This window comes from Pezoporus occidentalis, unplaced genomic scaffold (assembly GCF_034315485.1).
Source record: "Pezoporus occidentalis ecotype Australia unplaced genomic scaffold, CSIRO_AGI_Poc_V1 ctg91, whole genome shotgun sequence".
NCBI lineage: Eukaryota > Metazoa > Chordata > Aves > Psittaciformes > Psittacidae > Pezoporus > Pezoporus occidentalis.
The window spans coordinates 2,296,125-2,368,213 of record NW_026916273.1 but is presented as its reverse complement, the minus strand read 5'-3'; the positions used below and the strand labels follow the sequence as shown (position 1 = coordinate 2,368,213).

General features: G+C 40.8%; 2 long non-coding RNA genes across 2 annotated transcripts; one reads left to right on the top strand and one right to left on the bottom strand.

Moving 5' to 3' along the window:
- Positions 1-13,114: 13,114 nt before the first annotated feature.
- On the bottom strand, positions 13,115-13,930 carry LOC134156895 (uncharacterized). Its single transcript, XR_009962107.1, has 2 exons — positions 13,813-13,930; positions 13,115-13,332 (listed from the first exon to the last, which is right to left on the bottom strand). It is a non-coding gene; the product is annotated as an uncharacterized LOC134156895 (long non-coding RNA).
- Positions 13,931-38,284: 24,354 nt separating this feature from the next.
- LOC134156908 (uncharacterized) lies at positions 38,285-46,588 on the top strand. Its single transcript, XR_009962123.1, has 2 exons — positions 38,285-38,695; positions 46,240-46,588. It is a non-coding gene; the product is annotated as an uncharacterized LOC134156908 (long non-coding RNA).
- The last annotated feature ends 25,501 nt before the right edge of the window (positions 46,589-72,089 follow it).

The following is a 72,089-nucleotide window of genomic DNA, read 5'->3' as shown; positions in this document are numbered from 1 at the left end:
CCCATCATTAGCTGTAAGAAAAGGGTTGTGATTCTATTCGGTCCTCCTGTGGTGCTCTGCCAAGTCTGCTACCTAACATCCCAGCTACTTGCCCTCAGCCTGTGTCACTGGCACACAGGCAGCAGAGGAGCACACGTTACAATGCAGCAGCATCATGATAATGTGACAGGAGCAAAAGAGCAACTCTATCAGTCCAGCAGCTCAGTGTCTTGTTTCAGCAATGGACAATACCAAATAACAGAGAAGAGAATATAAGCAATCTGCAAGCTCATCTTTGCGCCTTGCTGTCTGCTCAGATGTCGCAGATCACTCTTTGAAAGTACTGAACTTCATTTGGGGCCATCAGATGCTTAATCAGTTCTTTTTGGCTTAGGAACTGTCTGTATTTGCAATGCATTGACCATTAGCCCTGTTTGAAGGTCACCTCCTGACTCCCTGATATGATGTACAAAACAGAGGTATTAACAACCATTCTCAATTATATGTCTGAAATATAATATTAAGGCATCCTGACTCTTTACTCCCACTGCTGTCTTCTGCTCGCTGTAATAAAATGTTCTTAGTCAGCCCTTTTCTCTAGGGAAAAGAGATGCCAGCACAGGGAAGGTGATTTATAGAAGACAAATGAGAAAGGTTGAATAAGATCTCATTTAGGGCCTCATTGTGCTATTGTTATTCACAAAGAATAGCTGCTTAACCCCATCAGGACCCACTCTTGGATTTGCCTTGAAGTAGTCCTTGGCTTTAACAAAGGCTGCAAAATAAAGCCTTAAAAACTCATGGGTTTTCTGCAACATATCAGTTACGGAAAGCAGGAGAAGAGCTGACCTTAGCACGATGGCCTGTTCTGCAGTGCGGCAGAGAGCTGCCCTCGGCACAGCCAGCAGCTGCTGTGCAGGGCACAGGACAAGCCTGAGCTGTCAGTTGTAGTTCAGCTCCCTGCTAGGCTAATAGTTTGCTGCATGGCCTGGCATCTCAAGAGGCTATATAACAACTACAGAAGTCAAAAGGAAAATGAGTTGATCAACCTAACTTTTTTTTAATGCAGCCTGAGTCATTATTGCAGTCAGTAAGCTATAACTTACTGCTTTAGTCAAATCATCGTTACCATCATATATTACCTTAAAATCTATCACTATTAGAGGGTGAATGATGGAAACTCAGGCTCCTCATTATCCTCAAATGCCTCTGCATTAAGTCAAACGAGAAATGTTTCTTTTTTTTTTTTCCATCTGAGCCATGAAACTGGGAAAATTTATCAAACAGCAAAGACTTCTGCAGCAGCTCCCGCAGAGCCCAAGCAAACATCCCTGCAGTGGTTTTCCTGAAGGCAATGAGGCTGTGAAATACACAGGAAAATGCAGAGCCCACCTTTCAAGATAAGGCTGGCGCATTGACCCCACTGTTAACAGAGCTCATGCTCTTCTGCAAAGATGGAGAGGAATCTCTACCGAGCAAAGACCCTCAACATACGGTCTGGAGAATGTGTGGGTAAGCCATACCATGTCACATCACAGCACTGTGGGTATATCGTCTGCTTCATCTCTAGTAACACTTCCCTAGCACACCCTGGCTTTGCTGTAAGACATATTAGCTGTGGACAGTCTTCAATCGCTGTGAATTTTTGTGAGGATTCTGGAAGGGAAAAGGGATGCTGCCAGGACTTTACACCTCTTACAGAATTTAATCACCTACATAGTGTCATGTAAGGAATCCTCAGTAATCTCCTGTCTCATCGCTGTGTTTTGTGCTTCTTAAAATCTTGATTCAGTTTTGTCATTGAGATGGTCTCTATCCTTCAGCTACCAGATACCTTCCCCATTATTTAGGACTGTTCTTTTTTTGTTCTTGCTTTTGGTTTTAATTTTTGAGGTTTCCTACCACCCCTTACAGGTCCACAATATTTATTTCTCCCCAGGTTCCAATAATTCACCTCCCTGCCCACACAGGGGGCACACGCAGCCAACACAGACAAAATGATTTACTATGAAAGAAGTAAGGTAAGACATCAGTGTACACCTGCCAGTGGTAGGCTTCATCATGATAGATGGAAACAGGTTTAGCTATCTCATGCTTATTGTGGGATAGTACAGGACATGATCCTGAATCTGGGCAACTACAGCTGCTTTCTGTGAGGATACCTTTGTTTATGTATTAGACTGGCATGTCCATATCCACAGTTCTTCTATCTTTGCTATGGCAATAATACCATTGACCCTCCTAGTACTGTGCTGCAGCACTAGAGCTCAAAACTACTGACTTCAGAACACCATGCTAATCTACACTGCGAATTCCCAGCCTTGGTGGTTACTTAACACTATTTATGAATGTTTACGCCTGTATTTAATTTCCCGTGGTGCTTGAAGTCCTTCTCTGAGACTTGCAAGAATGGTGTCATATATTTCCCAAAGAACCTTTCGTTCAGTATAAATAAAACATTATGCAGCAGCTTTAATTTCCTGATAATTAAATGTTAAACTTTTCTACAATGCTGGATCCTGAGAAGCGATAGGAACAAAACACTGCGTTGCTGAGACTTCAAAGTCCAATTTGTGTACTGAATTCACTTAAACACCTTGATGCTTGTGTATTTCTTAAAGCTGCATATCGAAGCACAGTGTTAGGAAGCTGGGAAAGTGTGTAAAGGCAAAGTTAGGCTGGAAAACAACCAGGTCAGTGGAATTTCATATGGATGGTAGGGAAGCAAGCAATGTAAGTATTAGAAAGGAGAGACAAGAAGAAGCAGCCAAGATACCACAAGTGTTTTCACTGCTTGGATAGAAACTGGTCTCCAAAATGCTTTGGAGAAGATTTGAACAGGTAAGGTTTAACAGAGACAGGGACCAAAGACTGAGTCAACAACTTGCTGGAAAGGGTTTCAATTTATCCTAGATTAAATAAATAAATAAAAAGGAAAGCAGTTTTTATTGGTGTGATTTGTTTCCTCTGCTGCTGCTGTGCTGTGACTAAAGAAGTTTTTAATCTCATCTTCTCAGGCTTCTCAGAGCCACAGCTGTGGCCTATGACAAAAATAGTCTGTTCTCATGAAAATACCTGTGACTGGAATGAGGAGTCAGTCCAACCCCAGCAGGAGCAAGGAGGGACTCGCAAAGGCTGTGAGAAAAAGCCCTGGTTAATGCATTTGCTAATTCATTGCACTTTTACTTGCTAATTAGCAAGCACAAGGAAAAGAAGAAAAGCCAACAATAGAGGCCACATCCCTAGCTACTGTAAACACCAAGTTATGCCAGCTAAGATACTCCAAGGGAAAAGATACTTGCTTGCTGTTTGTCTTGATATAAGTAGCAATTACTCCACGGCTGCTGAGCTGAATTTTGGAGTTATGGACCAAATTATTTGAGCAGGCATATTCTGAGATATCCATCTTGCAAAATCCCTAACTGTGTATTAAAATAATCTCCTTCCATTTAATTATACTGTACCAACTACATACATACTTTCCTTCTCATGAAGCAATTCTGCTTTCCTGTAAGATGGGCTGCTCAACAAACTAGTCACCCAAATAACACCAGCCCTGGCTAGGCCAAAGAGCAACACGAGTCATTTCTTAAGGAGGAAAAATATGCTACTTTGCAGATCGAAAATATCCCTGTGTATGAATAAGGGAATTTCACTCCCATTGGCAGTTAGAGCTGAGGTAACTGTCTCCACATGAACTCAGTGCCTTCCAAGCAGAGCATTTGCTAAGTCTGACAGAAAAAGGAGGATACTAGTGCTTCTTCCCCCATAACTACCCAGTGCTTCGTGCGGTAGCTGTGAAAACCCACTGCATGACTGAGCCATCTGGACATGTGTTTCAAAACTAGAACTTCAGAGGAACAGTCATGCAGGTTTTGTTTTTCTAAGTCTATCTAGAGCTTATCCAAGCAGACAAACTTTGTGCAAGGGAGGAGGCTGGGCTGCACATCAGAGTCCCCTTGTTTACTGGTAAATCCCACACAAGGGCCAGTGCAGGAACATCTCTTTGAAGGATAAAAGCATTAATCTTTCTCTGTAGTGCCTGCCAATATAATTAGGTATAAGTTACTGACACAGCCACTAAGCAGACTGACTGCTTGAAATGCTTTCCCATTCTTAGATGGAGGCTGTTTTATAAACTCAAATTATTTTTTATTTAGGTGACAAAATATGTTTTTATAATAATTAATGCAATCAAAATAAATACCCTTATGCCATCACCCAGTGGAAAATGATAAAGACCAGTGGCCTGAACCTTTCTTAAAAATTACTATGTCTAGAAAAGGAGAATATTTAAAGAGTTAGAAATTGCATGTAATAAACCACGTAATTTTGATCATTTTAATCTTAAGGGAAAAAATACAGGACCACATCTTGACATTGACAGAACTCTGCTGATGATGCCATGGCAGAATGTGATTTATGGTTGCATTTATCCTTTCATTCCCACTGTTCTTGTTCATTCACATTAAAACGCGGACTAGCTTAGATCAAAATGCAGCTGAAACACAGAATGGAGGCAGCAGCCATTTCCTTAAATCCACCAAAAGATCTCTTCCTGAATGAGCTCTTTGGAGCTGAAAGTCCTGCCTGGCAATCAAAATATGATACAAGTCATCAGAAAAGCAATTCTGCCTCCTGGATATAGTCATAAATTGAAACACAGGTGACTGAAAGAAAGGGGGGCAAGTATAAGAACAGTTAAGCATTGGATCATATTGTCCAGGGAGGCTGTAGAGTCTCTGTCCTTGGAGGCTGCTTTGTCTTGTCTGAACAAAAGCTTGAGCAACCTGATCTGAAGCCAGTATTAACCCCACTGTGAGCAGGAGGCTGGACCTCAGACCTTGTTTGGTCCCTTCCCAGCACAGTGATTCTCTAAGGCATGAACAATCTTTGCTGCTTATATATGTGTTTAAAAATAAAGCCAGACAGAATGGGTAACTCTTCCACTGAGGATTTAGAGTTCTTAATATAGTTGTTAAAATTTATATTCCACTGTTTCGACATTTTACCTAGATGAAAGCAAACACAGTGAGGATATCCTATCGTGAACCCATTTAAGGTTTTTTTATCCCCATAGGCTCTTGCCTTGAGGAGGGAAAAGGAACATCTGTTCTTTTGGCTCCAGTTAAGGGTTTAAGTCTTCCCAGTCTTGAGGAGTGCTTCATAAACAAAGTCTGAGATCACTGGATGTTCCCACAAAACTGTTTGTGTAATCAGGCTGAGATGGTTGCAAAAGCAGCCACACTGAGGCTGCTGTGTTGTAGTAAGAAAACCTGCAGCAGTGTGCTGTCAATCGCCTCAGAGATTGTCTTTTAGGTAAAGAGGGTTCTGAGGACATTCAGAACTATAAATCAGCCCTAGACTAATTCTTTGTTCAAAAAACAGATTACAAATGCACAAATACACAAGGATTGTTACTCTCCAGTCAGCAGTTACCTGGGCAAGAAAAGAGAATAGACTGGATGGTATTTGTATCTCATCCATCTTCTGACTCTTCCAGGATCATCTTGGTTACTCTGATGAAGATGAGCGACAGCAAAGCTGCAGCTGCATAAAATCCCCTCTTTCCTGCCCTGTGACATACAGCACGGTGGTTGATTGTACATAGGAACAAGAGGCTGCTGCCCCTCCCCATCTCCTGCTGCATGCCTGGGTGAGCTGCCCCAGCTTGTGGCTCCTGTTGATGGGCTGCACATGCTGACTCTTTTTGGAGTGGGGCAGTAGGATTCAAAGGGGTGGAGGCAGCTTCAACAAGTTTACATGTTTCCTTCAAACATCGGGCACAGAAAACGTTTGCTGGATTCTGAAGTCTGAAAATGAAGTTTGAAACAAAGTGAAGTTAATGCTCATTGTACCAGAGCAGGTGCATTTTCTCATCGTCTCTGGGTTCAGGCAGAAGATGTGACTACTTTGTCAGTGTGGTTTAGGAAGACAGCAGGTTAGTGCAGAAGAAACAAATTGTGTCTGGAGCTTTGGAAGCTTTGCCTTCACTCAGGAGGCAACCTGAGTCCCCTGACAGGCAACTCTGGAGAAAAATACAACTCTCTTTAGTAGTTTCCTGAATTTCAGTGAATGATTATTTAATGTCTCCAGGCTCCTGACAGGACCATCCTCTATTTCCTTTTGCCACTGCCTCATCCTCCCACACTGTCATTGTCCCCAGACACCTCTCTCACATCATTGTCCCAGTTGTGCCCTTTGATTATCAATTCTATCACTAATCACTTAACACCAGCTTTAGCAATCTGTATTTTCACAGCTAACTGAGGATTCTTTGGAAACTGAAGATTTAGGAGGGCTGTTAAAGACAGGGTAGACAAGACACTGCCTCTATCTATGCTTTCATTTTCCCATTGGCTCCAATGGGGCCAGGACACCACCTTTAGTGTCTGAGAGTTAAGCACCTACAAGACATTTTAAAATCTGGGTTGTTGATCCTAAGCACAGTAAATCCATTTGTATACAAAAGAGATGTTGTTTGGACTGAGAATTAATGAAAACCAGTCACACTTGGAATTTTCTTCCTCTTTAAAAGGAATATCTCATTTTCTTCTAGCCCTAGCCAGATGAATGCCATGATTTCTAATATTTGGTACACAGGCAGTTTAACCAGTTGTTTAGCAGTGGCTCATTCTGTGTGTGCACAGATGCTCTAGAGCCACCGCAGTGCTGTTTTTCTTTCCTCAACAACCAGGCAGAAGCCACTGTCAGGGTTTCCCAAATGACAGTGTCTGGGGAGCCTGAATGAAGTTTCTCATATGTGAAATTAAAGCCAGCGGTGTTTTATTCATCAGGGAGCTGTCTGGTGTGCATCGTGAATGTCAGGTAGGTGTAACCCGTATCAGTTATCAGGAGACAGGATCAAGACTGGAAATTAAAAAGCTGTCTGTCTTTGCTTCAAAGCTGGCAGGGACAAAAACTTAAAGGATGAAGAAACTAATCAATCCTGGGAATGTGCTGTGTGGAGTTTCGAGAAGTGAGAGTAATTATCCTCTCTAATCTCTCCCTGAAGCCCATAACAGCATGTGGCCAGATATTAAATGAGTAATTCAGGAAGGGAGAATATAAAGTAACCATATACACAAATACTAGGTTCAGTGAGTTTTCTTCTTCTCAACTTCCCTGTTTCTCAGCATGTGGAGCTAGCTACGTACCTTCAAATCCGCATCACTTTTTCTTGTTTTGTCTTACACTGAAATCCCTCAAAGGATTTGAGGTCCGAGGTTTCACCTTTGATGCCTGCCTCACAACTGCAGCTGCCACCGCTGCTGTCCTGCAGAGCTTGTGAGCCCTCATGTGGGGCTGTTGGGGTGGACCATGATGGGTGAAGCTGAGCCCCATGGGGATCCTGAGTACTGGTGCTGCTGATACCAGAGTCTCTCTGTTAGTGCTGGCTCCCGGCTGGTGGTGGCCAGGCTGTGAACATGGGTGCACTGACCCTGCAGCATCCGAGCAACATGCTAGACTTCTTCACATGTATTTCTAGTGCAGACAGAGAGCCCAAATGTGCCTTTCACAGACTGAGTTACTTTCCCAGCAGCGCTGACCTCAGTGTTTACATTTTTGAACAAAACTCTCAATCTCTTTTATTGTCTCCTGAGAGGCAGAAAAAAGCATCGGTGATTATTGCACTCATATTTTAAAAGATGATCACTACCATTCACACAGATCAGGGCCTTTCCCATGTGTGCTGTTACAAGCATTTCCCCCCCCCAGCCTACACGTATCTTGGGGCAGTAGAGAAGGAAGAACCCTATCTTTCCTTTAGAACATTTCACACTTCCTCTTGATGTTGTGTTTCCCTGCTCCTCTCAAAAGGGAACACTTTCCTTTTCACATAGCTTAGCCTTCAGTAGTCAGTCTCACTAATCCTAATCCTCCCATGTTTCCATTTACTCCTCTGTAGAATAACCCATGTTTGAAACACAGGAGAAACTCTCAGGGTGTTCTATGATATATGGATGATACAGAAAAGAATTCATAATCATGGTAAAGAATCCAATAATATGATGTTATCCATCAAGATATGAAATATAGATGTTGATATACTAATAAGATAAAATGAATTATTTGAAAGAAAGCACAGAAAGAAACAGAGGTCTCTGATGAACTGCACTAACTAGCTCTCGTTAAACCTGGGAATTTCTCAGTGGAAATTGTTTCATCAGAAAAGACAATTTTTTCAAAAGCAAAAGATTACATTAAAAAAGAGAAAACTGAAAAAGTTTGTGGTTTTTTTTTTTTTTACTTTGAAAAAATATACACATTTTAAAATGTTAAAGGTGAAAACTTCTTACCTGCCAAAACATTCCTTCTTTAAACCTCCTACATCTGGGGTAGGAATACTAGGAAATATTTAAAAATAAGAAAAGAGGCTTTGGAAGATAAAAGCCAAAAGAAAACAACAGCTTCATTTTTCTTTGGGTTCTGTACTTTTTTCCCCTCGTACTTCATTCCAGTTCCAGCTCGGATAAATTTTGTAGACACTTGCAAGTTTTTCAAGGAAAATCCATCTCAGCTGCAACAACCAGTAGCCAATTAATTATGAAGTGATCCTTCCCAGGAGAAAACCCAAGCACAAGTTCAGCAACCAAAGAACACTATTGCCTTGGCATGTGTCAAAATAACACTCCTGGACTTTTTACCTAAAAGATCGCACACCCTTTCTGAAAAAGTAAAACGACAAAAGGCCACCAGGTATCTCACTATGAGCTCGTAACTGGGAAAGGAGATGAAAATGACATGCTCCAATAATCACAATTTTACCGTTTTTACTTCCATCATTTTCACTGAAGATACTGATAATACAAGCCAGGTCCTGGCTGTCCCTGGGGACCAGCATGAGCTGGAGTTGACACCTTTCACTGTCTTTCAGATGGCTGGTGGTCCACAGACTCTAGATGTAGGGAGGTCTTGCTTCTGATTTTACTCCTTTATCACACAGTTTCCCCACTTCTGATACAGGAAGGACAGACTCACCCATTGTTGCTCTCAGTTACTGTTCCAAAGAGTGATCCTCCCCTTCCAAGAAGAGTCATGCATCGCCTGGCTGTGGCAGAGCTGAGAAAGTCCCTCTCTTGCTGGTGGATGCAAGCAGCCATAAGCCACATCCTCTGCTTCCCCAGGGTGAACCAGCAAACTCTCCACTCTGAGATAAGTCTGGTCTATATGCACAAGGATAACACAGAATTACTCTGATGTATTCCCAAAGATAGCCATTGCTCTTTCATTAAGTTCCTTGGAAATAAAACTCAGCTGAGTTGACAGCTTTAGTGCCAAGGGAAGAAAATCCGTGGTTCAGTTAAAGAAGAGAGGGAGGGGAGTAGATTCAGTGGAACATTATTAAGTGCTTTTTTTTTCAAAACAGAAATGTTTGGAATTGGGTTTACAATTCTCCTGCTGTTCTAATTTTAAATATTTCCTTTACATCACTGAAAAGAATTCAAAACTTGGATTTAGTAAATCCAGTGTGTGAAGGGTCCTTCGGGCTGGTAATAAGACTTTTGAAGTTGCAGAAATCAGTCTGTGAAAAGACGTTCACTGGGCCCATTAACGTGGAGTGTCTCTTCAAAAGGGAAGGCTGACTTGGCTACAGGAAAGTAATTCCTTCTCTTGTTCAGATAAGGCTTTGATCTTTTTTAATACAAACCTGAACCTTACAGAGCCATTTCTAGTAATTGCAGTCCTTGAATAGTACACTGACCTTTCATATTCTAAAGATATAGCCCTAAAAATAACTTCATTTTTAGAAGCAACCTTATCTTTGCAGTGCTGTGGCGCTATCAACGTGCTTTGTCACTTCTTAGTTCAAAAAGTTTTCAAGATGAAGGTGGCTTCACTCAGCATAATGAGAAAAAGGCTGTTTATTTGCCCTCTCCATAACTATTTCTGCGTACTTCTTCATAGCTTTATCTACCTATCAAAACCACCATGATTCTTGCTTCTTGCCTTCAAAGACACCCTACACTTGCAATTTTGGATAAGCATTAAGTGAAGAATTTGAGAGCAGCTATTTTAGAAGTGTCCTGGGTTCAAAACAATGCAGGGAAAAACATACTTAAAAAGCTCAAAGGCAATGAGATTCTTGTTTTCTAATTTGGGAAGTTATTAGATACACCTTTCATGTTGTTAGTAAAGGCAGAGGCTCTGCGTGTTCAAAGAGCCCTCAGACAAGCCAGAGGGATGTCAGGAGGGATGCTGCTCTGGTGCTGCCAGTTTCACTGCAGGGAAGTCTGCTTTGCCAGCAAAAGTCTGGTCATAGTGGAGCTGAGCTCCTCCAAAGCTCCTTCTCCCAGCCTATTTACACACAGCCCAAATGTGACCTGGGTGGTAAAGACTGGGGTCAATATGGTGTCAGCTAATGTAGCTGTTACATGCACTAATTTTGTATCTTTTACACAATACACTTCAATACCTTATTCCAAGTCATCATCCCTACCACTGGGTCATCTTCTTATCTCCAGTCTAGAAGCTGACAGCATTCCTACCAAACTTCCAAGCCTCTCTGCTATATAGATGGTTGTGATGAAAATGGACAATGGGCTAGTACAGAAAAATAAGACTTTGTCTGAAACTCAGAATAATTTCAGTCTTTGGGATGTGGCTTAGTTTTTTGCAACTGAGAAAACATGAAAAGCCCAGATCATTTGTAAAATTGTATCAACTTCATTAACAACTTGCAGGCTATGCAGATCCTGTTTGAACAGAGATGATCAGTAAACGAGGGTTCAAGTGTTTTCAGTAAAACTCCATAAGGTTTCTAAAAGGCTGGGAATAATGTCAATTGTAAATTCTTTACAGTCATGGCAATGAACAAATAATAAACCCAGTGATGAACAAAAGTGTACATTTCTCTAAGGAGCCATACAGCAATTTTTTATGGTGGCAAGCATTTATATAGCTGATGAAATGAAGAACATATGTACAGGGAAAATGACAAGATAAAGCTTCATGTTTTGTGTAACCCTGAGCTTGCTAATGCAAAGCCAAGAGACATTTTGGCAAAAGCCTGTGCATTTGTCCAGAGAAAGTTTTCAGAAATAAGTTTTATATCAAATTCTCAAGGACTTTTGCCTAGAGCTGATAATGGCTGCATTTATGGCTATTACCGTCAAGAAAGCTGCTTTCATTTGAAAATCATTTGAATGTGAGGAGAAAGAGCTGAATTGAGTTCAGATGAAAGAAAGGCTGTTTTCAGCAGCAAGGTGCAGCTGGTATCTGCATTGGTAGACTGATAGTGTGGGTAGGGTCTCTGCCCGGACCTAATAGGGACAAAAATGAATGCTGAAAGGAGAATTGTTTCTCTCAGGTGCTTCAGAAAAGAAAAGCTTCACATCAGTTGCCAGACACTGCACATGTCAGAGCTATTAGTGACCTCCAGCTGCAGTTACTGAGGGAGGGCTGAATACCTTATGCTGCTGCTGGATCCCTGCCATTGCACACAGCCTGTCTTTTCTCACCTGCCCCACAGGAAACCTGCTACATGTGCTTGCCTGGCTTCTTTTTCATTTTATGGCACCCTGCTGAGGGCTAGACAGCCCTATTAAATAGTTGACATAAGTACAACTAGGAAAAAACGCTATTGTATTTCCAAAAGCAATAAAAGGACACACGCAGGGATGAGAGGATGGGGGAGGAAGCAGAGACATTTAAACCACCAGGTCATCTGCAGACTCCTATAACTGCTCAATCCAGGCTCCTGATGCTCTTCGCATGAGGCTTCTCCAACACCCTGGCCACTTACAGCATGAGAAGAGGGAACAGGTGAATGGGTTATTGTTGCAGCCCCAAAGCAGATGTCCTGCCTGGTGGGGCTATGGCAGGATGTGTCCTCTGCTGCATCAGACCTCAGGCTCCAACCTCTCCCTCTGAGGTCCCCAGCCATAAAGAATACTGCTACCTCTGGAAGGGATTTAACAAGACAGACACAAGCCACTTTAATCAAAACGCCACCTGAGTGAGACCCTGTGATTAGAAAAAGAGGATGAGAAAGAGAAACACAGCACAAGCAAAGCCCCAGTGTCAAGTTTTTCACCTGCATCAGAAAAAGGAAACAACTAAAATAAGCTGTTTCAAGTACTCGCCAGTGGCCTAGGTGGTTTGAAAAACCTTCCTGATAAAAGAGAAACATAAAGCCCATTGGCATTATGGTCTTATGGTGTTGCTGAAAATCTTTCTTTTACTTGGTCTGTTTGGGTGCCCTGCTATTTTGTAGTGATGCCGTGTCATTAAGATAAGATGCAAACATATCTGGAACAATCTTTTTCTCCAGACTAACTAGATTTACTTGCTGACTTGTAAAACGATTTGCAATAATAAGACTTGAACAGCAGCTTTATCAGAATGACAATTTATGACTTTTCCGGATGTGTTTTGATATCCTCATATGAACTCTACCTAAGCCTTGATGTTTCAAGATTAAGTCATTACTTTTATAAGAAATTATCTGCCTGCCTTCAGGTTATTTTATGTGCTGACTGTTGCCATTGCCAAGAGTCAAACTATGAGGAGCTGAGTAATGCCTCTATAGAAGAGGTATTTATAATTTTCATCATTAGGTACCTATTATAACTGTGTCTGAGTCTCACCTAAGAGTTCACCCCTAAACCAGAGCCAAAATACCCCCACATTTGCAAAGAAACATCCCTTGCCCAAAGTAGTTTTTCTGTTACCAAGGTGGAAAATATTACTATCAAATTAACTGGCACCAATAGTGTGGAATAAAGGCTGACCTGATTGTTCGGTGTGGAAAGAAAAACTTTCATTTTCTATGAAAAATGAAGGCCTTCTTCTTTTCATTTATATGACATTTTATAGTCCCCTGCTTTCATTCTACCTCCAGTGTTAGAGTGCTCTGAAGGCTGTGATTTTAGCATACAAATAGCCATCTTAAAGCAAATAAATCTGTGAATCGAAAGAACAGCTACAATGCAGACAAAAAGTTGCCTTGGAAAAAAGCAGCGGACTAAGTGATTCTGTGTAAAATTAAACCAGCCATCCCCCATGACTACAGCAAAAAGAAAATGCCATGCATGAAAAACAAGTTACAAAAGATGGAAAAACATGTCACCATGTGGCTGACAACAATATATATTATCCCGAAACAGTGATAATTCAGATGGAGACAGCAGCCTGTATGAGTCAGAAAAGTTTTATCTGAATACATCTAAAATAGGAAAAAAAAAACAATTAAATACAAATAACAAGGAACTTAAGAGATGAAGCAAACTCGCCTGACTGCATCCAAACTTTGGCAATATTTAAACTGGTTACAAATCTCTGGGTTGCGTCCAGCTTCACAGTCAAATCATTAATCTTCACAGGACCAAAGGAGAAGAAAATTAAGAAGTTCTGAAATTTTGGGACAGAAAATATAGCAAGAAGTGCAACCAATCTGAAGGAAAGTTCAAACCCCCAAATTTACACTGGCAGCCAGACGAAAAACTGATTATACATCAGCAGATAACCAGGAACGATAAGAATTGTAGAATTTCTTTTAACAGATCTGCTGTTAAAAACCAAACCTGACCTTTTACCTGTGCACTAGAAGAGTTTGACAGAAATTATCACTGAACTATAATCCTAAAATGGCAAAAGCACTGCAACTTAAAAATGTTTCTGGTTTACACATTTCAAGCATTAGAATAGTTTTAGTTTAAACAGCCTTACTGAAGGTTCACTCACAGTCTTTGCGCAAAGAAAGCATCAGACATCCCAGTGACACTTCCTACCATACGTGAAAGAAGAATAACCCAAATGTTAGAACAGAAGACTTCCTTTTTGGAATGTTTACATACCAAATTGTTAAACTCTGACAAGAAAAAGAGAAACCTTTTCCAAAGCTGCATAACCAGATTTGTACACAGGCAACTGTCTGTAGCTGTCCTAGTTTAGGTTTCAATGGTTGTGTGCAATGCACAGAAGCAACGCATTGCAGTGGCCATCAGTCTGGCTGGTGCTGTGGGGGACAGTCCTGTCTCAGTGCACACGAGCGTAAAGAGGCACAGCAGACACAAGAGAACGACATGGGGCAACTTAAAGTGATACCACAAGGTTATGACAAGGAGTGGATTTAATTTGGTCGGGGTTTCTATGTGCAGGTTCTCAGGTTTTATTTGAGAGTTAGTTCTACACTTAGATTCACCACTACCATCAGCTCAACTGCTGCAAAACACTCGTGTGTGTCATTGCAGATGGGCAAATCAGGGAATATTGGCTTGACAACAAAAATTTTATTAGTACCATTGGCTATAATAAACCACAGTCATCCTACACACCAATAAAGATGATGTGTAATAAAGATTAGGTAGGATGCATTGAATATACTGCAGAAATTTTACTCCCAAATACTGATGAGTTTCTTGTGTGGGTTTGTGTCTGATGTGCAAAGATTTAATGAAATACGACAGTACCTTCCCAATGAGGGATCAGAGAACTTGGAGCCTTGAGGGGAAAGCAAAGAGAAGCAAGACAGAGCACTAGCTTCCATGGGGAAGCAACTGGTTTTATATATTGACTCCAGTGTTTCACTGTCACAGAGGAACCTCTGGGATGCTCTTAAGGAAAACAAAAGAGAAAAGAATTTCTTGGTCTGAATTTAATCACACAATATCATGCAGTGCAATATCAGGAGAACAGATTACTAGTATGCAGCCTCCCAGCTGTGTTACCACCAATCTTCAGCTGATGAGTCTATAAGAGCAACAGAAGCAGAGATGCTTGACTGCCTGCAGTGAAGTGGAGGTTTGGGAAAGCTCCTAGGAAACAGCCTTCAGTGGTAGCAAAATGTTTCAATGCTGCCAAATTCTTGGCTTAGAGGAAAAAACGCCAGGATCTCTGGTAGACACTAAAGCCTGCAGCAGATTGATCTTCTTAATCCTTGGGAGGCAAGATCTTTTAGTTCAAAGGCCCCTACTCCAGTGGAGGTCACTGTTTTGCTAGAAAGGGCCATGGATATCCTCTGTGAAACATCTCCATGCACATGCATTATGTCAAGCTGGTTTGCATAATGTGAGAAGAGAGAAAAACCTTTTTGCCTAAACCTCAAATTTGCTGATGCTTGACTTTACTGCATTTTTCTGAACACAATACTGAAATTTCTTGGTTTGACCTGAATCTTAAGAAGAGGAACTTACCAGAATCCTATGAAAAAAAAAGGTTGTTTTCATCATATTTTCACCAAGACTAACTCAGGGTCTACCATAAATCACAAAGGAGGATGAGCTTCAAAGAGATTTATGGCCTTATTGGCAGTGGATCAAGGCTGGCCCTGTGACCTTCTCCAGACAGCTGGAAGTGAGAGAGGATGTCAGGCTTTATCCTCTGATTCCAGTACTGGTGAAAAACAATACTGATAGTGAGTTGTGCCTAAAACCCTCCAGTCTGGCTGTCAAAGAGGGAAACAGTTACTTTAAAAGTTGCAGAAGTAGCTGAGTATAAGAGTCCACAGTGGTTATTTGATTTGGAGTTATTCACACACTTGAATTTTTAAATGCTGCTGCATCGGGAAACATGAATTTCCCCACTGAACAAGGCAGCAATACTCAGTAAATGTAGAATATTTGACCTACTCAGGACAATAGTAAAAGCACAGACTAAAGCTATTTGGCCTTGAGAAACTGCTCCTTTCGAACCTACCCCAGCATATCCTCATGGTTCTCTTCACTTGTCTATTCCTGGTCATTTTTTCCATGGCTTTCTGTCCACTACATCTGTGGCTTCAGTCATGCTTCTTTAGTTCAGTTACATTGGTGGAAAACTGAATCTTCCCTGTGAGCTGTGTCCTTTCTCCAAAAGCTCCCCCCAAAAGTAGGGCTACTTAATCTGCCTTTGCTTATTTATGAGGTTCTGTGATTGCTACCTATCATTTCCTCCTGGAGTCTGTCTATGAATATCTGTAATAGGCATCCAGCCCAATAGATACAGAGCTGATTTTATAAAGGTATTTTTTTTCTATATGGATGACTTATTTTGCTGGGTTGGGTCCTTTTTGCCAAAGTAACTTATTTCTATAAACACAACCTGTCACATATGTATATCCTGAGAACAGCTCAGCTGTGAATGTGATTAAATGTTTTACACAGTGAATGTTGCTGAATAGATTTAGTGAACTATCTTATAATTACTGAGTTCTCTGATTGCTTATGATCGTTGCTATGACATATATTGATATAAGGAATTTTACACATTGTGACTCTTAAAGATGAAATATTGCCGCTGTGATTTGCCTCTCCATATGCAACCTGTCACCAAAAGCACGCTCTAGGGTTTGATCACAAACCAAGTATTAACCGCTCAGCATGACCACAGTTCTAGCTAGGCAGATCTTGAAAGATGCCATGCATCTTTCATGATTCTTCAGAGTGAGCAAAGGCTTTGCTTCCTCCTGCTTGGATAAGAAATGAAAGTCTAAGAATGACATGCAGCTGTCATAACCTCTGGGCCAAAGAGTGTATTTATAACCTGGCTACTCTGCCTTGCTCCTAACCCTAGCCAAAAGTCCTAAGAGGAAAACAGCCCTTTGGGCAGTTTCGGACCAAGTTTCTGCGAAAAATTATCAAGTTTGTTCTCAGTCAGATGAACAATCTCTGTCCTGAGACTCGTCAATCACTGCCTTCTTTCACGCTGTATCAGTTCACCGTGGCTACCAATAGAAGAAATATCTGTCTTAAGTGCCTACACAGATTATAACTCCTGATCCACTTTCACAAGCAAACCCCTCTTTTCCCACAGGGAGATGAGGGGAGCCTGGTGAGAAATGAAGACCTCAGCTCAGTGAATACAGTTTCCATTCAAAACATTCATTCTATGATTCTGTGATTCTAAAACGTACAATCACTCTCCCTGTTAACGCTCACATCAGAGACTGATCTGCTCTTTTGTCCCTAGAGGTCACTGCAAAGCAGAATTAAAGTGCTAAGGCAGTGTGGGAGATGAGCAGGGACCTTGGCTCCATTCTTCCATTTACCTGCCTTCTTTACTGGCACTGTGCTGCTAATTCTCACAAAGTCTGGTTTTAGTTTATTCAGTGGAACTCTCTTTTATACTGTATTTATTACAAGTAACATAAATTTAAAGAAACATACATGTGTGGCCATATGCTTATGAATATCATGTGCTCCTCCTTGCCTCCTCCATGACGATCAACAGGTAGCTACATGAGATATATTTTGTTCAGAAGGGGTTAAGTTTTCTTCTGTTTATGAGCTGCTCAAAGTTAGCATCACTGTAGGGCTGGGATGCCTTGGGTCACAGAAAAGGAGAAGAAAATTGCATAGATCAGTTAGGAAGTTATTCAATCATTTTAATTCATTTAAAGTTATTTGTATGAATGAAACCATCTGCAAGAGAATCATACCCACAAATCACAGACGTGTCAACAGAGAATTGTAGTGAGCCGCACACTTCCAACAAGCTCTTGCTGGATGACGTAACAGAGCTTTAAAGCCTACTAAATACGAACCATTTAGATACAAACATTCAGGATTCTTCCAGGATTAGTGACAGATTAAGGCATGACAGTGAAGATGCTTATAAGCTTTCTTCTAAGACAGGAGATCGGCACTAATGCAGCCAATTACCCTCATCTGACTTTCATTTCAACTTTTTTTACCTGCTTTACCCTCTCATCTCTTTTTGGCCTTAATTCTGTGGCAGCTGGTTCTTATGATCAGAGTGGTAACATCACATCCCATCTTCAACACGAGCTGTCCACAGAGTATTTAAATCAAAGCAGCCAGAGTCTCTGCTTAGGCCATTGGCCATGGATATAACTCTGCCAGGTTTCCAGCGAAACCATGTGGGACACTGGGCTAGAGATGCAGAGAGCAATTAAAAGACAACTTCTGACAGAGTTTGAGAAGGAACCGCGTTCCCAGTGAAATGGATAAATCATTTGCATTTTAAATATTTATTCAGCAGAACCCATTTGGTAATGCTGCTTTCCCCAGGAAAGCAAGTATTTCCTCCCATACTGATGGAAGATGTTTACTGCTGTCCACTGATGGCACTGACCAGCCAAAGTCAGTTGCTGCAGTTACGCATGTTCCAGACAGAATACAGACACCACTTCACCGAATGAAGTGGCTTGTTATTGTAAACTGTGAGATAACCCAGCCGTGCTGTCCAGCTGACACTGAAACAAGGGTACATGGGTTATATGCATGGGGTTATGGCACTGAAATACAGCAGGCTGGGAATTACTCATGTGAAGGGAAGATATGTAATTTAGGATACTTAAAGGTCTGGGAGAAGATGTGGGAACATCCCTGGCAGTGTTCAAGGCCAGGTTGGACGGGGCTTGGAGCAATCTGCTCTAGTGGAGGATGCCCCTGCCCGTGGCAGGGGTTGGAGCTGGATGAGCTTCAATGTCTCTTCCAACACAAACTACTCCATGATTCTGAGAGGGCTTATATCCACATTATGTTTGACCAAAGGAAGGAGTCTGCTGTTTCTGTTAGCTGCACTGTAGTGATACATGGAAACATCAGTGAAAAGAAAAAAGGGGTGGGGTGGAGAGGGGAAGAGAATAAAAAAAATCCCACAAACAGAACCAAAAGCAGAAGAGAGAAACATGAGCGTCAGATATTAGCAGATAAAGAAGAATTGAGCATCAGATCCAGAAGTCTTTCGTGGCACCAAAGACCATGCTATGAGCAAGATAAAAGAGGAAAACCATGAAATACTTTTTGCATCCAATAGCAGCCGGCACCAGAAAAGATGACTGAGGAAAGGGAGCGTCAGTGGCACTTCATAAATACCTCCTGATTCACAAGTGGTGAAGTAATGACTGAGACACGAGTCAGCTGTACTTTTCCCACCCCATTTGTCCTCTGACATTTTTTTAGTTGTAGATTATTAAATAATATTGTGAAATCGTTACAATCCCTTTTATCTAGTCCTACTTTCTACATGCCCTGCTAATGAAAAAGGTGAGTTGTTTTCAGCTCATACACATGGGTATGAAAATACCATGGAGAACTTCTGGAAGATTACTCACTGCTCTGTCTGCCATTTAGGGACTGAGCCAGCTGATGGGCCCAGTTACAGTTAAAGCTTTTAATTACTGAATAATGAATATAATTTCCAGATAATTCCTTCTACTCAGGTGTGGATTCAAGATCCTTTTAAACAGACAATTATTACCACACTGAACCAACACGGTAAAAGAAGATCATGGTTACAGTATGAGCCTTAATCTTTAATTAGAGACATAACTTCTTGCTGCAAAAGACCTTCTCTGACCTTCCGCAAGTAACATAATTTCTTTGTTCCTATTTCTAAGGAGAGCATGGTAGCACTTTCTTACCTCAGAGGGGTGCTATAAGTATCCAAACATTACATATTTGAGTTATGCTGTAAATCTATTCAAGTGGGTATCACCCACTTTATATTCACATCACTTATAAATATTGTAACTCCTATAAATTTTAAAGTTATAAAGTTTTACATTCTCTCTGCAGAGAGATTAAGGCATTTTTCTGTCAGTTATGTAGATTTATTTTACTGTTTTCTGCTCTTCTAATATAATTTTTTTATCTAGCAGACCACACTGAAAAGAAAGAAAATATATGTGACTGTGAGACCTTTCCATGGTTTGAGACCGCACGACAGATGAAAATAGAGCAATTTCTTAGAAGTGCTAAGAGAATTTTTCATCTTCACTTTCTAGAGAAAGATCACATTAAATATTACCTCTTTCTGTATAGAAATCTCCTCATGCACTTTCAGTGAAAATTACTATTTTCTCTCAAGGGAACAGAAGAAAAGAAAACAAAACAATATAGGTTTTCATGAGTGCAGCGTAGGCTGGATTTCAGCACATTTACTCAACTCTCAGATTACATTATCTGTCCTATAAATCAGTTGAGAAAGAGTGCTTAAAAAATGTAAGGGGTAATACAGAGAAAACGAAACCTCAGACAACAGCTATTTTTCCACCCTATGAAAGCAGGCTGAAACTCACAGCTTTCTGCAGTCAAGCTACAGTCAAGTGCCAAGACAAGGGTAATGCTCAGCAGAAGCCAAAGGCAGTTCATTGCCTCAAGCCACAGCACTGCCCAAAATCTCGTTTTAAAGCAGACATCTGCAGGATGTGCCCTGCTTAGGAAGCAGAGCTCAAGATGCAAGGAGCAGGGCCAGGTCAGATGGGGCTTGGAGCAACTTGCTCAAGCAGAAGGTGTCCCTGACCGTAGCAGGGGGTTGGAAGCAGATGAGCTTTAAGGCCCCTTCCAACCCAAACCAGTCTATAATTCTATGATCACATGCAGTCATTAGTGCCATTGCCTGTTTTTATAACCATCATCTGGTTTTGAACAAGCTAATGGAGGATATGAAAAGTCTGACCAGGTACAAACATGCCTATTTGAAGCTCACTTTGGCCAGGATGGAAAATGGGACGTCTAGTTCATTTTTCACCCCTTCTTCTTCCCTGTTGCTTATGCTTTTTAACCCCACAACCACACTTATCTGCTCCCCTTACTATCTGAGGACTCCAACGTACAACATGCTGCACCACTGCGGTGCTCTCTAGTCCAGGTTGATCTCCGGGTGGTTGATCGCACATGGGAGGTACTGCAGAATGTCCTCTGATTTTTAGCACTTCTGTACATATCTCAGTAACTGCTGCCTCTGCCTTTGTTGCCTCTTCACAGGAAGCTTCTTAAAAACTGAGAGTGAATACTAAACCCAAGGCCAGTGGGGTCAACAGAGACAAACCCAGTTAGCCCAAAACAAAGCCCCATTACAATTTCACTACACTGCCATTCCCTAATAGCTCAGGTGTCCCATAGTTAGCAAAGATGTTTCTTTACTAACATGAACAAAAGTGCAGGATCAGTGAGATGCCATGAATAAACATTTAACAATCAAAATAGAGCATACTGGGGTCAAGAGAGTTTCCCCAGTAAGAATCGATTTAGTATTGTTCAGTGAGCAGCCTGGTAGGGTAAATGCATGCACACAGGCGTTGTGACAGTTCAGTAACCTCCTTGCTCTTTAAAACAATTTGTGCTACAATCCGTGCTACCTCTACACTTGCACAGATACAAGGAATCTCCTTGACAATAGTGCCTCACATATTTATCTGCTGTACAAGAACAGAATAAAATATACTTCTGTAAATTTTGTCAAGCTTTTAGTTTCTATTATATTGTTTGCAGCAGCAGAAGAAACAGTGTCAAATGGCTGCATGGAGAGATTCTGCTATAATTGGGTATTTTAGCACAGGCTGTTCCATCCCAGTTGAGAATACTTTCTGAAAGAAAACCAAGCGATAATCATATTTATTTCCCAATTTTGCTTAATAAAGCAAATGTTGCAGTAGATGGGGTTTTTCCAAAGTTTTAACAGAAAGGAATATGTTAGAAAAAAGGGAAATTAACTTCAGCATCACAATTTCTGCTCTCTGTGCTTTGCTGTGTGGCAACCAGACTCTGAGCTGTGAAATCCCAATAGGAACCAGCAAATGGCCTGGAAACTGTAGGTTTGCTCAGCTTGGCAGTTCAGAACTGATTATCAAAGAAAGAGAGGTTTGTGCCCAAAATCAGGATGTGGGGTGAAGGAAGGCTTCAAACTGAAATGGGAATATCTGGATCCAGGATTTGCTCATTAGAAATATATTTCCTTATAGTGTTATTAAGAAAAAAAGTCAAGAACTGATAAATTGACCTTAATTTCTAAAGTTTGCCTCTGAGGATGTGGTCTTCATAAAGCATTCACTCAAGGTCTCAGTTTCCAGAAACACTCAGGCAGGCATTGCCGTGAGACTTCTATGACTGACAACCCTGAGAGCAACATTTTCTTGAGCCAAGTTTTCTTCCAGTGTCCCTCAGTTTTTATGTTCCTGTTTCTCACCCCAGCGGATACAAAAGAGCAATACATTAAAAATAAAAATTAAAAAAAACGTGAATATTTGCATACTTTAAGATTTCAGAAGGGTTTGCACCAGGCATTGGCTCCGTGGAGGAACCTGTCTGGCTCTTTTGCCTTTGACATTTCTTCCTCATTTTTTCCTACTTCAAATCTTTTGCAAACTCTCATTTGTCCTGAATTTAGGTCTCCCCTGGTTTTATGTTCATTACAGTGCCAAGGAAAAAGCAGGTCATCATTCATGTGCAAAAATAAAAAGGAAGCAGAAAAAATTCAGTCATGATATGAATTTTAACTGCAGATACCGGGACTAGAAAAGTCCATCCAGCTGCCTGCATTCAAACCATCTTTCCCTTCACACGTTTCACTTTCCCCTGTGAAAGCACTGGTTTTGGTATTGTATTTAGCAATTGTTTCACAACCAGCATTTACTATTATCTTACACTGTGTGTCTTATACAGAACACCATCCCAGCTTCACTTATACCACAGACAAAAAAAGTGGAAAAGTTGGAAAGAAAGGATACTTGTAAGCCTCAGTTTGTACTCATTTGGGATTTTGCACACAAGTTGCTGCCCTACAACTCTAAGACACCTCAGACATAAGGCAGGAATCCTGGGGGGAGCTCAAGGTTTAAGCAGGATGTCTTTGCTCGAGTGATTGAAATTTCTGATTTCATTTTATCTATCCAGGGGTCAGTACCACCTCAGGAGACTGAAGACTCACAAGTTGAAAGATTCTTTAACTGCAGAGAATATTGACACTTTTTGACGGGAATTATCTTTCATAAGTAAATAGCATTTTCTTCCTCATAGACTATCAGGTTTTCACAGGAAAAGCATAATGAACCAGGAAGGAGGAGTAAGCAGGACAAAGACAAGAACTGCAATTAAACAACTGATTAAGATAAATATGAAGCTATTAGACCAACATAAAATGTAAGAGGGGTTGTGAGCATTGATCTGTCCCCTATCTCAAAGTAACCTTTTGTGCAAAGGTCTTCCCTTTCTTTTAGTGTAGGCTTTGATCTTCCCTGAACTACTCCAGTTAACCTGAGTGCTGGTTTTCTCTGTAGTTGCTGCTGAGGAATAGTGCTTCTGGCTTTATTTTCTGATTATACAGTGCAATTTTATTCTCCAGTGTTCAACAACAAGTGTTCTGTTTATCTTCAATTAGGTTTAGAAACTGATGGTTTGTTTTTAAACCCTTAAAATTTTGCATTTTCTAAACCTATTTTGTTGAAATTACTTGAAATTCTTTCTTTGAATGGTTTCACTAATAATTATTTTTTCTCCATTTAATAAAGCTCTCTGCAAAGCATAACATTGTTCAACTAACACTTCCTAGTACTGCTTCCAGTATTTCTTCACACCAGTGCTGTGGATGTGGTTCCATTTTATTCTGCTTCCTGAATTAAAGAAATTGCATTATCTGCCTTGTTTGTGCCTTTTCCCTTTCCTACATGTGGTACTAATTGGGCAATCATATGTTCATCAGTCAGTGAGCAAAGGGGAGCCAGCAGACAGCAGACACCCCAGGCTGCTGCTCTCTTGGCACTACAGAACAAAATGAGAAAGACCATATTATTGTACTCCACAGTCCATACCGAGAGCAAATATCAACCTAAAGGTTGTTAGTGTTGCATGGGGTGCAAACAAGATGATCGGCTGAACACAAGCTGTCCTTCTGTTGTCCTTTGTTAGCAAAAGATTTGCTACAGCTTGAAAGTTCACTGAGTCATAATTTGATCAAGATTGAAAAGTCAGTCTCTTGGAAGTGAACTTGGCCAGGATTCAAGCAGCATGTACTTAGATTTAACGGCACACACCAATCAGTCTGGATCTGGGAAGATAGCAGCAAGCCTCCGAACTGAAGAATATGAGAAATATTACTCCTTCAAGAAAAGTAAGAGAAAAAACCTCCCAGTAGCTGATCACTCAAACTGACAGACTCTCCTGCTCCACCACCACTATTCCCAGTTTGAAAGCAGTGCATCAGCAGTCAGACAAACTCTGTTCTTCCAGGAAAACTGAAATCCCCATGTGCCTTTTTCTTTTCCCCTTTATAAACAGTACAGCCAAAGAAAGCCCCATCCAGGTTGTCTTAATTACCAACAGTGTTGGTGTGTGAGGAGTTGCGCGCTGTGGTTTTATCGCACATTTTGGCAGCGTCTTTCTCACGCTGATTTTCTCTGCAGACAAGGCAAGGCACAGACATCTGCCCCTGTGTGTGTGTGATGCTTCAGTATGAAAGCAGCAATGATATCCAGAAAGAGTACAGGCATGTTAAGCCAGCTCATACAGCTTGATGCTATTAATTCAACATCATATATTTAAAGGGCAAATATCCTTTCCCACGCATAAAGCCTTGTGAATGTTAAGTAGCATTTACATTATAATTATAGACTCTCAAAATACATACTCTATTTCCTTTCCATGTCCTTCATGGTGGAGCTGGTACAAAACACAGAATAACTGAAAGACTAGCGTAGATGAAATCTGAATTCACCTTAGCTTTAGTAGCTGGAAAGTAGCAGATTGAAACCAAACTTCAGCAAAGGGTCAAGATTTGCTGCAGATCTGAAGATTTCTGGGATAATTTCATTAAGATTTTGCCCACCTGGGAAATTGTGTGATATAAAACATTACTGGACTCCTTACACTCATGGTTTAGGCCTTCCAATTTCTAAGGTACTTAACGGTACAGCCAAGGTAGCATAAGCAGTCTTTAACCCCTACGAAGACAACACTTGAGCTCTTCAAGCTGTTTACTCAGTATGAGTCCATCTTATGTATTCATTAAAAATAAAGCTTCTGTGGCCTCTAGGAAAGAATAGCATGTTTGTGTCAGTTTATCACACTGAAAGATGCCAGATAAGTGGTGTCTAGAGGTGAGAGACCTGAACTCAGCCTTTGCATCACTTCTCAGTATTAATGTGTGTATGTAATGAAGAAGGTTTTACAGCCCAGCCAAATATTTGATGAATAAGCTGTCTGAGCGCAGTGCTAATGTGTGACCTGGCTCTGGTTTGTAACCTCCTTTGTGAAAGGCCACACACAGTTATTGCTGCTTGTAAACTGTCACAGAAAACCTCCAGTTGTAGGAGCAAAGTCTTTGTTTTAGCTCGGCATATTATTCAAGTCACCAGAGTATGTCATGCTTTGAAAGCACAGCCTCCAAGATAGGTATTGCCTGGAAAATGTTAAAAGCTGTAGTTTTTACTATCTCTCTCTCAATCAGTGTTTTACACACCAGCTGAGAACCTGTGTGCTTCCTGTTGTTGCAGTTTTACCTCATTTGGGTTTTGCTTTTTTCTTTTCCTTTGTAGCAAAGATGGCATAGTGTTTGCCTTCCCTGCATTCTCCTTTGATCCCTGAAGAATCATTCCCACTGGCATTTGATACATTCGTGCTAAGACATACTTCGAGTAATAAGGGAAAGCTCCAGACAGCACAGGCTGCTGTAGGACATTAATTTCATATGTTACTCCAGCCTGGTCCTCAGCAGGAGAACTTCTGCTTTAGTGAGAAGGAACACACAAAACCTGGGTGCAGGTGTGGACTGGCAGTACTGGCTGCAAGTGGACTAAGAACACCTTTGGCCTGCCTCCTCCAACAACTATAAGCTCACCAATTTATAGCTTGCATCATGGGAGAAGATCTTAGATGAACCCCAGCGCGCAGCTCGAAGAGGCATAAAAATGCCTCTGTTTTAAAACCAACCATAGCTTTTGGGTGGACAAATATTTCCTTACTTCGTATTATTTTATGATCTTCTGGCATGAATTATACAGTTTCTGTTATCTCATATAGCATATTTCTCTTAGTAATGCAGCATGGGGGGTTATTTATAGAACTGTACTTTGCAGTGTGCTCCAATAAATATTTGTGGCAGTGAGTTCCCAGAGTTAATCACACATTGCGCAACAAGCATTTATTTTTATTTTTCCATTTAAAATTCAGTGAACATTTAATTCCACTGACTGTCCTGTGACTGCCTGCCCAGTCCTGCGCTACCGCTTCCGGTAAAAATATACACTTCTGATACACCTGATTTTCAATTCTTTCTCATAAAGAGAACTCCTGTGAAGTTCAGTCAAAGATGGGAAGGTGGCCTGTGGTTAAATGCCAGGGAACAGAGCCCTGCCAGAGCCACACTCTCTGGGGGTAGTTTTTCAGGGGGAAAAAATATCATAAATAGCAGTGCTGAGCTACATTTTCCCTTTGTTTCATAAAATGTAGGGTAAAATCAACAAGTATCATTGCAAGTAATTTTCTAGGAGTGAGAACCATCTTGCCTGTCTTAACCACTGCAGTTAGATTGCCAATCTACAGCATTGACTTTGTTCCTCTGAAAAGGGTATCTCCATCCATGATTAAAATAATACTAGGGTTTGACCCTTTGTGCCATATTTTCCCTCTTTGTCATATGAAGGATATAGATGTTGCACTATAAAAGCTACCTCCAGGAAAGGCTCATTGTAGGTCTGGAAGCTTTAAGTAAGAGTGTGCAGTGTGCCTGCTCTATGGCGCCTTGCTACCTAAGCAAAATGTAGAGCCTGGTGAGACTATAAATTCATGAATGTTTATAAAGTGCTGCAAAAGCTTAAACAGAAAGCGCTATTGAAATACAGCATCCCTCAGGAGGACATTCACCTAATCCTTTGGCTTTATTGGTCACTAAACTGGTAATCATCCTCCCACACTGCCAAAGTAATAGTTCTTTGCTTTTCTTCACTCATGATTCTAGTATAATAGCAATATACCCCATAGCAGCAACTCTGCTCTTCCTTGCCAGAGCTTGGATTATTTTTCTCCAGAGTAATATTCCTGGAAGATCATTCCTTAGTAACTGGATTTTGAAGGCAATTAAGAAGCTTTTGTTCCAGTTTCCTAATACAAATAAGTGCAAAAGCAGATGCAGAAAACTATTACCATAACCTGTTCCACAGCAGGGAAAGGTAATCCTGGCAAACAGAAAAGGAATTTAGGTTCCCAACCTGAACTTTGTACCGTTTATTAACTGCTGCAATTGCTTGAGATTTTGTTTCTTACCCCATAGCAGTGGGAAGACAGTTGTCACATGAATTCATCTCCAGTTCCTGCTGTGACCATACTAGCAATGAAATCTCACATATTATCAGAGTTGATCTGAGAGCTGTGGAAGGATTTTTTCCTGTGATAAAAATCTTAGAGCTTGCAGGAATGGTTTGACTGATTTTTCAGAGGCAATCACAACTGCGTCTCCACCTTCATAACTCGTTTTAATTTGATTTTCAAGTTTCCCGTGGACTAACTTGAGGAAAGGGGGAGGGAGAAGTAAGCACAGCTACACGGAAACAAATTCTATTTAGCCTGAGACTGATCTTGAAAGTTGTTATTGAGTAACATGAAGCTACAGCTGCTACAGTTGTTGAATATGCCTGGCTAGGTCAGCTAGCAAACATGGTGAAGTCAGAGTCAGCATTTTCTAACTGAATACCATTATTATCAATTCCAAAAGTTACCCTTTTAAAAATTAGAATCCCCAAAGATGTAGCAAGCCAAATACAGCTTTGCTTTGAAGTATACATATTTATTGTAAGAACATTCTGTACTTCATAGCAGCAGCCCTAATCTACTACAAGCAGCACACGTAAAACCCACCGTGAAGCTGGGAGGAGAAGATGGATAGAGGTTCCAGGCTGCCCACAGTCACCAAAGAACAACCATGCTGACAAGACCAGCTTCAAAGTTGCCTGAGTGACAAAACCAGACGGTGTTTGTCTCACTGGGAAATCAGTGAGAACAGCTTTTATAGAAGTGAGTGAAAGAACAAACTCATTACCAGCAGTCCCTCCAGCCTGCACCACCTACAAGGACAAGCAGACAAGAGACCAGAATGTCACTTCTGGACTCTCCTTATTAAGGTTCAAAATTACAGAAAGAGAAAAAGAATGGTCTTTTTTTTTTTTTTTCCAAAAGAATAAATTGTCCTCTCAGCCATAAGTGTAAGTCATGCTGCTGCCCAGCTAGGGATCATGGGTAGTTCTTTGACCACTCCTTCGTCTAGGTAGAAAGGACCAAAAGCAGAAAGCAGCATATGATGTTGATCAAGTTCCCTTAGGTCCTCAACTTATCTCCCTCTAGCATCTTTCAACGTTTTCTATGCAAGAAAGAAGGTACAGTTCTTCTTCCATAGCAGCAACTGTATGGAATCAATGTTAGGAAAAGAAGAAGAGATTACTCTCCATGCACAGATTTATGGAAAGACTGTACCAGTTTGTGAATGCTATAAACCAGTTTCCCTTGGAACTGCTCAAAAGATGATTTTTGGCTCATATAAAACTTTTCATGAGTTTACTAGGCACAATCTACATAGGGATCAGTTACAATATTGAACATGAGTTTATTCAACTCTGTGGTTGATAGAAAGTCCTTCAAGAAGTGGCAAGAAAGAACAGCATGCAGTGTAGACTCTTCTACCCTGTGAGAACAAACTTGAATATTACTGACTTAGTGAAGGAGGCAGGTGAAGTTAAAGCAGTTTGAAGCCAGCGCTGCTCAATTGCCTTCTAAATGCCAAACAGAATTTCTGTCAACATCAGAAATTAAATTTGCTCTGTATTTCATTTATTAGAAGACCAAGATAAGCTTCCAGAAATATTTTTTCAAATTATGTTAATGCTAAGGAAAAAATATTGAAAAGAATAAAGAGAGAGGGAGAGAATATACTTTATTGGTCCAACAGTGTTCCTTGAAAAGTATATTTGTAACCTGAGAAAATTCACAGCTTCTGACTACAGAGATCAGCTCCCCTGAAGGTCTGCTGTACAACAAGGAGCTAACGTGTCTTAGGCTGTCAGCAGCATCTGTCCTCAGAACAGAGCAATTTCATAAAAAATTATAATGCCTAACCGCCTAATTAAGTGGAAGATCCCAATTACACAAATTGAAAGACATTTCTAGCAACAATGCCTGACCTCTTTTTCTCTTTGAAACCTAATGCTGTACGGTGAAGTCCTTTTTCAATTCTGTGAGCCTTGAATGCTCCACCCCTGGAATACCTTTATAGCTCATTGCTAATGTTGTTGTCACTTACTATGGCCGTGTGTGGTTCACAAATAACACAATCAGGACACCACTGGCAGGCCTGTCTCTGCAATTGAAGGGAAATGTCAGATACTACAGTATAATTTTTTCCACAACTTTTTGGCTGGTGTTTACTAAATCCCAAGTGCTCCTTCACCACACTAAACTTTTTCTAGGTATTCTTATCTGCCTAATCACTTTTGTCAGTTCTCCTCAAGTGAAGTACCTTTGATGTTTGGGTCTTAAATTGCAGTGGGCAGATTGTGGAGCTTTGTGAGATGGTGGGCACTACAAGTGGGCTAAATAAGTCCAAGTGGGGCAGGCTGCATATAGCTGAGAAAATTCAATTTTCCTGCTTCCTGTGAAAAACGGCACATGAAGAAAATTCACTACCTTGAAACAATAAGCAAGTAGTAAATGGATAAACACAGTAAGCCAGATGCCAGATTTGTCCTTGGTTTTGCTTCTCATGCAGTGCAGCTACTCAGAAAAGGTGTGCGTGATTCTTCTTTTCAAAGCGCTAAAAATTAGTATTGCCTGCATCTTCTGATCCAAGCCAAGCCTAGTCCTTGCATAAGAAACTACGCAGAGCAAGGATTTGCATTCTCATTCTTTATGTAGTGACCTGAAAAATCTGCCGTCACAATTCACTTATGTATTCACACATTACAAGGCCAAACACAGCACTGCAGAGCCTCAGTAAGAATTCATAGCACAGATGCGAGTGAATTTCTGTTTCTCTGAATATAATATTTTTTTGAGACATAGATCTATACTGGTTGGATAATTGCTAAGAATATAAAACCTACTAAAGTCATCAATCAATGTTTTCTTCACTTTATAGACATGTTTGTCACTTCCAGCTGGAATTTAGTAAGCTTCAACTTCTAGGCACCAGACCATGGAATACTTCTGCCTTCTTACAGAAAGAAAGTATCAGAGTTGTTTTGTCTGTGGTTGATAGATTCGTCTTGAAATGGCTGTTTGCAGCATAAGATCAAGTTACCTTTGACACATTCATTGCTAAAGAAGGCTGGGGTTTTATTTACTCTTTTAGGAATGATAAGGAGTATTTTTTCAGGCCTGTTAATTTTTGCATATTTTCTCTTGAACCTTCTGATTCGAAGATTTTTCCTGTTCCTGGGTAGAGGTTCCTTGTAGGGCTGCTTCGCAATTTGACTTAGAACATGTTTATGACCTTGCCTGCTGCATGAACAATTTATTATGCCTTGAGTCAAATGTCTTTGCCCATGTGTAGCCTTTAAGGTGACCTACCACATGGCAGAAAGAAGAAATGCTAAAGAACTTTGGAATTCATCACAGACTGTAAAGGGCTTATACTTATGGGCTTACATTTATGCAAGTGAAAGTACAGCTTGACTTAACAAGAGCTCAGATGCCCTTTGCTTGCACTTTTCATGTCAGTGCAAGATGAACAAAGTCAGGAACTCAAGTACTGTGAAATTGTTGACTTGATCAGTGGAGGGATTACTGAGCAAAGTCATCTGCCCTCGAAGAACCATACTGTTAAGAAAATATGTTTGAAGGCAAAAGACCTTTAACTTTAATGCCAGCTAATTTAAATTTAACAACAGTTCTCTTATTTGTAATAACTTCCAACAACTAGCTTCTTTTTTTTTCGTCTGTTTAGAGAAATTACAGTTTATGTAACAAGGAGTTGAGAGTAACTCAGCAAGAATATGTCCCTTATCATATGCCCATTAAATTAAGAAGATGACCACATCTGCCTTGATAACAATCACAGATTTATCATCAACTGTAATGGGATTATAGCAGCTCCAGGATCCTCTGCTTTGCACCAGTGCAGCTCTCATGGCAAGCAATACAAAGACTGACTTTGGGGGGTGCTGGCTTGTACCCCATTGGAGAAGTTCTCAGTTGGCATTAATCTCAGCTGATCCTGTATTGCTCACACCACCAGGAAATCTGATCCCATTCTCATCCCATACTTGGTATTCATTGCTATCAACTTTGGGTATGACCTGGTCTTGGTTATAGTGTTAATTAGATCTGAGTAGAACTGCTTCTAATTCCATGCTCATTGCATGGGGGTGGGACTAGATGACCCATAAAGGTCCCTTTCAATCCAAACTATTCTATGATTCTATTATATATATCACTTCAGCTGAGATTAGAGTTTTCCTGACAGCCTTTTAATAACAGCTCTTTCACTCAAGTATTGTGTCCTTTCTGCTGTGCAGCATTCAGGGCTCGCTTTTTCCTGTCATCTTCTATGGCTTCAAAGCAAAAGGTCCATTGTTAACATCCCTATGTTCTCTCATCATCCTTAAAACCTCAGTATCAGTCATGTCTTATCTGTGCTAAAACAGTGATCAAAGCCTTTAGCACCCACTGTCATTGTTGCACTTACCACAAACCCCAGCTAGATATGGGAAGCAAAAGCAATTACATTAGTTATTGGGCAGCCCAGGAAAATGCAATGCAGTGTCTTGCTCTTGACATTAACAGTGGGTGACAAAAAGGCTCATTTCTGTTTATCCCTCCTGCAATGTCTTAGAGAGACAGAAACAGGGAGCAATAGTCTTTTAAGCAACTTGTTTCAATCTACACAATCTATTAGAGTCAGTGTTCTGTATGTCCCTTTCTTCTAGGTCCTGGTTCAACTCTGTCCCAGATGGCTTCAAATTTTACTCTGTAGAACCCATGTTACTACAGTGCACTGGGGTTGAGGGAAGAGTAACTCCTAGGGGAGCAGGTGACATCTCCAGGTGGTTTTCTCTGGTTTACTGCCCCTTTTATATGTGGTTCAGTGGAGCTGTGAGAATGTGCCTTAGAAAATCTTTCAGACAACTCTAATTTAGTGCAGAACTGTTCAGGAGAATTCCAAAGCATTTTTCTGTATAAGATAAGGCCCTTCCAGGGCTGTGCTTTTGACACATAACTTTCTGCTCATTTCAGGGATTAAGAAGGTTGTTAATGCAGGAGAAATTCCTCTTTCAGGAAGACCTTTGGACACAGGAAGTCCATGGTTAAGCCTGTGCCCCTGGGGACTGCTGTGTCAACCTGTGGTTGCTTTATGAGAATGCTATACAGATGTTATTTCTCTTCAGGAAGCTGGCAGTCTCTCCATCTTTCAGGGTTCAAAAAGCTGATCATGGTTTTGCAAGTATTTAGCGTGTAATGACTTGTGAAATTTCCAAAACTCCTAAAGCTGATGTTCCTTTGTGTTTTTCATGGAAAACATCTTTTCTTGTTTTCTAATACAACCTATGACCTTAACATGTGGTTGGAAAGGATGTACTTGACATCCTGCTTTTTCAAGACTTGATTTGATCCTTGACCAGAACATACTGTCTGATGGTATTTGACAAGATACAGTAAATGATGGCTCAGTGAGAGTTTTATTAATTGGAATGGGAAAAGTCAACCAGTAAAATTAGAGATGAATATCAGCAATGACACTCAGACTCCATACATTTCTCAGTGCAAGCCTTTTGACGCAGTGAGACACTCAACACAAACTTGGATGGAGTTGATAGATCACAGAGGAGAAGAAATTCCTGCCAGCTCTGCCAAATTACTCATCCAGCTTCTCAGTAAACCCGAATGCTATAGTGACAACCACAGAAACACATAGGGCTCAATCCAAAACCCGCTGTCAGCTGATAAGAGTTCATTTGTATCACACTAGGATTCCCCCCAGAAGTAACTGCCTAAGAAGCAAACCACAGTCAGTGGTTGACTCAGAGAAACCTGGAGTGAGCTCCAGCCCCACAAGGCTGAGCAGTCTGCAGCATACTCTGATATGCAGTCATCTCTCCTCACCATCACAAAAAACATATCATTTGACAGAAGGAGGCAACATGGAACAGCTATAAAGAATGAGGGATGGAACTCCATTCTCAAGAAGTAAAAAATGCCACTAAACGTTACCTGAAGTGTGAAGCATTGGACCATAGGAACAAAAACTACTGAGATTCAATTAAAACTTGGTTAATATTTTGCAGCTTTTTTTTTTTTTTATGTGCCCTATTTGTCTGGGATTAGGTACAAGAAATTCCTGAATTCTAATCTTAAGTATGTAACGGTATGCAATATATAAACCTTACAGCTTGCTTAAGCTCTCTGTGATAATCTTGTCTAAGGATGCCTGTTCAGAGGATGTTGTGAGGACAAACTTACCAATGCCTGTAAAGCACTTTGCCACCACAGCACAGCCCCTTGGTAAGAACTAATGACGTCTAGAGAGGAGGAACAATATTTCTGTAAATTTTATTTGGCAATTCTGACCATCTTCATTGATATTTTGAGCTCTGATAACATTTGAACAGTGCTGATTCCTCTATATTCTTTTCTTCTTTCCCAGAGCAAGAAAATTGGAACAAAAAAGCCCCAAACAAAGCACAAACCACAAATGCTCTAGGAAAGCCTCTTTGAGAAATGTTCTACCTTATGAAATATTTTACACATTACTTTCTACAGTCATTACTAGCGTGTTTCAAAAGCATCACAAGAATTGTAGTGCACAGAAGGTGCTCCAGCACTTGGCTCTGTATAGCCCTGTTTCTGCATTCATCCCACAGGGTAAGGGAATTTATAATAGGAAAGAAAGAGCAGAACTTTTCCATGCATAGTTCTGGTTGTGGCACATGCCAGTGCCAGGTTTGGTGCACCCTATCTTTCATTTCACTTCATACCTTTCAAGTTACTTTTAACAGATACAAGTAAAATAATCTTAATATGGATCTAAAATATTTCAGACTATTTCCCTGTGGTGAATTGGTTACACTGCCTCATGCTTCGTGATCCTGCTTAAAAAACTACTGAAACTGATAAAACCTCATCACCCTTTTTGTTTATCTATCTGCCCATCTAGAGAATGTTATTAGTGGGCCCTCCAGCAAAAATAACATACCTGATACAACTGAAATTGCAAACAGACTTTTCCATTCAGTTGTGATACGCAGGTAACCAAGTGTGGAATTGGATCCACTAATCATAGCTAATTAGAGGGCGGAAGAAAACTGCCAGGAATGCAACACTGTGTGTGAAGTTACACAGAACAGCTCCAATCTGAGTTTGGCTAATACAAGGCAGCAGCTTGATGACTCAGACTCTGGACTTGGAAAGAAAACATCTGTTCCAGCCAAAGGACGAACCTCAGTATCACTTTTGCTATGAACTGCAGCGGAAACACACCTGAGACCTTTTTGCAATGAGGAAGTGATATTGATGCTAGTGCATTATCAAAATTACAGCATCATTTATGTCCCTACTGTCCCACCCAACCTGAGTCACTTTTCACTACAAAAGTTGAACAGATTAGCACAGCCAAATCTACTTTTCCAGGTTCCCGATGAACTCTGGCATAGTGTTGTGATTTTATTTCATAAATGACAGATGTTTTCCATAAGATTTTGGTCGTGGGAGAGGTTAATTCTAGCACCATCTGGATGAATCTGGCAAAGACTTTTGAAAACACTGATGTGGCTAAACCCCAGATCTGGCTCCATCCATTGGACCAAAGAATCCATCAGAATGTATTTCTTTAAAAAAAGAAACCAAACGATTTATATATAGGCTCCTGCCATTGAAAATTTTGACCTATGTATTTTGCAAGTAAAACCTAAAAATTTTTGTAAAGTTAGGCTGGCAAATCTATACTTATGTGTCTAAGTATGTATTTAAACGCCAGTTCCAGATCTGTTTCCACGAAAAAGTAGACAGAGACCTTCTAGAATAGAATGAGCAGCTTTGCTTATAGGCAGACACCATACCAGAGGCTTGTCCTTCCAGTCGCTCTCCCACACTCTTACCTCTCTAGCCCCAGGAATCCACTCACTCATGTGTTAATGAAAAGCAGGAAGAAGAAAGAAAACTAGCCTTAGCCAAACAGTAAGCTTTTGGTTTGCTTATTGCCTTAGCAATGCTTACTAACATTATACAGTAACACGGTTCCCAGGAGATTAAGGTTTAAAATATTTTGCTTCCTAACAGTCTTTCATTTCCCAGATAAATATTGTGTTAATGGAATAAAGCCTAATAAGTAAGTTCTTCTGCATGTGATGATTAAGAAGTTATGAATTACTTGGGCCTTTTGGTTATCAACATTTGCTAAAGTGAAAGGTCATAAAAATCCTGTGTTGTCTGTGCTGATCTCTGCTAGAGGAACTGTGTTATGAGGGGCAATTTCAACAGTGGTAAAGCTGCAAAGTTCTCCCCAGCAGAATCCAGTATTTTTCTTATTTCTTCTCTGCAGAGTGGTTCGGTATCAGCCTGAGTGAGCAGACTTTACAACTTCTATTCAAATTGCAATCACTTATCAATGGCTCTCCTGATCTCTATCACACCTGGGACATCATCACAAAAAAGAGCTACTTCTATGAAGGAATCGTAGTCCCTGGTAGCAAAAGGTGGGAACAAGCCTCTGGCACAGGTCCATGTAGGCCAGGTAACTTGGAAGATGCTTTGGAGCCAGTATTGCCCCTTCTGTGGCTGAAGAATGCTACAACTAGATCACATTGGACCACTTCTGTTATTCCAGTTGCCAGCAGCATGTGACACATCTCTTCCACTCTGCCATGAGTCAAGTTTGTCCCCAAATCTGAATCAGTGTTGATCCTAATCTTGACTACCTCTAGCAGTCTGTCTCCAACCCTTCCTGGCTACTTCATAACTTTCTCATGATGCTGCTGATAACAGCTGTCAGTATTTGGGACTACCAAAATTATATTACAGGCAGGCTGTCCTAAAATCTGTCAGAAAACAATCCATAAAAGTCTATTTTCAAAGGCATAAACTCTGAAAAAGGAGCATCACACAATTTTGAAGAGGCATGAGGTGGACACAGGCACTCAGGATCTGGAACCTCTCACAGAAAAGCCATTTGGATAAAGGTGAACTAAGTCATGCGCTTCACTTAGCAATATATGGCTGCCCATCTATGAGTGTAGACGTAGTTTTCTAAACTACCACATTTCTCTTCTGATCAACAGTGAAAGGGATTGATTAAAGTTACTGAACAGATTATATCACATAAATGCACTAAGCTCTGCTGAAGGCAGAGTGATTAAAGCATTACGCATGTTGGCTCATCCTTAAGATTTGTTTTATAAAATAAACACTTGTGACTTTGTCTTCTGAATTTACCCTCTGTTTTTCATTCAGCACAGGCATCACAGTAGTTATACATTTGCTCACGTTTATAGATATTTTACTACTATACAGCTAAGCACACCCACTGAATATAAGAATTACTTTGAACAACAGAAACATTTAACTGCTAAAGACAATAAAAATGTTGTTTTCATGAAGTGTTGTGTGTCACTCTCTTCAGTGCATAGAAATCAGAACTGGAAAGAACTTTCAAGCCAATGAGCTTCTCTCCTTTATGTTAATTAATCTAGACTTTTGCCCTGCCAAGATTTTTTCTATATTATATTTACTGCCATTTTATCCAAAATGAGATAAAGACATCATAAATTACAAAGCTCTAGCACTTAGTCTGCTGGATAATATCTTCAGTCTCCTATTGTCGGGAAGCTTTTCACAGATACCCTGCCAAAATGTCTGTGTTATAAATCATTGGTCAGAATAGCAAATACTAGAAACAGAAACATACCAAGCAAGCTTCTTTCCTTCTTTCACTATTTCTGTTTATAATGCAAATGAATCGAGATCAAACTATTTTATATACTCTGATTCTTTCATAATGACTTGGGGGTGGTTATGGACCACAGTGCTCCTAGTCAACAGCTCTAAGATACTCATGAAGTAAAGGGCTTACAGAGTCCTGGGACAGCTGCCTTTTCAGGTTGCAAGCACCTTTTATGCTTTGCTCATTACCATCTTCATGTCATGTATACACCTACAGAGCACATACAGCACTCACATCCTGATGTATAGGATGAGCAGAGTGATGTGATGGATAGGCACTAGCATTTGGGACTGAGTGGTGTGCATTCCTCAGCATGTCAGTACATAATATGCGTAAGAACCACAGTTCTCACACCACCACACTGGCCGGGGCACAGGATTCAGTGATTCAGTGGACCAGGTACCAACTATAGGGTCTGGGACAGAAGACCTATGACAAATGTGAGGTGGCAGTCAGAAAACTGACTCTCATGCCCAGACCATGCAATCAGACAGATCTGCACATGTGCTTTGTAGCATGGCCTCTGAGTTAGCTCAGTGAAGGCTACCTTCAATTGCAAAGCAAGGTGGCTGCATAGCTTGGAAGAGAACACAGAGAGAAAATTTTAGACAGAAAGGTATCAGTGGGATTTTGGCTACCAGCTCCCATGGGATCAGGATATCACCTGCCCAAGATTTCATCCTTCTCACTCTAAACGCAATCCACTGAAAGATGCTGCTGTTTCATCCCCTTTAGCTTTTAAATTATCCCATTCCCTTTAGTTATTTCACTTATTCAATTCTTCACTTAGGTTGTGCACACATGGGTGTGCTTGATAGATTCTCATAATGATCCTCTTAGGCACACTGCTCCTGTCACCATAGCAGGAATACCAAACAGATAAACATAAAAATGAGCAAGCAGATCCAGAGGCAAACACTGGCAAATTACTTGAGTGAGAAATTCCCATACCAAAACTCTTTCAAAGGTGGAATGGATCTCGACACTTATTAGTTAATCTTACACATAGCTGTTTCATGTTAGGCCTATGCAGCTATTTCTGCAGATACCTTGGTTTTCACTGAATGTATTTAGTCTTTTCTTGTTGGTAAATTCTCAGCCTGATAATCATCCTCCCCACTTGCTGCTAGCTTTCTCTATCCACATCAGCAGTACATATATCAGATTTCCTTATTTCACACTGAAAACTAGCAAGCCTGGGACTTTAGAAGACCATTTGACTTTGTTTATGATCCTAGCATCCAAATACTCTATTAAAAACCTCAGTGTACGGGAACTCCTTACTGATCCAACCTGAAACAGGACGGGGGTGGGAGGGTGGGGACTGAGGGAAGAATATTTAGCAGAAAATTAAAGTTTGAAAACTGCAGAAAACTGGTTTGGGAATTACAGTGAGGTTTATTTCTTACTGTTCCATTTAAAATCTTGGCTTTTTACTGATAAAAACTGGAAAAGGAAATTCTTTAACAGAAGAGTGGATGAAGATGATTCTATAGACAGCCAAATTGTTTTTGGTAAAACAATTAAAGCATATTGTTGTATTTTGTTATCCATCTGAACTGTACTGACAATGATACACGGATTATTCCTTTTCCTGTCCTGTCATCCCTGCACTATGGCCACAATGGCACTTACTCAAAAAGCTAAAATTTTACTAACGCCATTTCAAAACATGAATGACCTTCAGGGCTTTCCTTTACCTGAAAACACAGTGTGGCCCAAACTGCTACTGCTCTGAACCTTTCCTGTCGGATCCTCAGCACACAGATGGCCTGAGGAATAAGAGAGTGAACCAAAATGTTAATCCAACCCCTTTCAAACAGAGAGGGCTCTCTGTTACACGTGCATCCAAACTTTACATACTTGGCCTAGCTTTACTCTTTGCTAAGCTGCTAAAACATCAAGTTTTATCTCTTTCTGTTGAAGTAGCAAAAGAGAGCCATCGGATGGAGGGCAGGGACCAATGGAAAGCTGAGGCTTGGAAGGAGACTTTCTGATGGATATTGTTTACAGCTTTCAGTGCAGTTTGGTTTCATCTCACTGGAGCAGGAAACAACCTCTGAGATAAATATCTCCTCACTGCTGTCCTGGCAACACGGTGACAGCACCAGAGCACTGAATAGAGGCCCAGGGAAAGGTAAGTCTAAAGGAGAATGCTCATCATAGCATACAATGTGTAATTACACCACTCTGGAAGACAGCAAATTTTTATGTTTGAGTAAAATGCATCATCAATAATCAACAGCTATAACTCTCCACTCACACTGTGCTATTGAATAACAATGATGCTCCACTGCAATAGGTCCAGCTCCCTTGGTTTTCACTGTCACTCTGAAATGCAATATATTAACATAAATTCTTCTGTTTATATCATTTTTCTGAGGGTGAATATATTTGCAGATTTTCCTCAATATGAAATTAACTCTACTTACGTTCTGTACTCAGGTTTCATACACAGGGTCTTCCCAAGTGCGACATCTTGGAACATTTACACACGTCAAAATAGCAAAAATAGGGCAAAAATTCTTATGAGCACTTGTCCTTTTTGTGTGAGATTTATCATTCTCATAAACCCAGGATTATTTCAAAGTTAGGAAATTTAAACCCTCCCTTTAGTTAGTACAAACTCATTTATTTGCTGATTTTCCAAAGTAGAGAATACCTTTTATTTAATCGATAAAAGACTCAAATATTTAAAGCACAGCTAACATTGACTGCCATCAAGTGTCTGATGAACATAGACTTCTTGATTAAATCCTGGATTCAGTACTTCATATTAGAGAGCACCTTCTAAAATTCACATTTTGAATTCAGTATATTCATTTCTGCAGTGCTCCAGGCACAAAAATGTCTATAAAGGCGAATATTTAGCTTTCACATCACTCCTACTTCTTTGGAACTTTAATATTTTTATCATTAATATCACACCAAATAGAAATTAAGAGACACAAATCACAGTAAGTAGTTCAGTTAAAAAGTGGTCGCACATAATCTTTGTTTAATATAAAATAGAACTTATTGAAGCATATGTATCCTATGTGCATAAAAGGAATATCATAAAAAAGATGCCCAAATAACATACATGTTCAAATAAATGCAAACCAGTTCTCATTTATTTGGCAATTTTCTGTCAGGAACATATATTCCCTGGGGTTTCTCAATTCTTATGCATTGGAACTCAGAGCTCAGGATGAGAAATTCTGAGTTGGTGGTTCCCAATTGTTCATCTATCTTTTTCATTCCACCACTTTAGGAAATGGATGGACTTAGTGCATGAGCAATACACTACCTGGAAATTCTCCAGAAGAAAATCTTGTTTTGATTGATAGGGAAGAAGCTTTTATAGTTCATACAGTTACTCTGAGCAGTTACATAGCAATTTCCACCTGCAGGTCACTATAGAGGTTGACAGCTGATGGGTATCAATTTTCTCTATCCAAGTCTCCTTGTGATTGATTGCTTCATGCAGAAACTCCCTCAACACTAAGTGCAATCACAGTTCAATACCAGCTGCAGAGACTTCCCTTTGAGCAATGCCCCCTTCCCTGCTGAGCAGTTCCTGTGTCAGCAGCAAGAGGTGAGCCCCAGAGATCAGCACTCACAGAGCACCCCTTGTCAGGTCCTCAGTGCTCTGAACCAAGAGCTCAGCAAGGTCCCCAACACTTATCTGCGCTGCCTGCCTGACTGCCCCAGGTTTTACAAACATTATTTGTTTTTTACTTTTTCTGCTTAATGTATACATACACATAGTGCCCATGAAATAAAAATTGCTCATCTGGGTGCCTCTGCTCTCATAATTCATAACTTGAATAACATTAGTGTCAAGTTTGCTTTTTGTGACCATTCATCCATATAAGAAGCTCACTAGCAATGAAAAGATGAGATCAGAATAGCAAATAAAAGGCTGAATCGGATTATTTTTGTTGTAATGACCCTGTGTAGTGGATTGAGTGGCCCAGCTTCCTTTGCAGAGCCTGTTGTCATACTACCAACCATTTTCTTGCTACAGTTGCAGTGCAACTCCACCAAAGGAGTATTATCCCAGTCTGCTCCCATGGTCCCTTCCATGTCACGCTTGAAAGCTTTAAGGCGGCAATGCTATATTAAACTGTGTTACAAAATGTCACTGGTTGCAGAGTACTGGTAATCCCACCTACCCCAGTAGAGCAGGGTGAAAGATTCCAGCGTGAGCTGGGCCCTCGGTATGGCCTCTTGTACAATGACGTACATTGTACAAAGCCATACGTATTATCTTGTCTCTAGGCTGAAACAAAAATATAATGCATCAAGAGAAAGTCTATTTTTCTTTAAAGGTGCGCATTCACTCTGTTAATTGAAGACACTGGAAATAATCCAGTAATTGGTTCTTGCTGCAAATGATTTATTGGGCATTATAATAAACATAACAGCTCTTTCTGCTTTCAGTCCACAGCTTTTCTCACCTAGCTGCTACTGCTAAGCTAATTGTCCTTGCTTGCAAATGTATTTGTGTTGTACAAGCCCTTCCATTAATGCTCTGAGATTAAATGTCATAAAATTCGATGTTTCAGTAACAGATTTTTAGTAACACTTGAAAATGCAGTACCTGAATTACAGCAGTGGCTGCAATGGTGCACCTGTAAATATGATACCTTGCCCTGAAGACAGAGTCTGGAAGTTTTTATTGATCTTAAAAGCTTCCATGTGGTCTAAACTTAGTGTTATGATAGCTGTAGTAAATTCAGCAAAGAATTTCATTGCAAATCACTTCACCATCTACAGCTAGTACCAGAAAAAGACCACAGTATATATGGTTACCTAGACCAAGGTGAACCATAGTGCAGATACGAATGCACCCAGGTACCAGCTTTCATTTTTTGAATTGCTGCTCTTCAACTGAGCTACTTTGTACCCTCTTAAGAAAACAGAGCAGAGATGAAACAGCATCATATCACCAGGATGCATTTAGAAACTATCTCTGCGTCTGGAAAAATGCAGTGTTATCTGCCAAATTAAGCATGGCTCTTTCAAGGAGACAGTCGACTCCCAGCTGCTGGAGAAATGGAACACTTATATAGGAGATGAAAGAATGGTGAAAATATGTTTATTGTATTACCCAGGACCTTTTTAACTCATCTTTTCATGTGTTTTCATGAGGTCCTAGTAAACTATTATGAACTGGGGCACAGGGTGAAATCAGGAGCCCACCCAGCCCAGACCACAGTACCTCAGAGCAAAACATTAAAGAGGAGACTGAGTCTCCACTGGCCAATATTCCTTGCAGTACCTTGGTATGCAACCAGGTTGTTTTATTGAGGGTTATGATTACCATCTGCAGCAGAAGTCATACTGCCCATCATAAACTGAAGGACCTGAGCCCTCACTGGGGACTCAGAGGCTGGCTAAACATGCTGCTCCCTTACATGGTGCCTCCCTGAACTATCTCCCTTGCTCACTGCCTCTCTTGCTCACTGCCTGGCCAAGATGCTCCAGCCATTGTTTTCCAGCTTCTCTGGCACTTTTTTGTTGTGTTCTGTTGTTCAGATACAGGAGTATCTGTTCAGATACAAGTTACTGTTGGAAAGGAAAGAGTAAGAAAGTCACAAATACTATTACGAAACGGTAATTCTGTTAAGAGCAATCGAAACATTCAGCATCACCAACCACAAGCCCCAACCAAACTTCTGCTGGAATACGACCCTGTTTCTCAGCCCAGAAAACAATATTTTTCATCAGCTGAATTAATTCATAAGAAGCATGAATGCAAATATGACATTAGGTAGGGAAGCAGATGTATTTGGTGACAACCTTACACTTATGAGAATCGTATAACATAACATTTTATTTTCAACTGTTGTTCCAATAATTGCTTTCAGATATTGAAAACTGCTGGTTTGCACCAAGAAAATAAATAAATCTGGAAGACATGTTACCATATTGCCCTTTCCCCCCTCATTTTTAGAATAGATTTGAGGGTTTAGATCATTCACAATGGGAACGAAATCCTTGCATCCCCCAAAAGCTACACATGTAGCAGCAGCATTCAAGGTCACATATACACCCTGAGTGAATAAAATGCATTACCCTGACACTTGAGTTAATGCTAATAAAGACTCACCCCTTCAAGACCCTTGATATTCCCAAAAGAGGTACTAACTTTGGCCATTTTTCATTGCCTGAATCACACAGCTCAAATCACCTCTTCTTTCTTCTTCTCAGTCAACTATTAAAAAAAAACAAAAACAACCCAAAGCTTGAAGCCATCTACCCCTAATCCCATTGATTATAATTCAGTTCCAGACTAGTGAATAAAAAACAATACAAGAACTAGAACAGGACAGAATGCTGGCCAGGAAAACTACAAATCTATGAAAAATGGCACTGTTCAACAGCTGTCCAGATTTAATTTTAGGATGAACAGCAGAACACATCACCTCTTGTTCTGCCTAGCATTGATTTACTACTTGCAGTACTAATTTAAATCATTTAATTTGCAGAACTTTTAGGTCCATCATCTGTTCCCACAGCTGAGTCAATACTGTGGCTCAGCTCACAGAAGAAATTGATCTGCAAGCCACCCTTTACAAGACAGATTAATTTTTGTCCATTGATTGATTGGCCTCTGTCCGCTACACATACTTATTTTGGACCATTTAAAGCTCATAAGGTTTTATATTGAGATTCATTGATTTCACAGAGTAATAAAATGATGAATGGGTGCTCAGCCAAGAGCAGAACACTGATGCAAGCTTGAGGGGAGAGACCCAAACAACCCCCACAGAGTGGAAAGTGCAGAGTTGCAATGCCCCCTCTGTTTCTGTTCAGATTTTCCCCAGGTGTTGGTGGTTCACTCTTCCAACCCATGCAGACTAAAGCAATACTTAGGGCAACATCAGGCTCTTTTAGCAGGTCTGTGCCTCAGGGTGTGCTCTGTTCCCTCCCAGCCTAATGTTCAAATAAAGATCTCCTGGTTTAAACACAGCTGGAAGGGCCAGCCTGTCCCTAGCTCCATCATCGAGGGTGACAATAGACACACTTTTTACAGTCTTTGCTTCTGTCTCTCTTATCATTTAGTGGGACATATTGAAGGTTTTGATCACTCTTTATGATCGCACAAAATGCTTTAAAATCACACATCCTTCCTGGACATCAACTTAAGTATTATCATGATTGGGATATGATGTCATATACAAATGCAACACACAAAGGTTACACAGGTAACAAAAATGTTTTCCTGATGAAATACCATATCTTTAAAAGCATTTTCATGTGAAGAAATTAAGACCTTTGCTGATGTTTGAGAAGGTTTTGTATTCATTATCTCCTATAATTTCCAGCTGACTGAAGAACTAATCTCACCATCCATTTTTGTGTAGTCAGCCCCATTGCAACACAGCTGGAAACACAATCCTGGTCTTTTACTCAGTGTTTTTTCCAGGTAGGGTTTAAGGTGTTAACAAAAACTCTAGCATATATAGCACTGGTAGTCACTGCAGGATACCAGTTGAGACTACCTCCCTTCTGCAGCTGCAGTTCAGTTTGCCAGTATGGCTGAAAGACTGTTTTCCAGAGGGGGAGCTTTGTTTGGATCTTGTATCTCATAAGTCTGTTGTATTGCATGTGCTCCAGCTTACAGCGTTGAGATGTGTGAATTATGTCCAGTCTGGTCTTTGTGGCTTGGCAGCATTGTGTCGCACGAACTGAGATATGTAGTAACAATTATTCTCTCTTCAGCATTCCACAATATTTTATAGTAAAATATCTGGAAGCCTAGAAAATTAGCAGCATCACAATTAAATAATAAACATATGAAGGTGGAATCAACTGGCACCTGGGCACATGAAGTACATCAACCACAGCAAAATGACTCATCTCACATTCCACTGGAATCTGCAGAATTCTTTTAGCTCAAGGGACACGAACCCAAACCTCTTTCTTTCTGATGGTTTTAGTGTCAGGATTTCTTTTCAGACAGTCTTTCAAGTACTTTGTATGCTCTCCACAGAAATCTCCCTGGAAGGAGATTTCTCACTATATATAGTTCTTATAAGCATGACTGACTCATGCAGGTCTCCACAACATGCTGCTTCAGTTTTATCTTGTTGCCATACCTTATGTTTTTTTGAACTACCACTTCAGCCCACTCCAAATTCTACCAAATAGCTTCAAAGGAGATAAATGGCCAAGGAGGAAAGCACTTCTATTCTGCATGACACTTTGCAGATGAGCAGTAACTCTTTTTTGATTTCATTGCAATTCCTCTGATGTCTACTTCAGGATAACTATCTGGCTCTTTATTTTCCTCTTCCATTAGAGACATATGTATACATTTTGCATTTAGAGATTTTGTCATGCTGGAAAACAAATCTCCCACTCAACATCATGCTGCTTGGAATGCATTTGAAATTGAACTTATTAACCAGCATATCTTTAGACTATAGCTGTTCCACTTAGACAATCTTTACAACTCCAACTGAACTATTAATTGATATTATTGCCTTCAAAGTTCCAGCTTTTTGTAGACACAAATACAAAGGAAAGATGCAGAAGATCCAGAATTAATTAAAAATAGCAGCAGGTTTTCATTTTCAGCCTGGCACTTGTAACATTTTAGGATAACTGTACCATACTGGCTGAGTGTCCCAAGAATATATGAGCTTATTTAGTATATTAACAATTACATTGTCTTTGTGTGCTCGGAAATTAGAATACTTTCTCAAATAGAGGCTCTACAATTATTATCAGGACTCCTGGGTCTGCCTCAGAACCTGCAGTTAGAATGTCTTAAACCCTGCCAAAACGTTTCTCAGCCTCTTCCTATTAAAAAAACAAAAAACAAAGACCAAAACACCAAGTCGCATGTCATGTGCAGCATCAGCATCATGATACCCGTTTATAAGCAAGTACAAATAAATTTTCTGTTCTAATTTATCAGGTTTATTGTTACCCGTCTTGCTTGTTTGCTGGTTGCATGCATAGGAACATGTGTGTGCAATTTACAAACATTTCACAGGCTGTGTTTTCCTGTCTTGCAGAAACACAGTCACAACCAAAAGGCACTGAAGCCTGAGTGTTATTATGCTGTGAGCCAGCTACAAAGTAGAGACCTGGAAGTCCAGGAGTTCCACTGCTGCAGTGCCACTATGCAGACCCCCCGTTTGGATGTATGTGGGAAGGGAGCAAGAAGAGTTGAAGGCAGCTGCTGCTTCTTTCAACACTTCAGAGGGATTTATGAATCCTACTGTATTTTATGCTTAGTCCTGCTTAGTTCTTTGTTCTTGAGGAAGCCAGAAGGTAGAGCTGGGACCCAGAGGGATTAGCGCAGCAGGTTGACCTCCTGGCTCTTGCCACTGCTCACTCCAGAGGAACTCTTGCCCAGGGTAGCAGCCCAGCATTGCTGCCCCAGACAGGCTGTGACATACATAGGTATCCACTCTCCCTTTGGTGTGCTTGGGTAACTGGTGTCAAGCAGGAAGAGGTTTTGTCCTGACACTATAGTAATGCATTTACCCAGGTCTTTCCTGCTCTCTTCCAGATCTGACAGCCTCTAGCTAGGTGGGGGAAAAGCTTTAGTTACACCTTTTATGATTCACACTAAAGCATCTATGATACAACTAAAGCATCTAAAGTAACGAGAAGAATAAGACATATACCATCTAAGGAAGGAAAAAGAGTGGTATCTAAGCTGTACATTTCTAACAGGTAATCTGCTTCTCACCAGGGTGCTTGTCAAGTTTGAGAAACTGACACACACGGAACAGACCTGAAGCATCAGCCTGGCTCAAGGTCACGTTGCAAGAACCTTCATCCTTCAACAAATCAAATGGTAAAGATCTACCACCAGCAGGAAAATCCCCCTTTACAGGCTGGCAGCCAAAGGAGAGAATCTGGTGTTTCCACTGCAAAGCATGAAGGAGCACAGAACTCTGTAGGGACTATCCCTTTTGGCACAGGGAAAAAGGCGCTGGCCCTGTCAGAATCTTTGATGTAAGAAAATCATAGGAAAGACTCATTTAACCCTTCCTCTTTATGAAACAGCAGTAAAAGAAAAGAATGGGGGATTTAGGGAAAACCAAGAAGGAGGTAGATAGTAGTTATGGGTCACAAAAGAAGCTCCAAGATGGTCAAGACTTCCTTATTGCATATATGTGCTTTTAAATTAAGTTCATAGAATATATTACACATAATTTAGCATATAGACTCTAGTTGTGCACCAGGGTGTGTACAAATAGCTTAGTATCGTGCTGGGAACTGCCTGACGAAAATGGAGCAAAAGCAATATTGTGGTTCCCACCACAAGGCTCACAGAAAGCTATGCTCTTCCATCCTGGCTATGCCCCCTGGCCTCTCCAGTCCTGTGACTATAGCTCCCTACTTTAAAAGGAGGATATTTAATTATAGCTGGATATTTTAAGTTCAGGAGAGAGGAAGGAGGCAGAAGGAAACAATTTTAAAGATAAAACAATACCCTTTTGTTTATTTTTTCTTTTATATAGGAATTCTATTGCCCTGCTTTTATTTACTCTTACTCTAATTTAAAGGGACATCTCTATTTAAAACAAACAAGTAAAAAAGAATCTCTATGTACTACCAAAAGCTGAGAAAACAGAAAAAAACAGTGCTGATAAAAAAAAGCAGTGACTAGTAAGACCTCAAAATACTGTCACAGATCAGGTAGCTGCCTGGGACTCAGGGATTCTGTGTTTTGCATCTACTTATACCACTCTTTTGCCACTGGGACTTCTGGAAGTTGTGGTAGTATCACCAGCCTATTTCCTGAATTGCTTGGAGACCATTGGATGAAAAGCAGAAAGAGAAGGAATATCATTAAAGGGGGGGGGGGGTCTATTTTTTCTTGTTCCCTTCCCCAGCTCCCACAACAGTATGATTTGGCAATAGGCAAATAGAGAGGATTATTCACCCTAAATCCCTCATTAGACAGAATAAATCATCAGCTGCAAGCCGTATGATAAACCATGGCCCCTAGCACAAGAATTACCCTTGAGACAGATGAATGTTTCTGGTTGGAGATCCACTGCACACAGCCCGTTTCCCAGCAGGTTGGGTTGCATCCCGTCACTTAAGGCAGCAATTACTAGCATATAGTATGCAGAGAGCATCCTGGGAGAGCCTTCAGGCTTGCTCATGCCATGGGAAATAATGTATTGATGTTGAGGCTGACAGAAAAGCACTGTAACATCTGTGGTGTGCTGTGGATTGGGTGCCGCTGATCACTGGTGTGGAATGAGTGGGGTGGGAAGGGCAAAACAAATGGTTTCCATGGAAAGCTCTCTTATTCCATGTCAAAGTGAAGAGCACACAAGTCTGTGCTGCTCCTTTGCATCAGTCCCAAAGTATCCGCCCTATACACATGCATATGTAGAAACACCTGCAATGGGGATGGAGATTTCCTTTTGGTAGGGTCTGCAGTTCAAATTTAATGTTTTCATTTGAAAACCGGTAAAGCTGCTATTAAAGGAAATGTTTGTGCTATAGTATGGCCACGACTGGAAATCATGCAGAACAGTTCACTGCTTTTTTCTTTTCTTTTTTCCTTGTTTTCTAATGCAATTACTGCAGTGCTGTAACTGGCTGTTTGAACCCTTCCTTAACCACTTCAGTAATATCCTACAGCAGAAGTCATCCTGCTGAAATTCACAGAACTGTTTGTGGATTTGGATACTGCTTAATAAATAGCCTTAATAAATGACCTGAAGTCAAATAACTTTCCAAGTGGCAAAAATGTTTTCCCTGGGCACAGACCTGTAGTACTGGGGAGTTACAGGCTGGGGAATGTAACAGAAACTATCTCACAAGCCTTGTTATATAGTTGCTATTGCAGAATCATGAAACTATGGATTAAAAATTTGTCTGGATGGCTTTATTCTGCTTTCCCCCCTCCTGTGAGTGCATCAGAAGCAGATGCAATAAACAAGGAGGAATATTTATCACGTTCACTCCTTTAACAACATTGGAATATTGGCTTTTTCTAATAAAATTACGATGTAAATGTGATTAAATCCCAAGATCTAAAATGATGGAACCAGCGCAGAAATTCAAAGCTATGTTATTAATGAGTAACATTTGCACAGTTCTGGACCAGGTAAGACAGGGTGTATGTAAGGTCTCAGAGCTTAAATCTGCATTTTATCCAGAATTAATTTCCTCTAGCCACAGTCTCAGCAGCTACATGGCTATTTCTCTGCAGTTGAGAAACTCTGTCAATCTGCAAATGTCTCTTGCATTGGAAGAGTGAAAATGGGCAGATTTCCATACTAATGACATAGTAAGGAACTGAAAAAACTGTAGATCAGGCTTTATATTGTCATAGGTATTACCAGGATAGCATCAAAAGTTGGGCTGAATAAAAGTTACAATTAAGGAAAGAGGAGAACCAAAATACACTGTCATTATACTTAAAAGTACCTTCACTAATGCAGCATTCAAAGATATTTACAGGATTGTGGGGTGGCAGCTAAATTTTGAAGATACAGTTTTCTGTGATACTACGATACCCTATGAAGATACAGTGCTCTATTCTGTAAATAGGAGCAGAATAGAGCTGCTTTTTTTAAGATTTAAAAAAATCCTGTATTTCAGGGGTTTTCAGGTAAAAAGAGGAATACAGTCAAACTAATCACTAGATAGGAATTCATTTCTCATTGAAATTTAGTATGTGTAGCTTATCACTCAATCTCTAAAACCAATACATAACAGAGACTAAATATACTTGATCATTCTGGGAAGATAGCACAAAAGCATATACTAGAATTGTTTTTTTTCAGACACTCAGGTAATGAACATTTCATGCCACCTTCTGACAAGGATTTTTCTGACATGATTTTTTAAACATATAGCCTACAGGACTACAACTGAACTCAAAATCTAAAGGAAGGATAACTTCTTGGGTGTCTTTAGCTCTGCCAGTAACAGCTGGTGTATCTCTACCCTGGAAGCCCAGTCATCTGGTCCAGATTTAGAAGCTAACAAACAGATATCAACATCTGAGTTAGTTATCCAGACTCCCTTCAGTATTGGGGAGGAGAAAGTGGCACTCCTAAAGGAAAATTCATTCAATTTCAGACTTCTACTTTAGGGGGAGAGGAATCATCCCATAAAGGTGTTGTTTTACAGGCAGGATATAACCTGGACAAAGCACTCAGACCTGGTGTATACATGACATATATCTTAAGTTAGAGGAGATGAATTCCACCATAAACATCTATACCCAACATCTCCCTAAGTACAGGAGGTTCATGATTAATTCTTCTTGAGGGGAACATTTACAGCTGGCAAGAAGTCCAGCACTCAGTGTTTACGTACAGCTATTACCCTCCCAGAGAGAGAAAAGTAAGCAGGTCAAAGATCAGCTATGTGCATTACACATTTCACTGTACTGTGCTATTCCTATCTGACATTTCACAAAACTCCTTTTGAGGTCTTCTGGGACTACAGTCTTCATCTGGGGCTGAAAGAGCTGTTCAATAAGATAGGAGGCATCTGTGATTTTGAGCAAATCTATGCTTTGGCTCAGATGCACCAGAGTTCTGGGATACTGACAAGCAGCACGTCATGGCCTTCTGAATCTGGCAGGTGTCACTCACAAAGGAAGCTAAAAGAAATGCTGGCAGGCAAGTTCACAGGTGTAGCAGAGTTGCCTCTTGGGTTCAGCTTATAGGAGGTGACAGACAGTGAAATGTAGCTGAAGAATAGAGCAGTCTCCTTTGGGAAAAGCTATCTGAGAGAGCTTTCATCAACAGAAAGCATGACTCTTCTCCACATTTCAATCTCACTGCTTATTATTCTATGGAACTTTCTTGCCAAAAATAACCACAAAAGGGTCAGAAGCTAAGCCAAAGGTCCATCTAAGCACAGCTAGCATTTACTTGTTCACTAAGTTTTTGAAAACATGCACAGTACCAGGCGGGCTCTGACAGCAGAACTTCAGCATATGGAAATGAAAATCCGCTTTTTCAAACTGAAAATAAACACAGCATGTTCCGGTGCTTGATTTAACTGCAGGCATTTCTGATTCTTCCTTTTGCATTCTGTAAACCGATATCTTAAATTAGAGTAAGGGTGACAGACAAATCGGGCTGGAGAAAAGGGAGGTCCCAAATCTCAGCCTCAACTTTGCCTCACATAGTTTCACAAAGCAGGCAGCAGCCAGTGCTTTTCTTGTGTGTAAATATGCGATATAGGCAGCACTTAACTGACTATAAAGTATCCCTGCAGTCATGTGGCCAGTTTCCTGCACTGTGAGGAGAGAGCCTATACTTCTCTGGAAAGTCCTAATAAAATAATGGATGTTCCCTTTGCTTCTTGCCAACAAAGACCTACTTTGTGAACACAGCTGAAGACCTGGGATCTTCATAAAACTCCCCTAAAGTACGAGGGATGAGTATGGTACAAGCCCTCTGTTGCAGTTTTTATCACAACACACTCTTCTAGCAGGAAAAAAAAAAAACAACAATATAGGAAGGCAGTAGAAAACACTAAAGCTGTTGATTTTGAAACAACCTGTATGGAGAAGAACACTTTTCGCATGCGTTGCAGTTTGTTTCTACCAGAAGGGTTATTTTAGCAAAGAATGCACATAGTGAGCTGGACCAGGAACTCATGGCAGATGACAGAGGGAAGCTAAAAGCCATGACTCTATGCTGACCACAATCCCCACTGACTGAAGGTAGCACATTCATAAGGAGCAGAAGGGTTTTCCTGTGTGAGCCCACTGTAATCATTTTTCCCTCCAGATGCTGCACAAGTTGTGCTCCGAAGCACCATGCAAATGTGGAGCGAAACACCACAGCCAAGAAGACAGGCTATTCACCTTGTTGTACAGCAAAGGACATGATCTATTTACATTTTAGTTCATCTTACTGCTTGGAAGATGAAAGCGAGTTTTCTGAGAACAAAGCTTTGAGTAGTGACTTCCATTATTAATGAAGTCTGGAACAGCAAGCATTCCTGCCCATCAGTGAAATTACAGAGTAAGACAGTTTTGAGATGCAAAAATCAGTTCAAAGTATTAGTCAGATTTGAGCAGTAAAAGTAAAAGGAAAAAAAGAAATGATACTTTCTGAAACACTATATATATTTGCATAACATTCATCCCACTGTGATGGGACTGCAGCCAAAGAATTTTTCACACCAACTCCTGTTGTCTCAGAGACAGTTGCATTAGGAAAGCAGAGTTCGATCCCTACAATATTCATGGAATTAATGTACTTCTTAGTCCCTTAAAACAATCTCTAACTATTTAACACTAAATGTCTCTGAAAATAGCTAGAAAATATATGTTTGCATTTTTTGACTAATTATGTTTATGCTTTAAAATCATCATTAATAATGCTTCAGATTAAGAATTATATTAAATGAAGAAACAATTATTGTAGAGTATTACAATTTTAACAACAGAAACTAGAGACAAATGCAGTATCTCTAAGTAGCAGCTCTGGAAAATAATTTTGGCAATTAAAACCAAATTTGCTTCCTTAATTATCACACATTGCTTTCATCAGCTTTAAAGTAGGGTGCTTCTGCCAGCAGATTATTTTATGTCAAATGCACATGCACACACAGAGCTAATTCCAACATAAAAATCTTTTCAGCCTGTCTCTGTATGCAAATTGGTAAATAATTTCTGCAGAAACATTTGAAGCCTCTGAAGAACAGGAGGACATACTTTACTTTTATCCAAAACGGCTTATAACTGTGATTTGTGAATACTCAGAATCACTCAGTAGAATGGGGAAATTCTTGCACTGACTGTACTACTGGTGGATGAAAAATGTGTGTGCTTCAGTGGAAAGGAAACAGTTCTAATAGGAACTAAGGCATCTGAGGACAAGGGCAGGGGAGAGCAAAGGGGGGCGGGGTTGTTGAACATTTACTAGAAGACAATATCTATAAACAAGCTATGTCTACTAATAACTAAAAACACAGAAACTGCGAAGTTCAAAGTAAAAAAACCTCTTTGGTACTGAGATACAGAGTTCATTTGATATTGGGCAAATACAATCAAATATGAATTTTGTGCCAGTGATGTATTCTCCAAAACGTAGCACATGGCATCACTTGCAGTGAATACAGGCTTCTCAAAACCTACAAAAGGCCCTTCTTCCAGAACACAAATAAGGTATTTCAAAGAGAGATGAGACTACCCAGAAGAAAACACATTGTTTAGAGCAACAGTGGTTCATACTACACAAGTGAAATCCCTGTGCCCCAAACAAATACAGAAGCACCACAGTTAGAGAATCACTGATAATTTCAGTTGGGAAGAAGCTCTGGATGCCTCTGGTCCAACTCCCTCACTCAAACCCATCCCAGGCTTTACATTAGATACAGCTGCAAGGTCAGGACACGGTCATCAAGGCCATGCATGTTCCAGGTGTGAATGTCACAGAGGGTGGAGATTCTCCTTCCTCTCTGGGCAAAGAATTCCAATTTAAATGTCACTTAGGTGGAGTTGTATGTATGTGCACATCTCAGTTACAACTATGAACAGGGAGAAGCTCGGGCACTGGGATGTCTTGGCAGGCATCTGTAGGAAGCTGGATTGCCAGCTGCGGCTTACCTTGGCAATGAAAGTCTCTGGCTTTATTCAGTCTTCTGCCTTTCCCAGGAGCACTGCATATTCCAGATACAGCTGCGTTAGGAGACCTGGGGAAAATAGCCGTCTATTAGATGAACAGACTTGCCATTTAATGAGGAGTTTGGTGGGCAGCAACCTTCTTTTAATTAATGTAATATTAATATGCAAATTAGAAAAAATGTTTAATAGAAGAAAATCCAAATAGATCTTAATCAGCCTGTGCATATAAATCATTCCTTATTATATGGACTACTCAGCCCTTGACAGCTAATGTTAAGCAAAGGGAGAGCTCTCTGGAGTATCTCTAAAACAACAGGTGATTCCAGTCCCAGGTACAACAGACTTGTTATTATTTTACGCTCCCCCTGTGCTGAAAACCAGCAAGGTTAATCCAGAGGGCAAAGAGAAAGATACATGAAGACGAGCCAAATAAAAAGGTCTTCTGAGAAGAGCGGGTAAAGAAATAGTTACAATAATTGGCAAGATCATTTCAACTAAATTTATATATTTTTTACTTCATTAGACAATAGGGAAATGGAGTAAATGATGTGTGAAGTAAGTACACTTATTTAGAAAATTAATTACAAAAATCACTTTCAAATGGGACTAAAGGTATGTGGAGGCTTATCTGATGATATAGCATAGCCAAATCACAGTGATCATTCATGAATCCCATTAGATTAAATTAAATTAAGAATCTGAACAAATATGCCAGGAAGAATAAACAGATGTTGGCTTCTGTCCCAGTTATTTTCTTGGGGGCTTTCTTCTAAGGCAATATTTGTGTATCTCTTCTGCTGACTGAACTTTTCCAAAGTCAACTTTTCTGGTGACCCTATACCCTAATATTTACTATAAAAGAATGAATAAGCTCATGAGCAATTGATCAGAAAGATAAAGCTGTGGCATTCAGTTTTGTGCTTGACTGTAGAGTTAACAGAAAACAGTTCACCTTGAGACAGACAGTGGGAGGATGAGGAGCGTGAAAATTTTTTTGCTCTAGAGTGAAATGAAGTTTCTGGTCACTCTTTCTTCCAGTGCCAATTACCATTTACTCTGCCCTTTGAGGGTTACCTCACACTGGTTGTGAAATATCTCCACTGATAATTCTGTTAATATGTAAACCTCCTTTGGGTACATATTGCCTCAGAAATTTTAAAAATAGGAAATACTATTCCGACCATGCACTCATCCTCCAGCCCAGACAAATGCCTTGTATTTTATCCAGTAATTCCTGAACAGAGCACAACAGATTGGAGCAGAATTTAAGACTACAGACAGACATCAATTTGTAACTAATAGCTTTTAAGACAAAGAAAATACTAGATCTCTCAGAAGCTGTTTCAGGGTCTCATTACTCTCGCCGATAACATTATTTGCATTTCTTCACTTCTTGATCCTTTATTTATTACACAACTGAGGAAGAGAAAAACAACATTTTATTTGAGCCAAAGGTTACACAAGTCTTTCTGGAATCACTGGCGAAGTTACAGCTCAACTTTCTGTCACACTTGTAGAGAGTGAATCATGGGCTGTAAGCCTTCAGTTAGATTTTACTTTCAAGATAATACTCACTGTCTGCTGGAAGAATCCAAGAAGCGGTGAGGAAGAATGCTTAGTTCTAAAAATAGATTTTTTAATATACGTGAGCTGGTAAAATTCTTGTTACTCCAGAGAAAGGTGCAAGAAATCTTGAAATGGACCATTTTCTTCTTCCCAAGCCATAATTTATACCATGAAGCATGAGGGTTAACTGCTTTTTCAAACTCACATTAATTTGTTCTGGTATTATGATATCATTATTTGTATCAAGTGTATTAATAAAGTCAAACCTTTGGATGTTGTATCTGAGAGCGCTAAATTCCGAGCCAGCTGTATGAGCTGTGGGGAATAAAACAACCCATCAACTCCAAACCTTTTCCATTAGATAACCAGAATAATATGTACACAATATGCTTCCTTTATAAAGAAGGATGACATGATGACCTTGTTTTTGAATCAGCAGTGAAAGCCAGATGTGAGCACACAATAAAGGATGCTATGGAAAACTCTTTACGTCCCTTTTATGAGCTCAGCTTTGTATCCAACTGAGTGACACTATCCCAGGGGTAATGAAGACACAAACATCATCAGACATCCTGAAATTCCCAGAATGCAGTTGTTTACTGGCTAGTAGCTTACTTTGTTTTGACAAGCTTGTAGAACATACCAGCACACCCCAACAGGCTCTCCTAATCAAGCTTGAGGTTCAGTTTAAATTAAGAAGAGTTACCACTCCCTGGTTTTAGATTTATCCTGAAAAACAACTGTTGAAAAGGCAACCTATGCAGCTATATATGCAAGAAATGTCAGAAACATGCTTGGGACCTGCACCCTCTGGCAATGAGATAGACCCATTTCTCTTAACCTGTGCCTGGCATGTTTTCTCTGAAACACTCAACCAAACCCAGTACAGTGACCCAAAAGAGCTCCTCAGTCCAGAGGGAGTGGGGCAGTTAGAAGAGGTGGAGGTTCTCATTCAAAAAGTTCTTATTAGAATTAGACAGATTTCCATGACACCTGCTGTTACCACTTGGGATCTTTAAAAATTGATAGGAACCACAATAAGTATTTCACAATGCTTAATTTACAAAGGGTTTTTCATGGAAAGTGGTCATATTTGAGTATCTTCCACTGCAATTTTGTAAACATTTCAAGGTACAATCAGATTAGCTTGACGGGATGCCTGTAATTCAGTTTGTGCTCACTCAGCAACTTTTTTTGCCTTCAAAATGCATGTTCTTTCTTTCCCATCGATTGTCTTAGGGCAGCAATCTAGAATATTTTCAGTCTTTCTTTGCCAAGAAGCACAAGTTTATATAAAAAGTTGATTTCCACCTTTGATCTACTTCTGTACATTATTTTTCAGTGTTTGCTCTGTGCTCTTGATCAGAACATTACTTATTTGTATCTAGTGCACAGTGGAACAGGGAAACAAGGCCAGTGCAGACCCTGCACACTGGCAATCACGCAGAGCAAAGCAGCATGTTCAAAGGGTAGTTTAGTCAATATTGACCTACTGGAAATTAAAATAAGTGAAAATGGCAAAAATTAGACTAGGTTTTAACTAGTGCCAGCATCCAATATTTAAAGACAGAATATTAGATCAAATACCTGAGCTCAGGTGGGGCTGGTATTTCACAAGATTAACTTGCCCTTGCCTAGTGTCCACATTGGGCATAACAGAAAAGGTTTGTGACTGCAGGCGGGATGGAGGGAGGCAGTTTCAAAAAGAAAGGGTGCAGGAATCTGTCCTAATGCCCCTTCACTCCACCAGTGAACAAACAGAACATGTAACTCAGTTCATTATGCGTCCTATTCATGGTCATGGGACCTTCTCTGCTACAGCTGATATTAGGAAATTGCATTCTGAAATGCTTAGAAATATGGCAAAATATGTGCTGGAGGTCACCACTTTCATTATGTGGGAAAGTTCACAGGGTGCTTTGAGCACAGAACTGGGAAAACCGTACTTACAAGTACCCTTGTAAGTAGGCAGTAAAAGAAAAGATCCTTACCTGCTCACAGAGATTAAGGGTTAGATTCTATAATCTTAAAGGTCTTTCCCAACCTAAATGATTCTGATTCTATGTTTAGCACAAGCAGTTGCTATTATCAAATTAGGGACTGTATTTCTGACTCTGTAATGTTTAGTGTCACAGTAAAAATTGATGCATGGACACAGTCAGAGTCTTCACAAGACTTGTTTTCTCTTCTGGCTTTTTAATTTGTAGTCCACATAGGCAGTTTTTAGCTTGCCATAAATGCCACCAAAACTGGTACTTTCAATTTTCCTTACAAAACACAGTGTAGACTGCAATTTGCAAGTGTTATGTATTTCTGTGACTATAGCAGAAGATGCATTCAACAAAGCCATGTTAGGGCTTCATGAAGATCAAGTTGATTTTGATGGCAGGAAAAGACCCCTTCTCTGCCACCAGCAGAGGACCGAACTTCAAACATTCAAAAAACTCTTCATAGGAAAGAAAGAGCCCAGATGTTTTCTCAAGAGCAGCACCCGAGTAGTCGCTGTTCACAGCACTAAATATTTATGATTTGTGAAAGATTTGCTGGAAAATAATAGTTGTTGGCCTGAGCAAGTTTCCATGTCAACAGCCTGCATCACAGAGATGCTTCCTGTTCTATATTTTGGTCACTCACTTGACTTTAAATAGAGGGTTGTTTCATAAATCACTGATTTATTCTTGAAGCACGCTGGTAAAGCATTGAAAAACATGACGTGCCAGGCAGTCTATGCTCTCTAGAGGTACAAGATTGACTGAGGAGGTGTTGAAAGAAACCGATTAAGAAGTAAAAAGCAGTGTTTGGTGCTACATGTTCACAAGTTGTCAGTGAGCTGTAGCAGTCCAGAAAGGGCTTACCCAAGACAGAAGGCAGCATATGATCCTAGCTGTTCTGTGCTACAGTCTCTCAAGATCCTGATCTCACTGCTCCAGCATAGATTCATCTGAAAACAGCAGCAAAACCCCACATGATCCAGAAATATTTAATCCTCTTTTGCCATAACATTTAAGTGCAAATGACTTTGTTTTAAAAGCAAAGAACTCACCAATAAGTATTTTAGTACTACACAATGTGCTTGGATTGGGCCATGGCAGGGTGAAAATAAAGGGATAACTATTTAAAAAATATATCATTAACACTATGAATTTAAATACCAAGTACACTGGAATCAGAGTGTAAAAAGCACTCAATAACATAGAAAAAATGGGAATGAAAAAGCCATTAATTTGCCACAAAATCAAGAAATTTAATGTTTAGCAGTGGTGTTATTCCATTTTTATAGTTTATCTTCTGCACCTGTTTTAACATAGCTTAGTTGTACTGAGCAGTCAGTTCTGAGGCTTTAACTTTTTTCAGCTAAACTTCATTAATAATTTATTGTTAGAAAGAGCCATCTAAAGTTTCCAAAGCCACCTCAATAGCTGAGGTGCCACTGACACTAATTTTAATGGGGGGGTGAGGAGGTGGGGGGGGGGGGGGTGTGTGCCTGTAGAGGGAGGGGGGGCAATCCAGCCTTACAAAATATAGCTTTAGTCTGCAAAATTGGGTGGAGAATTTGGGCACATTGTTAAATTAAGCTGTAGCTTTATGGAAACTTTAATAAGTTGTAGCGATATTTTTACCCTCGATAATTTCTGTTAACAGTACCAGTGCGCCGCTGTAGCTGAGGCTCAATTAGCACTAACATGTGAAATCCTCGGGGTGTTTCACTTTATGAAGCCATTACATTCCAATTGATGCTTTTGCCTGCAAATTTGCCACCGAAATTGACTTTTAAATCATTTGGAGTACTGTGCATTTTAACAGACTTGCATTTTCTGATAGAGAGTGTCACTTGTGCCAGTTATTTCTCAACCGGGAAAATACAATAAGAATAATTGCCCTGAACTGGGGCAGCTTTAAACTGAAGGTTTGGTGAGTGTCTGTGTTGAAGAATCAAGTGTAAAGATTTTTGCACAGAAACTCGAAACCTGTCCCTTGGGATTTTATTATGGACTAAATCTTCTTAAGCAATCCCCTTCTTGCCCCTTTGGCAAGAGAGTGGCTGCTGAAAGTTATGGACCTTTTTCTGTAGAAAGAATAGGAGCTTTCAGCCTGGAAAAGCTCAAGGAACATGTTCCTAAGAGCTTGTCTCCATGAGAGGCAGGGAGGCAACAAAGCAGGAATGATTATACACTGGATCTTCTGAAACGGGAATGAGGGAGAACCTAGCAAAGCTAGCAGACTCAAAATAGCTATACTTCTTCATATCATGAGCTTGAGTTCCTTGGCATGGGATGCTGCAGATGCCAGAAGTTTGCATAGATTGAAATGTCTCTGAAAAATTCCTGGGAGAAAATCCATTAAAGGCCCATCAGCTGTGAATGCAATAGCTGTTCCTTATTTCTTTTCTCTGTGAAAGATTCCTACGAAAACAGTAGATATAAACTTCACTCTCTCTGAGAATTTTAGTTGTGCATAGGCACCTTTTACATCACTTCACAGGAGAGCACTTCATGTGCCTTTCCCATGAAAGGGCCTGAAGCCAAACCCAGTACATGGGCCAAAGCAGACTTCTGCAGAAATGCACAGGGAATTGGATCCATCCTTTCCTTTTAGAAAACTGAAGATTAAGGAAATCAAGTTTCCACCAAGAATCCAAACTAACCCTCTCCTGGACAAAATCCTGCCCCATGTTTGCTCAAACAGACAAGAAAGGACCTTTACAACAACCCACGAGAAGAAACACGGAGTACAGAGAAATAGCTTTGAAGTGCTTGAAGAGGCACAGGCAGATCTGGGAGGCAGAGAAGGTGTGTTTATACAAGTAAAAAGTCAGGAATTGTAAGTGGGGATGGAATTAAGACCCAGCGAGCAAGAAAACAGAGCTCATACTTTACTAGGGGATTACATTTCACTTGCATTATAGGAGCCGTGAGTAGCAAAAAGCTACAGATTTACCTGACAACCTTTATAGAATGCAATTCATTATCAAATGGGATTCATTATCAAACATTTGTAGAAGATGAACCTTGATTTTATTTCTTTCTTTTCCCTTTCAGTCCTTGATTTCATTTATTTCTAATATCTGCTGACCTTGATAACCTAACCGGTACCTTTCTGAGGCAAGAAAGTTCTTTCTCATGCCTGTGCCTGTAGCTTCCATAATACCATCAGGTCAAGACTGAAGGGTCAAGGTACTTGCCAATATTTGCAATATTTGCAGTTGTAGAAGAAAACACTGCCAAGGTTTAAAAACTACCTTCTTTACCTTCATCAAGCAGATTCTGAAGGGCTGTGAAATGGAGATTGAACAGGATCTGTGGTGGGCAGGCAGTGAAGAAAGCTTGCTAGTAAAAGTCCCCACTTAAAAATGCATAAACACAGTAAACTACTGCCTGACTGGGGCATGACCCAGAAACATCCGTCTGCAAGGTAAGTTCTGTTCCATGCCCTGTGCTAGATCTCTGCAGCAATGGTGTTTGATGCAATATTAGTTATAGTGGCACAAGATAATAGCAGCAAGTGAGGAAGCCTCTCCATATTTGAAATAACATCTGGGGCACTTATGAAGGACACATTTTTTTGCCGAGTCTCTGGGCTAAAGCTCAGGTCAGTTTGTGCTCTGCACAGCAAATGGTTCTGTGAGACACAAGGGATTCAGCAGAGCACTATAAGAACCTTTCTTTTCTTCGGTACCTACAAGGTACTACTTCCAGCCACTTTCTTGCTGCTCACTTAGCAGTAAAGACTGAAAATGGCTGAAGTAGGTTACTATGGGTCACAAACTATCTGTTGTTCAATTCTGCAAGCTTTTCCTTTCATCAAGTGAGAAGCACTACAACACTAACCAAGCAGCTCCTGGAAAAGACTTGTAGCCCATACGGCTGCAAAATGATACTGTGCTATTTGAACTGAAAAAAAACCAAACCCACAAAAACTCACACATATTAAGATCAAGCTACTGTCCGTATGATCTCGTAATTCTCTATTAGCTCAGTTTACACAGTTCAGTGGCTCAGCATAAAAACTAATTGACTTGAAAGAAGTTGTGCTATCGGGATTTTTTTTAGCCAGCAGTCGCAGAAAGAGAAGCAAGCAGACGCTTTCTTATTTAAGATGCTTTGTGGCTACTCAACATTCCTGTTTGCTTGCACTGGATATTTAATAGATAACAGATTCAATAACTAAAGTGCACTGTAAAAGCCACTTCAGGAATCTTGCATCATGCTATCTCATATTGAAAAGCCACCTTTAAATATCATTCAGGAGAGCATCAGTGCCTCCGACTGATTGAGGTCCCCTTTCCAAACTCCCTTAGCTTAGGGAAAGCTGCCACAGAAACAGAGCAGGTTTAGCTCGGCCTTGATTTAACTAGTTCATTGCAAAAAACATACAGCAGAAGCTTGATCTCACTATTGATTCAGCAGGAAACAGTTTCAGTCTGCCAGCACTGCGCATCAAAGTGTTTCTGCAATAATGACATTTTTCAGATGTCTATGAAGATTTCTTCTAAAACAGGAAAGAAATGACAAAATCTAAAAATTCGAACCATCACATTTCCAGCACATAACTTCCACTTCACAAGTCACAGAACAAAATTTGTTCAGTATTTCTAAGCCTGATAGAGATTCCCAGATATTATCATACAATAAATGCAATATTATTACCCATTTTATGGCACTGTCTTGGAAAAAAATTGCTTAACAATGTTAAGCTTTACTGAGCTTTGCTGCTGTTGTTCCATCACTTATATACACAATTTTCTTTTAAACGTAGACTGAATTTGCCATTATGAGCATCTTGTGTATCTGACATAAAAAAAAATTGTACGTTGACATACAAAACCATGCATTTAATATTGATGACAGAATTGCGTTTTTTGGATTCTCTGCAAATGTCTGACAGTTTACATGCTTGAAATAAGCTGCAAAGCTCTAATGACCAGGAGTCACTGATTCTTCTCTGGAAAAGGAAAACGTACTTAAAATTCTGCTCTTGAAAAATGCCTGGAGCTCATGGACACCTCTCCCAAGCATCCACCAAACACACATACCATCAGACTTCCTGGTGGAGCCCTGCGTGGTATGCAAATGAGTGGAAGCCAAGCGTGCAAGATCATGCTATTAATGTAGGATTTTTTTATCCTAATTAGAGGAGCAAATTATTTTCATTATTAAATATAATTTAGTCATTTCCCATTTTCAAAATTCCAGTTTGTAAAGTTTCATTTTCTGCAGTGAGTTACTTTGATCAGTGTCCCCATTCTCTGCATCCTGCCATGGACACCTTGTTGTGTAACTGTGATTTTTAAATCGAGCAGATTTAATGTACCTCATTTATCCTTTCAAAATGTATCTTCTGTCTGTTACAGCTGAGGCAAACTCAGTGAAAGGAACATTTTCCAAAATCATATTTAAGCAGACTGCAAGTGTACGGACAGTGATTCCAGAAGTCCCATCAGCCTCACAGGGGCTGGCCCCTTGCTCCCGAGCCAGGCATGTCAGGCCTGAGGACAACTGAATCAGCAACAAACTACCAGCACACTTCTCAAATGGATTCAAAGGGTAGGAAAAAAAGAAACAAATCAGGCTAACACCTCTCTGACTGAGAGAATCTTCTAAGGCCGTTATGGTCATCAGGAAAAGCAACTGTGACCAGAATCCAAGTGTTTTCATTTGGGAATTGTTCTTTAGTTTTTGCCTCTAAAGCAATGGGACTGTTTAATACACTGTTGAACAAAAGCATGCTGCTGGTCGATGAAATCTGCTGCTGGCTGAGGAGTGGTTACTCGTTCTGTTTTACTGACTATAATTCATGCTTAAAGGTGCTTTCGTTTTAGTTATGTTAAAAACTTGTGCACGTGTACACAGTACAAAAATCCTACAGACTATTTAGCTGTGCCTCCATACCGGCCAAGATAACTGAGTCATTATACAACTATGGAAATTTTAATAGTCACATTTCCTGATAAGTTTCTGCTATCTTGGATGACTTTATATGCCCCATAACTAATTCTTGCTCTATATGAAATTTTAATGACCTCTGTTTACATACAATAATCTGCAGGAAAATGTGGATTTTCTGATGGGTTTGGGGAGTATTTGTTTTCTCCTGAAAGAGTGTGAAAGAAAAGACAGGAAATCTTCTACAATTTTTGTATCTATCTGTGTTCAACCTCAAACGTATGTATTATTAAACTCACTAATGACAGGTCTTCCTCAAGTGCCTTGTGTTCAGGTGTCTCCATTCTCCTGGCTTGAACCTGCAGTCATACTGTTTTGGTAGGTTTCTAGTCCCACTTCCAGGCAGGCTCACATTCCTACAAGATTTTTTTTCCTTATAATTTATTTTATGTCCTGAGAAAAGCCAGTACCTTTGAAGCACAAACAGGAAAACACAATAAGGGAAGTGAAGAAGTTAATCCACAGTTTTGAAAAAATCCACTTCCTCATCAATAATTATTGTATCTATACTATCACTTACACGTACCTTGCCATAAGTCACAGTATCACAGTATCACAGTATGCTGGAGATTGGAAGGGACCTCAAAAGATCATCTAGTCCAATCCCCCTGCCAGAGCAGGAACACCTAGATAACGTTACACAGGAATGTGTCCAGGCGGGCTTTGAATGTCTCCAGGGAAGGAGACTCCACAACCTCCCTGGGCAGCCTGTTCCAGTGTTCCGTCACCCTCACTGAGAAGAAGTTCCTTCTCAAGTTTAAGTGGAACCTCTTGTGTTCCAGTTTGCACCCATTACCCCTTGTCCTATCATTGTTTGCCACTGAGTAGAGCCTGGCTCCATCCTCGTGACACTCCCCCTTTATATATTTATAGACGCTTATAAGGTCACCCCTCAGTCTCCTCTTCTCTAAACTATAAAGACCCAGCTCCCTCAGTCTTTCCTCATAAGGGAGATGCTCCACTCCCTTAATCATCTTGGTTGCCCTGCGCTGGACTCTCTCCAGCAGCTCCCTGTCCTTCTTGAACTGAGGGGCCCAGAACTGGACACAATATTCCAGATGGGGTCTCACCAGGGCAGAGTAGAGGGGAAGGAGGACCTCTCTCGACCTACTAACCACCGCCCTTCTAATACATCCCAGGATGCCATTGGCCTTCTTAGCCACAAGGGCACAGTGTTGGCTCATGGTCATCCTGTCGTCCACTAGGACCCCCAGGTCCCTCTCCCCTACACTGCTCTCTAGCAGGTCGTTCCCCAACCTATACTGGAACCTGGGGTTGTTCCTGCCCAGATGCAGGACTCTACACTTTCCCTTGTTATATTTCATCCCGTTATTCCCTGCCCAACTCTCCAGCCTGTCCAGGTCTCGCTGGATGGCAGCACAGCCTTCTGGCGTGTCAGCCACTCCTCCCAGCTTAGTGTCATCAGCAAACTTGCTGATAGTACACTCAATTCCCTCATCTAAATCATTGATGAATATATTAAATAATACTGGTCCCAGTACTGACCCTTGAGGCACTCCACTAGTTACAGGCCTCCAACTAGACTCAGCCCCATAGACTACAACTCTCTGGCTTCTCTCCTTCAGCCAGTTCGCAGTCCACCTCACTACCGGGTCATCCAGTCCACACTTCCTCAATTTAGCCGTGAGGATGCTGTGGGAGACTGTGTCAAAGGCTTTGCTGAAGTCAAGGTAGACCACATCCACCGCTCTGCCATCATCCATCCACCGTGTTATTTCCTCATAAAAGGCTAAGAGATTGGTCAAACATGATTTCCCCCTGGTGAAGCCATGTTGACTGCCCCTCATAACCCTCTTATCCTTGATATGCTTTAAGATGGCACCAAGGACAAGGTGTTCCATCACTTTCCCAGGGATGGAGGTGAGGCTGACCGGTCTATAGTTACCCGGGTCCTCCTTCTTGCCCTTTTTGAAGACCGGAGTGACATCTGCCTTCCTCCAGTCCTCAGGCACCTCTCCCGTTTCCCAGGACTTGGTAAAGATGATGGCGAGTGGTCTAGCAATGACTTCCGCCAGTTCCCTCAGCACCCGCGGGTGCATCCCATCTGGACCCATGGATTTATGGACGTCCAGATTGCTCAACTGATCTCTAACCCATTCCTCATCGACTAAGGCAAGTCGCTCCGTCGACCTGACTTCATCTAAGGTCTCAGGGGTATAGGGCTCTTCAGGACTGCCTGCAGCAGAGTAGACAGAGACAAAGAAGGCATTCAGTAACTCTGCCATCTCTGCATCTTCTGTCACCAGGGCACCCATCCCGTTCATCAGTGGGCCTACATTGCCTCTGGTGTTAGTTTTGTCTGCCATGTACTTGAAAAAGCTCTTTTTGCTGTTCTTGACCCTTCTTGCCAGGTTTAATTCTAAGGAAGCCTTAGTCCTCCTAGCTGCCTTCCTACATCCCCTAGCAGCAGCCTTATATTCCTCCCAAGTGGCCAGCCCCTCCTTCCATGACCTGTAAACTCTCCTCTTCCACTTGAGCATACCCAGCAATTCCCTATTTAGCCACACAGGTCTCTTGGCCCTCTTCCTTGACTTCCTACGTGTCGGGATGCTCCGATCTTGAGCACGGAAAAAGCAGTCCTTGAATGTCAACCAACTATCTTGGGCCCCTTTTCCTTCAAGCAGCCTTGCCCATGGGATTTCCCCTAGCAATTGCTTGAAAAGGCCAAAGTTTGCCCTGCTAAAGTCCAGGGTTGCAATTCTACTTGGTATTCTACTAGTCCTACCACACAAGATCCTGAACTTCACCATCTCGTGGTCGCTGCAACCAAGGCAGCCCTCTACCCTTACTGCTTCAACCAGACCCTCCTTGTTAGTGAGGATGAGATCCAGCAGCGCTCCTCTCCTGGTCGGCTCATCCACCATTTGCAGGAGGAAGTTATCATCCACACACTGGAGGAACCTCCTGGACTGCGGCTGGGTTGCCGAGTGGTCCTTCCAGCAAACATCAGGGAAGTTAAAATCCCCCATGACGACCACGGCCTGTGAGGCCTCTCTCAGCTGCCTGTAGAAGGCCTCGTCAACTTCCTCACCCTGATCTGGGGGTCTGTAACAGACACCTACAACAGTATCGCCCCTGCCAGCCTGCCCCTTAATTCTCACCCACAGACTCTCAACTCGCTCATCATCTGTCCCCAGACAGAACTCGGTGCATTGTAGTTCCTCCCGCACATAAAGAGCAACCCCACCACCCTTCCTGGCTGGCCTGTCTTTCCTAAAAAGGACATAGCCCTCCATGACTATATTCCAGTCATGTGAGCTGTCCCACCACGTCTCTGTAATTGCCACCAGATCATAGTCTCCTGACTTAACACAGGTTTCCAACTCCTCCTGTTTATTTCCCATGCTGCGCGCATTGGTGTACAGACATTTCAGGGAGCGAGCTGAGCACACCGATTTCACCCTAGGATTATAGGAGGCCTCCCAGTCTTCATTAATTCTGGAGCGCTGCCCCACTGGGGCAAGCCCAGCAACAACCCCATCCCCCTTCGAATCTAGTTTAAAGCTCTCCAAATGAGCCCTGCTAATTCGTGCCCCAGTATCCTTTTGCCTCTGTGAGACAAACCTTTCTCACTTGACATTGTCCAGACTGGTGCCCTATAAAACCAGCCATTATCAAAGAATCCAAAGCCCTGCCTGTAGCACCAGTCTCGTAGCCAATTGTTCATGAACTGAATCTTCCCATTCCTTCCCACATCATCAGTGGATGATGGAAGTCTGAGGAATATAAATGAAATCCTGGGGTGGCTGTCAAGCAAGACTGCTTTCACCGGACAGCAAGGCACTGCCGTTGGATCAAAAGGGTGTGTTGGCTGACGGCACACACAACTACGCTTCACAGCATCTCTAGGCCAAACGGACATTCAAAGCATGTGCCCAAGCACCTCATGGGTTATTTTTCACCGCCCTTCACGCTCTGTCCAGCCTCCCGCTCTGCCACATCCCAGCACCCTTCAGCCTGTACTCAGCCTGTCTACACCCAGTTAGCTAATGCTGTGGCCTGGGCTGTCTCCCAGCTTGGCAGCAGGCAATCACTCAAAAAGCCAATTTCACATCTGTCTCGTCTCCTTATCCCACCTCCTTTCTGCTCTGGCCCTATGGTGTTTAAGAGGCAACTAAAAATAATATTGTTGGGCTCTGGATGTTATTGACACAACCAGTTCTCAGTTTCCTTGGATTAATGATGTCTGGCTTGACTGTGGTGCCAAATCTAGTTATGTTTTTGCAAGTTGCATAGTACCTCCCGAAGGACCCAGTTGTATAATTCTGCAAAAAAGCCAGCAGCAGCCGAGAAGAAAGTTTCTAGGCTACATGTTTGTGGTGAAATGTTTGAAAACATGAGGAGCCTTATACCCTAAGGCTCCAAAAAAGGCAAAGCAAAAAAGATCCTGCGTTGTTTTCTTTTTCCTTCATGACTTGGAAGTTCATTTCGTGAATTTTCTGTGCTCTGAACTCACTTTTCAGTGCATGGGTTTGGCATTACTAATGTAAATACTCAGTAATCAGCAAAAGTGACCCTTAAGTTTGTGATCCAAGAAGTCAGTTATGGGACACATTTCCCCACATGACAGAGTTTTCATGTATTATAGCAGTAGATGTTATAGCAATGTTGCAGGCTCCCAAATAACAAAATCAACCTTATAAATTTTCATTTCAAGGCACTATATAACTAAGTTAAGGCAGGTAAGGCTTAAGGATCCTCTGTGACTGAGTGTTCTTTCAAAGTCCTAGAAACTAGTCTCAGACACTGATGCAATGTTGGTTTTCATATTTTGTTTGTTATATTGTATTAATAAGGAGAAAAATTGCAATTCACATTACCATGTAATTGTAATTCTAAGATATGAGCCACTTTTTATTGGAGACTGAACTGAAATAATTGAATTATTTCATATTTATTGAATTACGCTGGTCTTTTTCAAGCTGAAAAAGGTGTTTTTCTACTTTATCTCCTCTGCATGGTAGGATGAAAAACTTCTGCAGTTATCTACTGAAACACTGCATTTTAATCATTCTCTCTTCTTCTGCCTACTAGCTGATATCATACAAGTGGAGCTGTAGAGAGAAATCCCTACTATCAGTTTATACTCCACATTATCTTATGTCTGCCAACATTATCCTTTCTGGAATTATCCTGAAAAATGCATAATAATTCACATCAAAATTCTGAGGCTAGCTTTTCATGCTGGGTACATAATTTTGTATATGTATTTGAGCAAGAAATTCAACCCTATGTGCACATTTGTGTCTATAAGGTTCCTTCCAGTGAACATCTAGCAGTTTCCAAAACTGAATCTGTTGTGTATCATTTGATCATATCAGTTCCTTTGTACTTAGCCACCAGTCCTGTACAACTGACATTTGTGCTTAGGCATGGCTGGAGATGGAAGCACCTTGCGCACTCCTAGTACATGGAGCTTTTCTGACCAGGAACTCTGAACCATAAACCATATATACTGGCAAGTGAGATCCCACTAACACGCATCTGAATGACATGAAAAATTAATGCTACGTTAATGGTCTGCCTGGATGTTAGTTACATGCTCCTGAAATCATAGAAGATGAAGGAGGTTAGACACAGCTTGCATGTTATCACCTCAAAACAGCCTGATATGACACGGGAGCACACTGAAGACACTGGCTAAATTCATTCGTCCCTAGGTATTTCCACAGAGCACCCAAGATGTACATCACCTTCCTAAGTCACAGAATCACAGAACTCATTAGGGTTGAAAGGGACCTCTGGAGATCATCTAGTCCAACCCCCCTGCCAATGTCCAGCACATCCTGGTCACGCACAGGAGATGTTCATCAAGTTGCACATAACAAGAACAGATTTTAGCAACTACCACCTTAATCAATCAGATGGATTGCGTGTGGCTGAAGTCAGCCAGACTGAGGGATCATTCTGACTTCAATTTAACTCTGTTCACTTACAAATAGAAGTATTGATTTTGTGGCAACGTTAATTTCTTGCGCACACACGAAAAAGCAGAGTGGGGAGATTTTAAATCTGCAGTGTAGATCCCATCCATTTCAGCTGAGACAGTAATTTGGGTTCAGCATAGGACTTTATACTGAAACTGAAATCACTGTTTCCACAGATATCAAGTTGAATTAAGAGCTGCATCTGAAAGTAGATAAAAAGATTCCTTGTATTCACAGGATTTATTACATTTAATCCACTACGTTCTATTACATGTTCAGCAGCTATTCCCCTCCTTCAAGTGTCTTTCACTAAGAGACTGTAGCTAGCACAGTCCAGATGAAGGCCTGGGCAGGATGATGAAAAGGCCGGACAAACTGTCCCACATGAGGGCAATAGAATCTTTCCAGGACATTTCCACATGCTAGTACAGATCCAGCCACAGCAACAGAGTTAAGTTACATTCCTTATGGAATGCAGGAATACACACAGGAGGTTTACCTAGGCATACTGAACGCAGATGTGGGTAATCAGCATGCCAAGAGGAATATCCCTTATTCTATCATTACAAAGCACTTACAGAAGCTATCATGATTAATATAGGAACTTATGGAAGAAATCTGTTATTATTTATGGTATGTAAACATGAACAGTGGGGCTTCAGCTCTTGACCCTTATCGCTGGCAATTTCTTGCTTGGCTCCCTAGAATTTATAAAAAGCAAAATGTGCACCCATCTATATGTACAAAAGCACACTACTTGCTGTCCTCTGCTGCTTAATAGAATTGACTCTGACAGTCACCCAAAGCAAAATGTGACCCCCTGTGTATGAACGGTATTCACAAGGCATTAGGTAATTCCAAGACGTGTTTGCTGAAGTGCCAAATGGTAAGCTCTCGGGAAGGGTTGGTGAAAGTCTTTTGCACAATGTGGCAAACAGCACGCAGCAGTTTCAAAGCAATTTGCATCACTCAAAGAAGCCAATTTATGTTGTAAATAGAACTTTTCCCTGCATTCAGGAGGTGGCACAAACAAGCAGACAGGCTCAGGACAGTTTCTCTAAAGTTTTTCATTTGCAGAAGTTCATCATCTCTCTGCTGTGTGCCAATGACAGGAAAATATTCCGCTCATCTTTAAGAGTCCTCCACCCCAAAGCACCCTCCCTTCTTCCCTATGTCCAGCTGTCACTCAGTTCAGATGACATTGTTGTTATTGTAGTTGTCAAGGTTTTAGAAGGGCAATACCAAAAAAGGTATTCGGTTTGGAAAATATGTTATGTGTTCTTGGAACTGCATATAATTCGTGACCTCATGACTTTAAATATAAACACTGAAACCTTAGTATTTATCTGAAGAAATAGTAAGATTACATGCACATTTTGTTAATCCTGCTCTTTTAAGGTGATTTGAGGAGATCTCTTGTTTTGTTCCTTTTTTGTCAGGATTTGCTTCTCGGTAGTTGGCAGCACTTGCTGGTGTTGAAGGCAGTGGGCAAGTGCCCACACACTTCCCTGTGGAGGCTCTGAACCAAACCCCTGTGCTACCCAGCCCTACCTCAGGGCAGCTCTGCCAATACACCTCAACATCCATTTCAGCTTCTAAATCTATCCCTCCCCTCTTCCACCTGTCCTTTTCAGGCCTCGTCATTCACTGTGCTATTGAGATGCTCTCCAGGACCACAAACCAGATCTGTAACAGGGACACAGGTGAACTCCAGAGGACTCCCATAATGAGTGAGTCCAAAACTCCACCACATTCAGCATCTCCCAACAACAACCCATAGAAGATGCTTAAGAAAGGAATATTAATAGCAGGACAGGCAGAGAAAGACTCTTCCCAGGAGCACTATCAGCATGTCTTTAGCTCACGTGCAACACACATGTCCTTATTTCCATATATTCTTTATAGAATCTGCATCAGAAACAGATTGTATCAGGGTGCCTTTCTATTACATCATGAACAGTGTGGTCTAAAAATTGATTCATAAATAACAGCTACTGTTCTCAAAGACCCACTTACTTACAGATGGCACAAACCAAATCTCAGGATGTATATATAAACACAAACAAGAGACAAGTTGCAGGGACTGATGCCATTATCTGTGTTTTGGAAGAATATGAGACAACTCTGTCAACCCTCTTCTGCTGGAGTCCTTTGGAAGAGGAGCGGCTGTTGCTGTCCCTGTGGAGAGCCCACGCAGCAGAGGGGCTCTCTGTACATACTCATCAAAGGAAAAGGAGCAAGAGAGTGGTCCCTGAACCAGGCCTCCTCTTGCAGAGACTTCCCTGGCAGCCTGCAGGCAGGGCAAGCAGCAGGCAGAATCACCTTCATTATAGATGGACAGCATCACATGCAGAGGGAAGGGCAGAGTGTAGTGTAAAAGCTCCATATGCTCACAGTTTGACTGCCTCTTGTGCCTGACTGTAGCCCCAAGGAAGACTGCTGCTACTTGTACCAGCATCCATGGATAGGAGGCGAAACAGATTTAACTTTACCCTTTATTTGAATTGAGCTGGGGAGGTTTTGTCTTATCAGCACTAGACAGAATAAATAGCTCTTGTCACTGTTCCAACATGTACTGTACCATGCACATCACACATCTGAGTAAAGGTTTCCCTGCTCTTTCTAGTAATTACTGTGTGGTTGGAGTTTTAAGTAGTTAATAGCTTCTTTCCTGCTCCTTCTAGTAACCACTGTGTGGTTAAATAGTTAATACCTCTTTGCGTTTTCCAACTGGACAATTCCGTTTCCGCTCTGGAAGGTTGCAGGTGTTCAATAAGTGTAACATATTCCCTTAAAACACCCTGGTTACTTACAGACAATGGGAACACAGGCACATACTTTTTTCTTTCTTTTTTTAAATTGCTTTGTCTCTTTAGCTCCTGGATTGTGGTCTTATCTTTTTTTAACTTGTAAATTCATTTCCTGTTTCTTATTTTTGTTGTTTACTACACAGTCCCTGAACTATGCTTTGCCTTTTGATGAACATTCCCTCTGGTAAAACCAGCAGTACAACAGGCCAAACAGGCAATGTCAGCTGAACTTATTCCTCCAGTCAGAAGCAGAGCCACTGTTATTAGCATAATTAACTTTTGTAGCTTACAAGAACATGCACCCTCAGTGATCTACAGTATGCAGCTGGTGATTAAATTCCAAAAACCCCATTTCACCAAGACATTTTGTTCTATTCCAGTTCTCCTGGGATGATCACATGGTCATTCAAAAATTGTTGAGATGCACTATTCTGTCATTAAAAGGAGCTGAGAAAGCTCCTAATACAGAGACACAGATTCTCTCTTTTGAATCAGACTACAACAGACCTAAAAACAACTGAGGAGAAAATAACACTATCTTAAAAGCCAGATAACAATAGATAAATGCAGCCAAGAAGCAAAAGCAACACACACCAAAAAAGTCCAAATAACCCCCCCCCCCAAGACAATCAAAAAAACCCCAAGCAAAAATTGGAAAAAAGAGCAGGAAAGTGTCACTGGAGGCAGT